A 72,089-nucleotide genomic window follows, 5' to 3' on the forward strand; every position below is an offset into this window, starting at 1 on the left:
TATCTATAAATCCATTGCATGTAAAGGTCCAAACTTCTACTGAATTTGGTTGTTAATTTGAAAGTATTGATTCAACATGTAATTTAGGTATATTTTTGACTTAAGGCACTCACCTGGGAAATTATACAACTTAGGAAAATTAATGAGAACGATTTTGATATTTTTTTCTAAAGGATAAATATATTTCAGCGAACCACAAACTCCTAAATTGTCCATTATGCACTTCATTTATTTTAGCCCACATACAAAAGTACTTTTACACGTACATGTCTATGCATTATGCAATAACTGACTAAATCATCGAAAATTTGTTTTTAGGTGGAAGTAGACTGATTTCGCACCCATTCTAGGAGTTGATCGCGTTTAGTTGATGTGAGAGGTCTGCTTAGAGCCAGAAGGGAATATCAGCTCAAGTTTATGTAATGACGATTGCTGCGGATAAAGTTGGAGTACAAAACATGCATTGAAATAAAAAAAAATCTCCATTTTACTTAGCCCAATGTATGGGGAGCGCAGTTTCATTCTAGGATTTTCTGCCAGTCAAAATTGGAATTACTAAACCGCTCAGAGATTTATGATTAACACGTTGAAGATCATTTCATGATATGCCCAGAGTAATCATTTTAGAGTGGAACATGGTATTCCGCTAACAATAGCAGCCGCTAACAAAAGTAGTGCACCGCAAGACCGACTGGTGCAGCGCGCCAGCTTGAGATCACCTAAAGTTTCATAAAATAGTAAACACTTTCGCATGCTGCTTGCGGGCAACTGGAGGAGACATCACCTACATCAGGAGGAATTAGCACTTGAGCGAAATCTCTGGTTTGAATCCGAACGCAACTGCGGACAACGTGCGACGTTGTCTGTCCAGTGATGGCGATTCCAAACGGAGAATGAGAACTCTCATGTTGTTTTTAGTAGTAATTTTTGCTATTGAAAACATTCCTAATAAAATTTCTCTGACATTTTTTCGATTCTTGTGAAGCGTAGAAATGCACAGAATTTTATTCGCAATTCTCCTTGATTAACGAAATGGTAATATGTGGGACGGATGCTGATACTAGTATTTTTTAGTCTCAGTGGCGGATGGAGAGTACAACGTTCATACTGGCACTTTAGGAGTGTGTGCTCAATCGGTTTAAGCTCTTTTGTTTGATGCTATCAAAGGATGGTCCATTAATGAATAAGAATGCATGTTATGACATGGTTTCTGTTTGAAAATAAGCACCACATCCGATTAGCTTAATGGTTTTTAACATTGATTTCTGCAACTCTAGCCATATTTTTAATCTGAAAAGGCCTCATTTTCTGAAAAAAGAGAAATATTTCTTTTTTTCGGAGAACTTGAACTCAAGGAAGTATTCAAACAAGATAGACAATTAGGAATGGGAGTATACGTCATTAATGGATATCGTATTTGTGCGGGTGCGGCACATGCCGAATTTTAGTATGAATATATGTATAGGCATTTATCCTTGACAGCTATTTAAATTTGGCCTCTGTGGAATAGTGGCTATCTTCATAAAGATACTTTTGCCAGCGATCAATATTCGTCCCGTCTTTAAATTAAATGCCCAACATATTTTCCGTAATTTTTGCTAAAAGTATTATTTAATCACTCATAAGTCACAGTTACAATTTAAGGTTGAATTCATCTCTCTATGGTTTTGTAGTTTTTTAACAAAAATCCAAAGAAATAATCGTAAAAATAGGTCCTAGAGAATTGGTTTGAAAAATGTTTATTTATCCTTTGTTAATTACTATTAACCAGCTTCCTGAAGTACATCGTTCCAGTATTTAGTGTTTAGGCCGCATGTAAATGACTTCATAATCCAATAAAGTAGTGATGGAGAATTTCATTAAAAGCTTAATTACAGACACTTTTATTTCTAGCCGTGAGGCTCGGGTATATAAGTGTCGAATATTTATTCTTTTTCCTCTCTGGCATAAAAGCGTTGGTAAGGCATTTTAATAAAGAAGCGCTTAGGTTAGAGTTTGGCATGCAGTTGAGAAAAACTGTGACATATTGAACATTTCACTTGAAGTACATTCTTCGTGCTCACGCTTAATATAGTGTATCGTAAGTGTTCATTTGCGAAAAAAAGTTTAATAAGAAGCAACAGACGTAAGATCGTAGTGGTCCTTGGCTTGAGTCTTAAAATTATTTATGGCCCCGAATAGTCAAAATATTCAGAAAATAAAAATAAACTTCATCTTTGGACGAGACGTTTCGATGAATTCACGAAAGAAAGCCATGAATTTCATTTTTTTCACGAAGTTCCGATGCATAAGAAATTTTCTCCAAATAGACTGTCTCCCTTGTTTGTGTATTAAGTAGCTGCGGTTTAAGGAAATTAATTCCAACCAAGTTGCTTATTTGCGAAAGATTTAAAGATGAATGTTTGAATACTTAGCTATATCAGTCAACGTATGCAAATAGAAAACTCTATGTCAACGTTCTACTTCCTCACACAGTGATACGCTTTTATTGATTGTACGTGTTTTGGGATGAATATATATCGAAAACTATATCGTTCCCAATTAATCTATGAGCCTAGGATTTGAGAAATACGGTCACCATGTGAATATTTGTGATATTTGACTTATTTTGGTGCAATTTTGTGCTGCACGTTACAAAATCATCTTCTGTGAAAATTGGATTTTTAAAGATATATTATGCTGTAGTATTCTACAGACCCGTATAAATTCAAATGAGGGGATAAAATCCAATCCAGTGAAAAATAAAGGCATTTTAAATGAAGATAAATGGAGACTGGATCTTAGTGTACATTATGAAATCGATGATTTTTCCATACATCAACTCAAAAGCTTTCTGCAACATGTTATGGAATATTTCATTTCCATGATTTAAACGAAAACTATGACAAACAGTTTCCTAAAGGAAAAAGCAGGCAAAAAGAAAGTAAAAGAAGTCTTTAGTAGAGCAAGGTTAGCTTGCATCGACCCCATATTCTCTTTCAGCATTTAAATTTATTCCATGATGTTTTATGTATTAAATTTACCCTCTCGCACAGTCATTTTAGCTATTATAACAATATATTTTTGTATGAAAAGTACTTGACCTATTCATAGTTTTCTAAGAATTTCGTTTTTAAGTCATATCGTCTGTTTTTCGACTGATTATATGATTACGTATTTAAAACCAAGCATTAAAATATTGCTCATTAAATATCCTCCTAAATTATTAAACTAATTGTGCGTTTCACATGATAAACAAGCAAAATTGCTGGAACATTTAATTCTTAATTGTAAAGAAATGATGAATGAGCATTCGTGTCTTAGAAAAAAATACAATGCGGAACGTTTCGGGGTTTAGATTTTACGCCCACATTTTCGAGCAGTCACGAAAGCCTAGAATGGATGGAAAAGTAATTCACTCATTTATATTTTAGTGGGACGAACTTCCCAATAACTGAAGACAAGAGATATTGCGTTTTTATTTTTGGCATAATCTTGTTATTAATTTTTGCAAAGTTCCTCATTCTCAAAACTTTCTCCACAAAGTTTATTATTTTTGTTTAATTAACTTATATTTCATTTCTTTTACCGTATATTACTCCATTGACCCCAAATTCGTGTTTTATACTCCATTCAATGTTATTTCTATAATTTTTCATGAGGTCCAGATTTTCACAGCAATTTTTTTTTCCTCGAGGCAGAGAGAAAGAGAGCGGGAGAGAGAAGGGAGGAGCTGGAGAGTGTCGGAGAAGGTAGACTTTTAGTCCGTTCGGGGAAAGAGGAGGAGGAAGCTTGGGAGAGGAAGAGTTTCGGGAACATCTCTTTTCATGTGGTGTATGCGGTGGAAATGCGTCGCTGTAGTGCTGAAGTAGGGTGCGGAGCTTGGCGGCAAAGACTGCGGAGGGAAGTAGAAGGTGGGAAAGGGGGAGAGGGTTATTTGGCAGAGAGGGAGTCGAATGAGGCTGTGTGTGACGGTAGAAGGATGACGTCGTTGGAGAAGGGCAATGGTGAATGACTTGTGAGGAAGGACTCCGCAATAGTACAGTAGTTTCCTGTCCCACGAAAAAATATAATTTTGTGGAAAATACCGATGCCTTACGATACCTCTCCAAAGAAATGGACCACAAACTTGAATTTTATCATATTCGGTGAAAATAATACAGGATGTCATCCTCTGTTAATTCGGGAAGGTTGTATCATGATTAGAGAGCGGTTTAGAGATAATAAATCTATCCTTCGTTACTTATTGTCGTTTTTTCGGCCGGAGTAAAAAAAGCTGGTTAGTTAAAAGTCTATATCAAATATTTTCCAAAGTAAATGAGACCAAGTTGAAGCTTCTGATTTCTCTATTCAGAGGGAAACTTGAAAATGTGACATTATTTATGTCAAAATTAAGGAAAACGAGTTCTGTGAAATACATAGGAATGGCGTAATGTAAAATTTATGATTGTTTACTTTATGCTTTCTTTTGATCTGGTTTTGAATTAAATATCTCTCAATCAGTCTTACTGAGTCATACAACTGCCGTCTTGGATTAGTATTGGGACGAAGCGATTATTATGAAAAAAAAATTGAGATGTACAACAATTTGGGGATCTGTTAATACATATGTATTGCCTTTTAAAGGAGTCAGGAAGCATAAAATCAATTTTGAATGACCTAAAAATTCAATTAAAATGTTTCTGAGGAAGCAATAGTCCACTAAACAGGTATCACTAAAAATTCTCATTCTCTTAGTCGTAAGCGTTTGCTTAAAATTGATTTTGTTGATTTGTAAGTATACGTGGACTAGTGAATATGAGCTTGAAAGAGCAGGTAGCAATTAAATTTCGGCTTTAGTGGCTATGCTTGTCTTCGTCTAACCTGGCACCGTTTAATTCTTTAAGTCTAGAAAAATATGTAATTCTTATGATTATGCTAAGATATTCTATATTTTTGCCATTATTTTGATCAAGGCGAATTTATTTAAAGTTTAATTACGATTTTTCAGAGGCATGATTTTATCAAGAAAATGAATTTGAAAAGTACTTCTATTGTGAGAAGTTATAATTTACATTATTGATCTACAATTTCATATAATCCATATTGTTTCGAGGCGATAATGGCGAGATAATCTCTTCCTTATCGCCAGTTTTTTTTGGAAACATCATTTTAAATTTTACTTTGGTGAAGGATCAGGAGTGGGAAGAGGAAATTGAATGATGCATCGGAAAAATCCCTGAACTATAGGGGAGAGGCTATTTTTTTTAATCACCTGTAATAAAATGCACGTGCAAAAGAGGGAGGTTTATGAATAACTTTAAGCAGGTATAAATCAAATCAAAGGATGTAAAAAACGGAAACGGATAAGGTAAAAAATACGGGCATCAGTCGGAGGATCGCGAGATATTCGTAAATATGAAATAATTTGAATGGTTTCCTGCCTTGGAATGATGCAGAACGACGGACGTGACGAATAAAAATATTTTACGGCGGAGGAGGCAGTCAAAATGTGGCCTGGAGGAAGGTGAGGGGTGGCTGGGACCGGAGCAAGGGGACGTGAGTACGAATTCAAAACGAATGAGGAATGCTGCCGATAAAAAAAGGAGTCGCAAGATAAATTAAAAACTGTAGGGCTTGGAGAACATCAAGCAAGTGGTTTTTTCGATTGCTCTGAACGTCCAGGGAGTGGGAGCAAAAAACGCTGTCACCGCGGAACGGATGAGTTTTTAATGAATTGTCACCTGTTTGTATGCAGGCGAGTCTTTCACGTTTCATGGGAAAAACTAGGATCACTCTTTATAAATAACTTGAACTCATCCCATATTAAAACCAATTTCTACCCAAGGTATACAACGCCCCCAGATTTTCTCAGAATATCCTCAGGAATCCGCGTGGACGTCATTATATTTATGGCATTCACCTGCCGTGGAACTCCTCTTCATTTACTGAGAATAAATATTCTGAATATAACTTCCGTGGAAGTGGGAAGGTCTAAGGCCGAGGTCAATGCCTAAAAAGATCGAAGCCGTTAATACGTGTGAGTGCTAAGGATATGTGAGTCGTAGAATTCTAAAAGTATAGTGCTCAATTGAAAGGAAAATGAAAATAGAATGAGGCGGCATAAGTAAAATGATAAATTTAGTTGGATACATGTTGTTATAAAAATGACTTCTCAGTACAACTTCAGCGAATTCTCTCAATACACGGAACAAGCATTGCGAATGTGGTTGATAATGGCAATAGACATTTCGTCTCTTCCTTATACGCGAAAGAGTCCTGATTGGGTCCGCAACATTGAGCCCAGTCGCTAAATTAGACTACTATTTCCTGAAACTGCGGACGGCTGCAAAACGCATTTTTCGTTTAAGAAAACATGGGGTAGAGGTGTACGAATAAATGGAGCGAATGACTACATTAATGGGGTCGGAAAGGAAGGTAAATGTGATATTCCTCATGAAGGACAAATTGTAACTGGAAGTTATAATGGACAAAAAGAGAGAATTGAATGTATACATGTAAAGTTAAATTCTTGTGTTGTGAAAACCAAGGAAACGGTGAAGGAGAGTTGAATTGCTCAGAGCTGTTAACGAATATTTTCAGCACGTAAATAGCTTGAGTTTTGGTGCTTCTAATGTTTGAACATTTTTCACCAAAACGAATTTGGTCAGGTTTCATACTCGGTTATTACTACGCATGGAAGTACTAAACTAAGCATATAAATGAACCAGTTGGTAAACTGTTAAAATAAAATTAGTGGCTGATACAATTCAGAATAGAGTGATATATTAGGTATGCCGCCTATGATTTCCCAGGAAGTTCCGGTACCCGAAAAATCACACAGCTCTGGTGTAACTGAGTTCAGAGAGGCAAGCCCGGGAATCGAACCCCAGCCACGCTCTTACGCTCTACCCCTAGACTTCCGTGTCCCCAAATTAACTGTTAGATACACTAATATGATATAATTCTGGAATTATGCTTGACCCCTCGTATCAAAGGCATGGAATCAAAGGGCTTTCTTAAAAAATGTCTGAACGCTATATGTTTTTATAAGATTCTATCGAGACTCATACCCCTTAGTCCTGTATCTTAAAAATGTTTCTTGAATTAATTTAATCATAATTGAGTTGATAAATATGGTACACATGTATCTTAGAACACTTTATCATTTTATTACAATTAAATTAAGTTTTCCAGACCTTTGGTGGATATTCATATATTATAAAATTCATATACAAAAGATGGCTAGATGATTTACGGGGTGTTTTCTAGGCCTATTTATAGTAATTAATGTGCATTTAATTTTATGACAAGTAAATCAATCCGTGCATCATGCCACTCGGTTATCATTGTAGAACTCAGGTATCGAGTTATAGAACATAAACTCGAGTATGTAGTCCCTTTAAATGATTTAATATAACCCAGAAGTATAACGAGTTTCACTCGAGAGGGGATCGTCAGGCGCTATAGGAACTACAAAATTTATGAGAAGCTGTATGTATCTGGGAATGGGGGGTAAAAGATGCATTATGGAGAATAACGGCGTTGAGGAGGCTGGGTGACGGGATCATAAAGAGGACAGAAGGACAGTTAAGTTAAGGTAAGGGGTTTGGTAATGATAAAGGTATTCATTAGTTAAACCGCTCCGGTGGCGGCGTGGTAACCTCCTCGTCTACCAACCCAGAGGTGGCGGGTTTGATTCCCTCGTAGGTAGTTTTTCCCCCACCTAGGGCTTGGTTGTGTGTAATTGTCATACTATATTCTTATATCAATATTCAAAGTCCGATGTAAAAGCCAAAGTGCTGGTTTCGGACAAATGCAAAATAAATAATTAAACATCCTTATTGGTTGCACAGTAGTGTGTATTAGTGTAAGCTTTTGATATTTTTCAGCATTATTCCTCCTAACATTGATGTTTCTCTTTACGAATGATAATGAAATAGTACATCAATGTCATTACTATGGCCTACGTATCAGTTAAAAAGAAATCTATGAATGAAATAACTGGTTTGATTCCAAAGTACAAACGAAGACATAGGGATCAGCTGGTTTGGTTCTTGAGGTATAATAAATACTAAAATATCAATTACTAGTAATCATATTGAATAAGATTGTATTTTTTCTCATTTGATTAACGTAGCGCACACCCCACAAAATATAGTATACCGAGTATGGTTGATATTTTTAATCTGAAGATATAAACTTAAAATTTAATTTTTAAAAACTATAATAGGCATATCCAGTGGTACGTACATTACTTTATAGATATTTTGTCTTACACAAGAAGGTTGATATTTATCTGAGCAGCTCGTTTACTACAAGTCATACAAAAAACCGTAATTTATGAGACATGATGGATGTACGGTGACGTTTCTTCCTGCCTTGATGTTGAATCACCATCTGACCAAGAATCTAAGGTTGGTTACCCAATGGTGTTCACGTTTACCACTTCCACTCAATTGTCCAGGTGATTGATCTTTGCTTGGTACAAAGGAAATCTGCTTTTATTCTAGCACTAGGATTTCTATACGCATGAAATGTCGTACGAACCCAGTATTCATCTTTTTCTTGTGGGTGAAGATCATGTCAGGATAGTTGATTTTTTTCTTTTAAAAATATAGCTGAATTATATTGCTCTCTATTTCTCAAAATGACGTGAATGGTTTTCATCCAAAGAGAGGTTTTGATATGATAGTCTTTTACTCGCTCTTCCCTAATTGCTCACTGAATACCTCGTTTATCTCTTTTATGAATTTTCTCGTATCGTTCCATCCTCCCTCTTTCCCCATTAAGTGTTTGAATGAGTGGTACTTATGTGCGGAAATTAGTTGTTTTATGGATCAATTAAGCTTCATTGGAAAGCAGTCTCTTGCTTCTCAAACGGTGAGTGCTTACCGCGGCGCCTTTTTAAAGACCTAGTTCCGAGGAGGGCGATCTCTCTCTCTCTCTATCGTGAGGACCCCGGGTGTTGACTGAAAAGCATCACTTGAGCAGCAATATGAACGGTCGAGTTCATTTATGGGTCGCGATGAGGCTATTACTGTGAAACGGAATGCTGTTGCGTTCTAATATTTGGACTTTCGTTCTAATATTTGCACTGTCTTCATCTCAATCTCCTGTTTATTTTCTTTTTTCTCACCATTTATTTACACCTTACGTTTCCTTCAATCATGCCCTTCATCTCCTTTTGGAACTGGATATGTGTGTATTATATATATATAACGAATAACCTACCTTTAAGTAGAAACTTACAAATGCCATGGAAAATCACGGTGCATCAATCTTAAAACAAAAAAAACCAATTCGGCTGATCTTTTTTTGAAGTTCCTTATGAATTTCCTCATAACTAATTCATATTTTCGAGTCCTTCCCGTTTCTTTCCGACTTTGTTTCAACATATGTGATATCCTACTCGTAGAATATTTTCAATGCTACAAAAATAGCTTAAATATCTGACCTAAAACATTATACTAATGTTCGTCCTAAATTTTGCCTATTGAATTCGTATTGTCTTTCAACGCAATCTACCCATATCTCGACTCCCTCTCAATGAAGGATACTATTTTCGTTACTCTGAAATATTAAGTCGCAGACGTAAGAGCAGTATATTTTATTATTGTAGCCTTTTTAATAATGTTACTTTCATGCTCATAATTGTAAAGGAAAACAATTCCGAATAATTCCATTATCCCCTACACTTTGATGCCTTTTAGGGAAACTTTTCCCTGTACTTACGAAACTTTCAAGATAATGATAGACTTTCTTTCGGTTCATCGGAAAATTGGAATTTGCCAAGATCTTTGACCTACGAAAAGAAAAGTTGATGATGTGGCGCTGAAGATGAAATTTTCCTCATTCCTTCAAAGTGGTTTTGTGGAATATATGCACTTGCATTATTTATTACCAATTTATGCATCGTAAAACACCCACTGTTACTCAAAAGACCAGGAGAGCTTGCCACATCCGGATAATATGTTCGTGATTCCATTGGTGCACTATTTACGGGTGGCTAGGACCCGTTAAAAGCAATCCAGCACTGCCATTCGCACGCAACGATTCAGGACTATCAAGTTCGCTCTCGCGTAGAAACACGCGACCGGCGATCGAGGAGACAAAACGCACGCGAGCCCACACTTGTAGGGAGGCGTGCGTGAACAAAATTACTGTCGAGTTGGAAAACATCAAACAAATAATGGGGTCGTGGTAATTAATTACAGCTAACACGTAGGAGGGAAAATTCCCAATTCAATTATTTTTATAAACTAATTTTTTTGTGGCCTTCACAATAGGCAACGGGTTGATCTGGTTGACAGGTCTTTTTTTTCTGCGACTCTACATCCATAGGCCGATGAAATATTCAGCGACCAATGTGCTAACTCCATTATTTAAAGTAGTCCTCTTCATCATTGCGTTAATTTGAATGTTAATCCAGTTCGAATAAAGCCGTTAATAATAAATTTTGCTTTATTTTGCAATAAGAGGTGCTCCGCTGACCACATTCGTTTTCTTCATTCTTAGATCATCTTCGAATATTCTTTCAAAGTTTAATTTTGATTGATTAAGATTTGTTAAATAATGACGATTTTTGGTAAATATAGTAGGCTGACCATTTGAGAAATATGGAGGCAACGTGACGTAAACGATCACTGATTGGATTGAGTAATACTACGTAGCAAAATAGAAAAGCATTTACAAGAATAAGATAATTGACGACAACCACGCAAAATAAATATGCAAATAAGAGAATTGTTAAGAATTCCATTTGTAGCATAGAGCTTTGTGGATCTGAAACCTAATCTTTGAGACAAGAGGATGATTGTTAATTTGAAGACTTCTGTGATGAATTTGTGGTGAATAATGGAAAAAATAAGCTGGATAAAAAGGGAGACGAATAAAGGCATGGCGTTTTTAAATAGGGCTTTCGTAATTAATTGAAGATAACAGTAATTAGGAGCCGTTCAAAACCTATCTTTGATAGATGTGGCACGTTGAATTAAGAGGATGGGCGTCAAGCGTTGGTAACAAGAACTTGCGTCTGTCAGTAATGGTGATATCTCCTTTAAATTAACTCATTGGTCCAATGTGCTATTACAACGAGGGGCCATAAAAATTACCTCAAGGTGACATGTGCTCTGTGCCTTTCTAGAAGTCTTACCCTTGCCTGATCTCTTCGTGACTGAAAACTATTGAAATTGTAACAAATATTCTGCAAAGTACCATTTTATATTTCTCATTACAATATTAAAGAATGGAGTGCTTAGATTGAACTTTAAAACATTATTTGAATAAATAAATAAATATTTCTATTCCCTCCACCATTTATCGTACTTGTCTTGCAAGACTTAAAAATTTTTAAGTTCAAATTTGTGGATTTTAATATTTTTATCCTTATTAATGTGCCCACCGAAGAAGCCATATCGCCTTCGCCGACTCATCCAACTAAAGAAAGCGAATATAGAAAGCCGGAAGGAAATAGGTTTATAAAAAAATGTTAATAAAATAAATAATTAATTGGGGATGAGTTTGTGGCTATTCATTCATTTTGCAATTATCACTCTTAATTACGCATATTATTGAATTGATTTAATTTGGAATTTCTTCCTGTCTCAAGGAGAGGAAACACGTATTATATTGCTGATTAAAAGAATTTACATTATCAAAAGTCATTATTTAGTAAATCCCGTGTTCATCATCAATTAGCTTATCTTAAAAAAGCACGATTCGTTCTTAGATATAGTATATATTTCGAAAGTAACGTTTTAATGAAGGTGGATATAGTAAAAAATAATATTTTACGATATGATATGGATGTGCGTGTAGTTACTATGAACACTCCGTATGTGAGGAGTATTGGTTTTGGTACCTAACTACGCTAAGTACGCTTTAAGTAAGAAATAAAACAATTCTAATGGAACTCCAAAATTTATAGTTTATTTTCGATATGGAAGCAGAAACAGACTCATTTTACTATGCAATAAAGTTCTGAGAATTTATAGGACAATTTTTAATATTTAAATCCGTATCCGAAGCAATGAATAGTCCAACTCCCCGCGTCACATTTCAGAATTGCTTTGGTTCATCGTCATTACATTTTGTACTCTTAATGTACAATTCACTTCTTTTCTGTACCTCATAGGAGAGCAATAATGCGAAACTGATGGCTTGAAAAATTATGACTGTTACAAAAACTTTAAAAATACTCTTTAAATTTTCACTGAAATACACTTTAGTGAAATGCACGTTCGTTCCGTAAGCACCTACGGCTAAACAGGCTTCCCTTGTCGGGTGTAACCAGAACACTACATATCCAGCCAAGTATGAGAGGAGCCAGGCCAAAGGAAGTTCGTGCTGTGCCTCAGAGAGACTATTCCCATTGAGAACCTATTCAAAGGGCCACGTTAATAATGATGCTGGTGAAGGCCAAGAGCAGCAACCACGAATGCATAATTCTAAAAATGAACGGCCGTCGTGCGAACACGATTCCATAAAACGGAACTGCTACAAGCCCGCTAAAGGTGTATTATGGTATGTAGGGCGTGAGGAGATGGGACCTAGCAGCCACCTTTCGAAACTCTAACCACGAAATTATTGCGTACTCAAATATCTTTGAGGAAAAATAAAAATGTTCTCCTTGTTTCCACACTTAAGGTTGATAAGATTACAAATTAAACGGAAAGATGAAAGGGCCACTAATTACCGAAAAAGCTGGCTGTAGAATTTATTCTGATCGCGATTATGTATATATATATGTGTGTGTTTGTGTATGATTGTATATATATATATATTTATATATATGTATATACAATATATATATATATATATATATATATATATATATATATATATATATATATATATATATATATATATATATATATATATACACACACACACAATCATGCACACACACACACACACACACACACATATATATATATATATATATATATATTTAACTTGCTCAGGAATAATTCATTTCAATGAGAATGGAAATAGTTATTATACACAGTTTATCAGAAGGGTACGAGAAGTGTAACCACAAAATTGTATCGCATGTTTTCTTCTTATGGTTGTATCTGTACGATATTGCCCCTCGGTTTAGTCATTAAAACTATAACATTTATATTCAGTCATAGAAAAGTTCAAGTCATGCAGTAACAAAGAACCCCTCAATATAACTAACCTCTAATTCTCTCAGATACTACATTTTTCAAATGCTAAAAATACGGTTTTATGCACGTATGGAAATGAAAATGGAAATTGATTCTAATATTTATCATTATAAACGTATTGATATGTATATATATGGCCAAAAACGGATAGCCGCATTATGAGTCATTCGCGCCTACGGTTATTTTTTTGTTACCTCTGTCGAGTTCATTTTTCGATCGGTGGAGTGAGATGCTCTTGGTATTTTTTACCAAAGCCTAAAAATTTATTTCCTAGTTTCATAAAAATTGATAAATTTAATCTCTTTGTTTTATAAAGACTCAGCTCAAAGCTGAAGCCTCAACCGTGTTGCTCCCGCATACATTGCTCAATCGATATTCATTCTTTCTGACATTCCCCACTCATCCTCTTTATTCTTTCTTTTCAAGCCAAGTATCATGCTCGTTTTTTCCATAGAAAAAGGTGACAGATGTTCCCATGAATCTCAATTGGAAGTGATATCAAGACAAATATTGAAGATAAAGGGGTGTCAGAGAAATCATGATTTACTTTTAGTAGCTTACCTTGAGAGGCATTATGTAGACAAGGTGGAAAATATTTTGATATAATTCATGTGTAGGTGCTTTAGACATTTATTTCAGGTCAAAAAATATAGTTCAAAGTTATTGAAACTATAAAAGTGTTTTTTCTTTGGCATTTGATTGGTAAAAAACAGAATAATAATTGATATTTATAAGATCATAGACCTTATAGCAAAAAATTATGGTGTAGTGAGTCACCACTTGTGCTGGTATCACGTCGATTGTATATATTTAGGTTTCATCAAATTAATTAGTTCAGATGAGCATAAACCTGGCAGAGCAGCTAACTAATTTCTTTTATTTAATCCTTTCAAATTAAGCTAATAATTCCCAAGGATTTTATTTTTGTTGAGCTTTTTTTCATTGCAGTAAAACTCCTTTGTAAGCGTGGCATTAGTTTTATATCCGACGTTAGACAACAGATATTGATATAGCATGTGTTCTTCGGGTTTATTTTGAATGTTTTAAAAATTTGCTCTTTTCGCATGGATGAAATGATCAGATGTAATGTAGCTTAAATGTAATGCTGGTACACGATTTGGTTTACTAACAATATATTCGACATATAATATATTAATGCTTTGATCTATTGCGAATTCGCGGGAGAAGATATTACAAAACATTCACTTAATAGTTTACACAACCTTTTAAGAGGACCATTTGTATCATTATGGTACGGATTTAAATACATCTACAGTAATTATGGAGACGAAATCGTAAAATTGTGAAAAAAGAAATATAGTTCGCCATAGGATAAATTTAAGTTGATAATGGGTTGGCTACAAATGGATGCATAATCGATACTTATTTTTTTGAGCAAAATTGAGACAAAATTCTTCTGCCCCGTTACCTTTGGTCACAGTTTTGATGGAAAAGTTTATATAGAAAATTAGCATATTATAATTACATATAGCTAATAACTGATATGGAAGAGATTTCTACGTATATATAAAAAATTATAAATAAATTTCAAGTATTGATCTATTTTTGATAAAAGAAATAATAATAATCTCGAAAATTGACATTCACACAGAAATCGCTCATACAAGAAGAAAAATTTTAATGAAAAGAAAGAAAGCTTTTAAAAGGTTTATTGATTTACAGATGCGCCTATGTAAGGATTAGGTATTGCGTCCTAGATACACTTTTATTAAAAGAAATTGAGTGATTCCGAAATGAATTTACCCGCTGGTCTCGCAGTCATAAGAAAAAGGAGGTACTTAGAGGCGTGATCTGGAAAGATTTTAATATTCTGAGATTATTTCTTAATTTTGTGCCATTAGAGTAGTTTTATATGAAGGGTATTATTTTTGAACGCCCAAAACATCCGTTACGTTGTTGGCTCGCGAGAATCATTTCCCCGAGCGTGAAATCCATTTTCATATTTCCCCATGAATTCATATTCTAGGGGACTGCTTCCTTCCTATACCCTCCCCTAGGAGGGAATAATTCATTCCTGCTATGGAGCACATTCCTTTCCCCATTCAGCTCCCCCATTACTATTGCCGCTGAGCTTTATTCGCCTCTTTGGGCATTTCATTCTTTAGAGGCATTACAGTGCAAATAGAACGACCGAACGCTTCGCCTCGCTCCTCACCTTCGCTTTCACCGTCTTCTCTTAAAACTCTTCCATCTTCCTCGTCCTTATCACTGACTGGCCGCACGCCATCCTCGCAAACCCCATTTCTCCCCTCCGACCGCTCGTTTCCCTCGCCCCCAAGCGCCTCTGAAATTCTCCTTCGTTGCTTTATCATGGGACGGAGAGGTTGCCAGGGGCGTATAAGGAGGCCGAAACCCGCACACAAGAAGCACTCCCGTACGGGTGGACACGCACGCACAGGGTTTACCGACATGTCTCCATTTCGACTGCCCCTCCTTCCCCCCACATTCGAGGGGCACTTGATGGCGGAAGAAGAAGGGACCAAGGTGTCTTTGCTTTATACGCGGGCTCTTCTGCTGAAACCACCGCAATTCAGACGCGGTGACTTTCATGTTTCCTAAGCTTCCACTTCGGAAGAGGGAGATGGAGAGGTGGACATTTCAAGGCTTCTGCCTCCCATCCCCTAGCATCTCGGATAGTTTTATCATTGAAGCCATCTGCTTCGGAAGAATATTCCACATTTTTTATGGAAGATGATCTCTCTCAGTGCCATCCGCCTCGAATCATTCTGTCCTCTCGGATATTAAGGTTTGGACCTCATGCTCGCTGTATTACTTAAAATGGTGAGATATCCTATTCTAAATGAATTGATCTCGTCTGCCTGGTTGAGTACAATCAGAAATATCCTATGCAACATTGACTATTAATGCCTGCCTAGTCTCGGGGATGGATGTCGTAGCGTTTCCAGGCTAGCATGGTGGTCCTACCGGATGCCTATATACCTGTCGATGTAGCCTCGTATACATGTCATTTGATGTAGCCTCGCAGTGCAGCGGGTGTGAAGTTTTTTCACTCGCCATAGGGATCTGTGCTCAAATCTCGCGTGCAATATTCGGAAAACCACATCTAAAAAAGTTCAAACGGTGCAATATTGTGAATATTTTAAGTTGAAAAGTGGAAAATCCAATTGGAGCGCAGGGAAAGGAACTGATTCCCTTACCGTGAATGACAGAAAACTATGCCTTCACGGCTTGGTCCGACGTGAGCTGGCTTATCAAAATCAGCCTTTGGATTGATGACTTCTGTATTCTGATAGTTCATGTGTCAAATCATATATCCTTCAATATGATCAAGTTGGACTAAGAGTGGGAATTAATTCCGAGATATCTATTTAATGTCGAGGACGAATTTTCCTGCTTCAGAAAAATTATTCAGTAAACTATAATAAAAATTATAGATATTTTCAATTCCGAATTTGATCTTTAGCCTAGTTAAAAATCAGAGGGAATTTTCTGTCGCCAAGAAACCACCGAATTGGTGGTAATTCATCTTAAAAATTTTTTTTAACTTAACCATGAGACTTAACTCAAATATCTATTAGGAGATTTATAAAGTTTCCTCAATTGAGGTGAAAAATATGGAAAAAAATATTCTAAAAACAAGTTACAAATGCAGTAAAATAATCAAGGTTATCGAGTGTATTGGCATTAAATCATAGTTTTGCCAGATTTAGCGATAGTTTTTTTTCTGGCTATGTATAATAGTACCATTACCACAGTTATCAACCTGAAGGTCGATTTTGATTAGTGACGGTAGAGGTATTACTAAGCCCAACAGTAAGATAAATTTATACATAATGGTAGTGGGGCCAGTTCACTTCCTTGTGGTGCCTATGGTTTCCCAGGGACCCGAAGTACGTGGCCCTTTCTAGTACCCGAAATATCATCCAGCTTGTGCGAATTTGAGGGTGCTCAGAAACGTCACCGGAAGTCGAACTCAGGTCCTCCGGACAGTAGCCGGACTATCACTTCCCTTTATTATGATGAAAAATGATAATTGGGTTCCGTAACATAACCTTTTAATGAATTTAATAAATGTATCGGTACTAAATTTAATATGGTACTGTTACATTTCCTTTTCTAAATATCCTAACATTTAGAGGATGTATTTCGTAGCCCCGTGATTTTACCTCCATATGACAGAGCATATGCCCTTCCGTAGTGCTTAGGTACGTTATGATTTCATTGCAAATATCGGTGATGCAATATTTTTTATCGAAAGGTATTGTCATATCATCAATATGGCACCACTATCCGATGTTGGACTTTTCCTCAAATAGGGCTCTTTGCCATTCCTATCTCCTTACTATAGCAGTCATTCTCCAGTTTCGTAACCCAATGGCATTTGCATCCATCTCCGCGCTATTCAACCATCTTTCTTGGACGACTCCGATGTCTGCTCTCATTTGTTTTCTGTTTATTTATTCTATCAGCTTTTTGATCATTTCCTATTCTTAGTATACGAGTACTCGTATGCCCAGTACACCGGATTCTAGAATCATGATGTTTTGGCAATATCTTTATAAGGGAAAATATTTGTGACTTAAAAATACCGCCTGCGTCAAAATCACTAGGAAATTGTGCAGAGTTTAGACACATCACCCATGTCTCTGATTCTTATTTAGGTTCTGATTCCATGTGCGTTTTCATATAGCATAATATTCGTTTTTCTTTTTAGGTTTTTCAATTTCAGATGTTTATGTAATCCAAGATAAAATTTATTGCCTTGCAAAATTCAACGTTTAATACCTGATATATGTTAGCATAGTCTGAAAAAAACCATAATTAATGAATTTATCGATACATAATAAACTTGGGTGGCCATGCCGGGGAAATGTAATTCTAGGATACTATTTGAAGCGTACTTCCATTCTTATAAACGTTGAAAATACGACTCCTACCAAAAATATCCTTCTTGAAGAATCCAAATGCTTTTCTCGGAAAAATAGTGATGCCGGACGAGCAGCATTATTATACTCCATTTCCTGAAGTGGGATACCGGGGAGACATAGAAACGGCCATTCCCATTGACCGAAAAAATACCCCTATTTTGCTTGGCACGTGGGTTGGAGCTGGAGAATAAATATGTATCATTAAATCGCGAACTTTTGGGAGAAATATTTTACGGCCAGCTATCCTGCATTCTCGTTCTTTTACTCCCATTGAGTTACGTTTTCATGGACCTATTATCATCATCCTATCATATTACCTGAGGTTAAATAAAAAATCAGCTGATTTCTCTTCGTATTAGCCTCCCATTTTTCCTTATTACCTGACAGTCCAATTTTCCTTCAACACGAGCAGAACCTTCCATCGTCTCTTTTTTTGGCTCTTCATCGTAACACCATATCCTCTCTCTTACTTTGATTTTTTTCTCTGTAGTCGTAAATTCCAATTGTAACCTATTGCAAATTCTTGTACGGTGACTGTACGTGTTCGTCTCCTAAAAATATCTCTGCCACTCATCCCCCTACCCATTTTATGCTATCCATGTTTCCATGCCCCTATCTTCTTCACTCGTTATGCATCATCTCCTCTCAAGCAAGCGCTCTCCCAATAGAATTTATGGTCATTGCCAGATGGCCCTTCTTCTCCTCCCTCTAAAGTTCCCGTGAAACTTTTCATCTTAGGTTGCCTTATTTTCTTTAATACCCCATCTTTGTTCTCACAGTCTCTCTCTTCTCTCAAATTTAAGGATAAACATTCTAATAATCACTCCAGCGTGAATTTATTCTGATCGAAATCTTACACACGAAGGAAAATTTCACGTATGCACTAGAAGGGAAATATGGGAGACAGGGGATAAACCGAATTACTTTTATTTGCGGGTGATAAAAAAATATCGAATCATATCCAACATAACTACAGTATAACCTTCGTACTAATTCTTTTATACTTTGCACTTTTTCTGGATGATGATTTTATACAATTTAATGACCTGTACCATATTGATGAAGATGTATTTGTCACTTACGTTTGTAGAAGTTCATCGAAGAAACATTATACTTCTTGAATTCAAGCTATAAAAAGCCACTGAATTGCTAGTTTCACGATTTAAGCGAATTAATGCGTGCATAAAAAGTTCTTTAATCGATTTTTGGGTATTTAGACTAGAAAGCTTTTTTCATCAACTTAAATTGATAGAAATTTTTACTTTGATGCACCTGTGACATCGAACGTATGAGGTCATTACTTTATTTCTAGGTACTTAATGCTTAACATTTTACGGTATGCAATGAAGGCATTTACTCGCGTAAATTACAAATGAATGGTGAATTTAAAAAGTTACAATTGTTCTTTTTGCCTGAGACCTCTTGAAATCTGTCCCTTCCTGTACGTTGATTAGTTGGCTTATGATGGATTGGTTTATCTTCCACCTGTCATTGCCATACCGCAGGGTTACCGGTGTGAGTTTTCAATCTAAAAAAAGCTGGAATGCGCTCCCGTATTCAGACCAACATGCGTTGCATTTTCTGCCTTCATTTCCCCGTAGAATGATCATATCCGGCGTCGCATTATGGCGTGCTCCCAGCGGAATGATTACGGCAATCTAATTTGAGTAGACCCCAAAGTTCTATTTTCTTCCTTTGCTTATGCAATGATTTCATGCATCCATGTGATTCCTCTTCCCTTTATGCATTCGACACGGCTGGGGTTTACATGGAAGTCATTCTTGAAATTCCAATCGCATAGAAAGTAGCTTATTGAGTTTACGTATCGCAGATTTTGTTTTTTTTTAACCTATTTGAGTTCTCATTTCCCAATACGGATTAACCTACTACTTCCACGGCAGAAATTAAAGAGATATGAGCGTGCAACGAGGGGGATGAAATATCATTCTGAATGTAGCACCAAGTTAACACTTTAGTTTAATATTGACTTTAAGAAAATTATTCAATCAAATGTGTACAAATAGTAGCACTATAAGGGAAAACTTCAGGATTGAGAAAATTGGTGTTTGAATATCTTTTCTGACTTTATTTGAACCTGAAATCATATAGTAAGTTAGATTTTTTGCTGTGAGTTTAGTACGTTCTAATTTGCTTCTCTCAAAATAAAAGTTTTTCTAAGTCAACATTTTCGGGAAAAACTGGATGCTGGTGTATTGATTCTGGAAATTGTTAGTGCAAGTAAAAGCAAAAAAAGCACAAACCCCTGCTATTAAGACTGCTATGTCAAATGTTGAGATATAAATAGTTAAACATTATGTAATTTTCGATTTCATTCTTTCTGTGTAGATATGCCAGTGAGGTATTTCATTGTTTTTCTCTTATGACTCATTTTTTGCAGAATTATCACAATGAATGAAATGAATCGCTCTACCTTTGATGGTATTGATCTGATGAACACAAATAATATTAAGTAAGCCTTCTTTGGTCTTCCACTTGAAGTACGTGAACGACTCATTCTTCCTTTAATTAGTGATACCAATCTGAGAAAGCATTGTGATTGCCCAAAGAATACAGGTGGCTAAAGAGACACTAAATCAAAAAAAAAATAAATCATTTGATTTATATAAATAGACCATGTACTATTATCACGATACGCTCTATATGACCTTAAGAAATCCGTAATATCGTATTCAAGATAACATTGGGTCATATGTATTCAATTTTTAAGAGTTCCTCCATATTACGCGCTACATTGATAATACGCGGTTATGACACAGTGACTTTAAATGCACTACATGCAGAGTACACTGTCATTAACATATTTTTAAAAGTTTATCGTTTTCACTAATTTTCAACAGATTAGGTGAATCGTGTTAGTAAAGAAATATATGAAAACCTGTAGAAGTAATAGTTCCTCATTTCTTAGAATACCATTGAAATCTGACTTATTCTCTCGTGTAATCAGCAGATTATTTGGGTTGTCTTCTGTCTTATAGAGGTAGCAACGATTAAGCAAAATGACCGCATTACTGAAATGCCCATATTATAAGGAATAATTGTCCCTACTAGCAAGCCTAATTCAATAAAAACAAATGTATTTACACAAAAAGATATGCCACGGTACGTTATATGTTAGTTACTTAAAGAGATCCAGTTGATTGTGTTGATCCTTCTAGCCTTCTGCACGAAATGTTTTACAAGGTATGATTTAATGTACATATGTATATATATATATATATATATATATACACACACACACACACACACACATAAGAGTATCATTGGTAAAAGACATGCTGGTCGAGGAATGCTATTGAATCAAAAATATGATTCATTCATATAATACCTAGGTTCTTAGGTATCCCTGTCTTAAATATATATAGTATCATGAAACATGAAGGGTGTATTGTTACTTGGAAAACTTTGGTAACACATATATTACTCATATATGTATCTTATTAACATATTATCAATCTGACTTCGTTTTGGAAGAAGAAGTTAAATAATTCATTTACGGGGACGGTCCAAGGTATGGCATGAAAATTTCGTGGATATAGGGTCAAATATTCCCTCTCAAGCCTGTGGGGCAAGGCACTTTTAAAAAATGCAACCCCCTTTAAATGTCTCGTTCGGATTTTCCGTTCCCTCTCCCAGTAGCCGTGGTCCTCATTCACCCGCTTCATTCCGAGTCCCTCTCCCTTTGTCACCGATTAACTCTTTACGCTCCTTATCTCGTGGACGCAGCTCCAGACAACTTCGCCATGCTATCCGCTTTAATGGCGAAAAGGCTCAGCTCCAGTCTGCTTGCCCTTCTAAGGCTTGCGACTAACGTTACAGAACCACATGTGTCTGACCTTGGCAATGCCTGAACTTTAACTTGCCCAGCACTTATGGCTTGTCTCTCACTCTCGTCTTTCAAGTGCAAGTGCTTCTCTTGGAAGAGGCAATAAAAAGCAATTTTTTTCGAAAATCTTTTCTTTTCCAAGTGTCATAGGGGGTTTTCATTAGTGGGCTGCTCATATAGCTGGAGGATTCCAGCAGTTGAGTAATACGCGTTTTAATTTAGAAGGAATCCACACCCTAATTTTGTTCACACATCCTACATAATGACCTTAATATGGCAAAAGGTGTGTTGCTTAAATGAAAAGTTTAGTTTAGTAGTAGATCTATCATTCATTGGGTCTCAGAGAATATGGCCCTGCGTGCCAGAATTCTACGTTTGTTTGCGGTAAACCTATCTGTTCCCCTTTAGAACAGTACAAAATTACTACAATACATATTTATGGTATTTGAGATAAAGGCTTAAATAAATATGCTTGAAAAATATAATTAGCATGCGGAAAAGGACCTCTGCATTACTAGTTTCCTCTTCGATAGCCAGCTTCTTTCTCACTATTTCTTTGATACTGGAAAAAATATCAGAAAATAATTATTAGAAAAATAGCCTTAATTTTGCTTCACGTTTTAATAATTTCAATTCTATTTCTCGATATTGTGGATTATAGATATTAACTAATAATATATAATAATCACATAGGTCAAATTGAAGTAATATTGAAATATTTTATGCTCGGTTGATAGCTGGTTGAAATATTCACAAAGATCTTACCAATTATGATAGTGAAAAATTTTGACCTCACAGATGTCATATCTCATTTATTATATAGTATTCACTGACACAAACATCTACAAACATGCGATTTGGGTTTAGAGAAACGGTAGCTAATTTAAAATTCCTTGTATTCCACAAATAGACTGGATCTGTTCGCCAAAAGGCCACCTGCTCATTGATAGTATTTCCCTCAGTTTAAGTGCTCATAGTTCTATGCATGCATTCGACGTGTCAAGCGTCGCATTGATGAATCAATCAAGGAAATACATAAATAGTTTTTCTCTTGCATTTGTTTTGCATTCAAAATTCTGCCATTGAGTTATGTATCATTTGAGCAAAAAAAATTATTTTGCTTCTAAAATTCTCCATTTGGCTCGCACAATGAGCCATTTGATACTTTATGGCCGTAGTCAATTTAATTGTAGAGGCTCTAAAAGAAAGCTTATCATAGACGTTAAATGTCTAATACGACGAGAGGCGTTTATTAAATTCAACTTTTATGAATGTAATGCAGTACAAATACTTATTTTTAATTATTCCCGGATTCATTGAATCTATTCTGATGATAAATGACAATTAAAGTTCTCATCTACCCCTATTTATGATTTGTTTGCTGATTTTGGCCCTACTTTTGTTAATCTGTCCAGTTTGTCCAATAGTCCAGTTAAACATCGATTTATGTTGTCGACATAACCCGTTGCAAATTTTATGAGAAGTTTATGAGGTCTTTCGCAATATGGTGTTAACTAGATGATTAATCATTGGCACTGTACCTTTAATAATCCTCAACAACATACATATGCGATGCACTGTGAAACGCAATGAACGAAGCTTAACACTCTTTATGCCTCACTAATGGCCGAGAGGTGATGGGTGCAGCGGTATTTCGCTCTTAAATGATGTTTGGTAATCAAATATTGGTGGATTTAAAAATTGCTCACATTTATGGTCGATGCATTGAAGAGAGAAATTTTGTTTTCTGGTTAAAAAAGAGTTGCTCAGCTGTTGTCACCTAATGAATATTTCCCAGCGATAATTTATGAACACGCTAAAAACAGGAGTTTGATACTTTATGGCCGTAGTCAATTTAAACGCTGCAATAGTTAGAAGTTTCACCGTACGTATCGCAGGTTTATATCCTACACACGAGGACAACAGTAAATACGTGCATCAAATTGATAAACATAACAAATATGTACGCAGTTCCAAGTAATCGAATTTGCATACATTGATTAATTATCAGAAAATGTGTACCAATATATTCTCAACAGATCAGTCGCCAATTCAAATTCTTTCTCATTGTATCCTTACGCGGCAGACTTTTCACTGCCGTTTTGAAATCCGGGAATACGAAATAAGCATAGGAGGTCGTTGCGGGTCTTAAAGGGGCAACAGTTCACTATAATGGTTGGAATATTCAGTGACTTTGGCCTACTTTTATGACTCACATAAGGTGTTATCCTGGCGGTTAAATTTTCCCACTGAGGTTATATTACTTCCTAGATTTCCAATATTTTGCCATTATTTTCCCGAAAGGCAAATCTTAGGAGTCTCGTAAAATTGGTGCTGTAACTTACCCCGGCGTTCAAATTTTACATTTTCATCGCTCCCCGTCTTCCTTGCTCCTTATCATAGTTTTTGGTTATAGAGGTAACATTTCCTTCGTCAAATTTTTACGGCGGTTTAAGCAAACAGAATGGGGCTTCTAAAGCTTTGCGACCACATATTCATTCATTTATTAATTAGCTTCTTGCAGTCTCGACTCAAAATAATTCTGTGGATCGTAAATCATAACTTTTCTACTACATTCCTAAATACAATACCTCACCTGAATGGTTTTCTCAGATTATTGATTGAAATGGAAATTAAAAAAAGAGCAAAAATATTCTTAAAGTTTGTCCCATTTATTTATTTACTTAAATTCCTCGTGGTGAATTTTTACTTTTGTATATCCCCAATAAATAATGCCTCTTCGTCCCAAGTAAAGAAAATGAGGAGGTTACTTGTTTTTAGTGTTATCGTTAATTTTTTGCGGATTTTTTAGACGGAGGGTCGACATATCTGCCAAGGGTAATACAAGGTTCCGATTTAATTTAATTTGTAATTCGGTTGCGTTATGAATTTACATCAGAATCCCAACTTTGCATAAAATATTGGTGAAATACTGTTTTTTTAATCTACTTTGTTTCATAATTTGATTATAATTCATGAATTTGGTCGTATATATATATACTTATATATATATATATATATATATATATATATATATATATATATATATATATATATATATATATATATATATATATATATATATTTGGACGGCACAATAGAACACAAATAAAATATTTACTTAAAAAGTAACACTTATTGGGTCTTACTTGAAGAAGGCCTCGGAGAAGGCTGAAAGCTTAAACAATTTACAATGTGAGTGTCCTGTTAAGTGTTACTATTTTATTTGTGTTCTATTGTACCGTCCAAATATTATACTGCTAGTGTGAGTGTTTCCATATCATCTATATATATATATATATATATATATATATATATGTATATGTGTGTGTGTGTGTGTGTTGTTGTATATTTTCATGTGTGGTTTTGGACTATTTCTGTATGCTATTTATCTATGATTTGATGGAAAACTTTACCGTTCATCTCACAATCTTATTCCATCTGGCTGCATCGGTGCATTGCTTACGGTTCTAGCGGTAAATGGGTGGATGTATCTATCCAATGTAAAAGGATAGGGAGAAAAAGGAGTCATGGATTGGAGATAGACCACTCGCAGGGAAGACTGGGGATCTGGCCACACTCCGGAAGTTTTGGAGATCCTTTTCCATTATTTCCAATATCTAAACGAGTAGTATCCGCCAGAGGGGGATGATAAAAACTCAGTATTGCAGGAAATATCCGGAAAATCATCTCTTGTTGCTCACAGAAATGGAGAGAGGATATGGACTTTTTTCCTTCGTGAAGATTAAGGAGGAGATGGATGTGTAGGAAATAGGAATGATCGGGAAGAATGATCCCTCAGCTAAGAGTAGAGGGAGGAAAGCAGTAATAGAGTTATGTTTTATATGTCTTCAAATTGCCTCCCCTCCGGCGCGGAAGAAATCGCTTGCGAGAATGTTCCCCATCATTTCGAGAATCCTTGGCAATATTCCTCCCTTGGGAACCACGCATGCTCTTCTTAAAATGAATCCCGCACGTAGAACAATTGCCAGTGAGCCAATAGGGTGGTCATGGGACCGCCAGTGAACTGAAGACCTGGAAAGGACACGATCCTGCCTTCAACATGCGTAAAACTTATTTAGGGAAAAAGATTCTCCCGATATCCCATTGCCATTCGGTCTTCATGTCTTTCTGACAATTTCCATGACTGCATTGCTGATCACTACCATAGGTAAGTGAAGAGGACTTTGAAGGGAAAGGACTTAGTTCTTGGTTGTCGGCCTTTTTTCCGTGAAATGAAGATTAGAGAATATGCGGGTACCTATCTTGGTTTCAGAAACTTTGTCCTCTTGGGATGCTGGAACAAATATAATCTGCTACGAATGTTTGTATCGTAGTTTGCAAATATAACTGTTCATCTGTAAAGAAATAATCGCTTGTTGTGTGCTTCTATAATTGTGGAAGTTTATGCTAAGGAAGAAAAAGAGAGTTCTGATAATTATATCCAAATACCTTAAGATCACTCTTTTGCATGGATTGTATACTTTTTCAAGTGATGCCAATAACTACTTATCAAGTTTTTATAGTTTTCTTTGAGTCAATACACTTCATGAGATTTTTTAGAGCTTCCATCCTCCCTCATATTTAGGTAAGTAATGCATTTCGAGGGATATATATTCGCAAGTTAAATAACGATATAGGTACGACCTTAAATATTTCCTCATTTCCCCTCATTTTGTATGAAAATATTTCCTTCTTATATAGGTGCTACACCGAACTTCTCATTTTTTTATTGATCATAAATTATTTTATAATCTTGAAAACTCACCAGACAACTTAGTTTTTATGATTTTTTCATTAAATTTGCCCCATTCTTTCTCGTGATTCTTACTCTTTGCTTCCTTATTTTTTTTTACATTATGAAGGCGTGACTTTACCTACTTTTTCCATATAACGCATTTCTTTGCTTCATTAGTGAAGCCATTCATTTTCGTGGGCCAATACATTTATTTGTGATTGAAAATCAAAGACACAATCCATTTTCATTTAAAATTGATGTTTTACTGTGACCGAATGACTTAAATACCAACCAATCTAAAAATAGTGTTTAGGCTCCTAGGAATCAATTAATCGACAAAATGGTAAATATTCTATCCGTAATCTTAAAATGTAATCAGAAAAAACATCTCAGAAAGAGGAAAAGGTGACGAGTTAATGATTAAAAAGTTTACGGAGAATTGAGGATAAATAAGGTAATAACTAAGTTGAAAGTGCTTTTTCCATTACATCAACTATAATAAGTGAAGTAAACGTGAGGGTAGGTTTAAATGAAAGGAACTCCATTCGGCGTAATGACTCGGAACAACCAAATGTGCTAAAATGTTTAAGGCCAAACTTCGAGATTTTTGGGGAGATTAGTCTCACTCCTCAACAGGGCCCACACTAAACTATGGGAAAAACCCAGGGTGTGTCTGAATGCATCCAATTGTCCCCAACAAAGAGTTTCTTCTCCCGTAATTAATCACAGCATGCTTGTGTCTGAATGTGTGCTTGGTGCTTAAGCTAATTTCTGGCTTGCTTATTTCCACAGATATAACCACGTTGTTACTACATCAAATTTTTTGTACGCATATTTCTTACGTATTTAAAGGGACGGTTTAAAGATGATTCAGTCGTTACTTTTACGGATTTGATCTTTTTTTCCAACCCCCTTGGATGAATTCATCAATGTATTCATCTAAGAATAATTTAGTTTTTGATTCACGTTGATGTCGTGATTATACAAATTATGTTGAATAAAAATGCGACGACTGACTAGGATACAAATAATTCATTAAAATTAAAGAATCGTCGAATGATCGAAATACAGGAATGATTGATTATGGATATATATATATATATATATATATATATATATATATATATATATATATATATATATATGATATCTGATAATTTTAAACAAATAGAGAGTAACGATTATACTTGGAACCCTATTTAAATAAATACTAAAAATATCAACAAGGAGGCTAGGCTAATCTATACTGCGGATTTTATGGGACAGGTTTCATTGAAACCGAAAGTAATTCATTCATTTATATGATATTGTAGTGCACTCCAGCTTCTTAATCATGCACATTGAGAGTGAAATCAATACATAAAATACTGCTGTTGGTGCCGTATCACAGTCTTACAGTATGTTGCAATTGATCTATTATCTATCTTTAAAGAAAATTGGAAACCTGAAGTGAATCATTTTCTGGCACTCCAAGTAATTTCTAAAAAATCAAATATAGTTTGAGTGATCAAATTTTGTCAACTTTGTGGGGCGGAACTAGTAATTTAACAAGACGTCTCAAACTAGAAAATGTAGTTAAAATAAGCCGACAAAACTCTTCCGTGGCAATAGGAAAATAACTTGATAATTTCAAAATATAGGCAACAGACCACGATCATTTCCTTTATTAACCTCTGGTCCAGGAGATATTGCTGAAAGTCTTCCTGTCAGCAAAAACGTTTACAGTCAATTAATTATATCTAATTGTACATCAATAGACAACCTTCCAAGTACAATTAAGCAGTTGTGTTACAAGATGATGAAAACATTGACAAAATAATTTACACATTAATTTGCTAAAAACAATATGAGAACATTATTTTGCCGAGAGAAAAATTTTTATTGTACTATATTGAGTCCTAAATAATGTAATTGTGGTGAAAACATTAATGAAACGAACCTTTGAATGCATTTTTTCTTTATTCAATCTGCTAACCTACTGGTGGAAATACTATATATTTGAATACCAATTACCTTTTCAGGTAGCATTCATAATCTGTATAAAAAGTATCGGGAAAAGTTACGGAAAAAAAGATTTATTTTAGATACCGCTGCAATGCCTCAAAATTCTTCAACGTACAACCCTTAATTTCGAGTCACTTTTGCCAGCGACTTTTCAACGATTTGAAGGCTCCCTGGGGGGCAGATTTTGGAAGATCCTTAGGGGTTCGCGTCTAAGCTGCTTTGACGGCCTAAGGGTCCCATGGTAGTGTCCCTTGGGGGAGGATTTCACTTTTGGGAATAGGAAATAATCTGCCGGTGCCAAGGCATGACTGTAAGGGGGTTGGGGAATCGTCGTGATGTCGTTGCAGGAGGTCTTCGTAAGCAGACACAAGGATCTGCTATTGGTGTACCGTCAAAACCTTAGGGACGAGTTCAGCGCAGATTTTTCGTATCACCGAATTTTCAGTAATATTGGTGTGCATTGTCATCTTATCAATGCCAAAATGATCTGCGATCATGCGTACACTTAAGCGACGGTCTCAATTCAGCACTTCACGCACACATCAAGAAAAAATTGTTAACGAATCTTTTTGTACAAACCTTTTACGTAAAATTGGTACAATTGAAAATATTTGGGGCATTTTTCCTTTGTCACACCTCATTTCTATTATGAAAATAACTCCTTAGGCATTATTGCAAGGTTCACCAAAATAATGAAATACAATGTCAAACTTTCTAGATTGAGACTGAGACAATTTATTTGCAACTAAAAACAATACACCTATTAAGTCAACGTTCATATGCATGTGTGTAGTGTCCAAAGAGAGTTTTTATGATTGCATGCAAATTTCCAATGCTTAGTATGTAAATGGAATTCGGGACAAAATTAAACGATTGAAAATATTTTCAATATTTATTCGATTTGTTTGCAATCACAAGGACACTTAGTCTTTTAATTTAATCATTTTGAAGGAATTGACCATTGATGACACATCACCAGGATACACGACATTACCGTAAATTACCATAAATTGTGTCACAATGTCCTATATTCAACTTATTTCAGCCCGTTTAGGTATTTTAGATTATGAAATCCATTGAATTTCACATTTGAATGTGGTTTACCCCATAGCTCTTGCTCATGGCTTTTAGGACTTGCGTTTATGTTTCTCGTAAAATTAGGCGTTCGTAACACAACTGAGTCTTTGAAGATCTTGTATTGAACTCGATTATTCTTTTTAAGAGAGACTGTTAGCAATGACCTAAGGTAATGATTTAAAGCTAAAGTGAACATCAGGCATCGGGAAGGAAAGTATTGTCACAGTTTACAAAGAGGTATGAGAGAAAATAGAGTGAATAGTATGTATGTTTGATAAAATATTTTGGCGTGGAAAATAGTTTTGCTTGTTAAATGGTCGAAATTCACGTGGTTGAAATACTTTTCAAAAATTTTAATTCGGGATAAGTTTTTAATGTATTCTCTACAGTACCGTTTGTTTCTCAATGAGGCAAATGCAAATGCATCCGACTCCAGGCCATTTGTGTCTCTGTGACGCGTTAAAAACATTATCGGTTAGATCAAAGGGAAACCACCTTCATTAATACGAGGATCCTCACCATGGGAATGGAAGTTGGGAGTACTAAAGATTTTTATGGAGTTTACATCCTATGCAATTCGACCACAGCGGACATAGTACTTAAAAAACTAATTCCTTATCGTGGCCTTTATAATATTAAGACAAATATTTTCTTTTTATTTCGGAATTTAGCATTTGGGATTGCCTACTGTGAAGAAAATATTTTCCAAGTAGCTGTTTTGAATCAATTAAAAAATGGACAGCCATTGAGAATGAATTCTTTTTTCTGCAATATGGCAAACGGAACCTCTTGTACGATTAATAGTGATCGTGTTGACTAGAAAAAACAAAGACTAATCGAAAGAATTTCAGGCAGTCTACCGGTCTTTTCTGTACATTCCTTTTGAAGTTTGTACGTAAGGTGATGGTATCCTCATCTCACCAATTCCAGTAACCAACAATTTTTGAGAGCATAGCCTTCACGCGGTTTAGGTCTTATTGGAAAAAATCCGATTAGTAATTTAAAATTTTAAGTTTTCGCAATTCAAATCTTAAGGAGCATCAAGAGCACTCCCGATTTAGTGTGGCGTTCTAATGTCTGTTTTAGACTGAATAAGCTTGTATGATGAGAAACCTTTCGAACGTAAGACGCCGCAGACTTGACACAGTTTGGTAGACTGCAGGTAATAACTGGCTAAAAAATTCATTTCGAGTAGCTGGGTGCGATTCCCAAGTATTCATTCACTTTCTACAATAGATAAGGTCCAATGGGATAGTCTGCTTTCTTTCCCATTCATTCTGTTCTCTTTGGCAGCCTGCTACCCCTTCCATATTTTTAAATGTCGGAGGCATCGCGGCTGCCTTAAACAATCTCCACTCCCGAGGTTTGTCGCTTTGCAAGTTTACCGTGGAATACCGTGGACGGACAATGGCTATGTGGGTCACCGCCCGCGGCTTTGCTGTCACCGTTTCTGTCTTTCAACAAACACTCCTTTGCACGCAAGTCTTAGTTCTTTTGTTTATCGCATCGCTCGCGCCGCGTTTCCAAATCCCACAAGAGAGATATCACATCCTTTTTGCTTCCACCTTTTCACCCTCTCCTCACTACTCTGTTGACCAGCTCATCCATCTTTCTCCATTCGGTCCTTCTTTTTTTTTTAATTATTATCTCCGCGCTAGTTCGAAGTGGCGAGAAAAAGGAGCGTAGCGGACCCTCGCGTGAAAGTAGGTGAGATGGAGAAAGGTAGCAAAAGGAGGGAGAAGTTAATGAAAGGCGACAGATGTTGGGGGAAGAGCTGGAGGTAGGGATGGAGAGAGAGAGAGTGGAAACAGAGAGAGAGAGGACAGCTGCTACTATAGGGGGAGGGGTGGGAAGATTCCGTCGGGCGCTAGTTAACGCAGTTCTCCCCGCTTTCCTCATAAGAAGTCATTAAAAATTCTCACCTTTCTGCTCCTCGCCATGTTTTCAGCGAACTTGCGTATAAAATCTTTCTCCGTCTATTGTTCTCACGCAGGTCGAACCCTCCAGTTCCATTCCCCCGCCCCCAACCACTTCCTCCAGGGAATGCCGAGGAAAAAAATAAATGAATAGGATTCAGGAATAAATGATAATTAAAATAATACTTTGTAATATGCTTGAGAAGGGGAGAAAGAATGAGAGGCTGTGACTAATTTCTTCAGATGGTGAAGAAAAAGGGAAAAAGGGTGGCATGAAAGAAGTTGGCGAGAGAGGGAAGGGAACGAGTCTTCTTAGTCATCTTTTATTTCTTTTTTTTTAATCATAAAAGACCTTATAATGCCCCTCTTTTCGTCTCGCGACCTACTCGAGAGAAACCGACTCTCTCCGTATCCAGATGGAGAAGCGAACAAGTATGGAGGTGTGGGCGACTGTATAATTCATTTCACGTACGTGACCAGCGTTTATGACGAAAAAACGGATATTCTTTAGCATAAATCTCAGGAAAAGGGAAAGAAAACTCTTCTCTTTCTGCTTTTTAGTAGTTTATTTCTTATGCTACTTGTAATACTTTCAACCAGCCTTCTTTCAAAAATTTATCAGCATATCCTTATCCCTCTCCTCTGACACTATCTCTCCCCCTACTGAGTATCTATTTGGCACTTTCCTCTAGGATCCATATAATTTATATGCATGGTTTATAATTTATCTTTGTTTGACATATAATTTTTGGACAATTCTGCGCCATGAAATAAGATATTTTTTAACTCTTGTATGTATTTTAATTGATTTTTCCCCATGATTGCCATTCTGAGTCATAACGGGAGAAACATGAAAGAAATTTTGTGTTCCTCTGTCCTGCTTGGAACTAACAATTCCAGCTCTATTCCAATATTTGCATTATTTATCTCCATTTAAATAAGGGGTAAATAAAATTGTAGCTTCGTTTTCAAAGAGTGAAAACAATACGACAAGAAATTTTTTGCTTCGACAAATAGCAAAACGCCAAGAATACTTAGATTTAAATTTATAAGGAAGATAAACGAAGGAGAAAGAAAGACTCAAGGAAAATAAACAGAACAGTGAAATGTATATGAAGAGTGATACGAAATTTATTCTCGAGTCATACTCTGCGGGTAAACATGAACTGAATAACTTCACCAAATGTACCTTCATTGAAAATTATTAATTGAAGTACAGTTACATGTTTTCCTAGGTTTATGTTGACTTTGGTTATCTGTTCCTTTCAATCATACGGATTGATTTATATTCACTTCGACGTTTTAAGGTCTGTAATTCCATTTTGTTGATTGATGAATATTTGGTAACGGTTATAGACTTGCTTTCAGTCACTTCGGCTCCAAATTTTGATCCCTACCGGCTCTCCAGAGATACAAAAATATTTAAACCGTTTCCGCTGTAGCTCACGCGTCATATTTTTTGTAGCAAAATTGGTATAATCTTCTGCTTATTGAGAGGGTAGAGATTATACGGACGGCATTAGTAATGGCATTTGCAAAGTAATGGGGAAGTTGAATTTGTTAGGGGGTAGAGGGTGTGAGAATGTAGATGACTGGATTGCTGGGATGTAACTAAAATGCATTGAGATGAACGTTTTTTGCGTGCATAACTGGCTGCGATTTAGTTGTTTTTCTTTCTGACGTCTGGATGGGAGGGGAAAAACAGCTGCTAAATGAAAGCGATGTGAATTTATTTGAGGCAGAGGAATAAGATGAATGATATCCCAAGAATATTATTATTCAATTAAAAAGCAAAATCGGAAGTGGATACGAAAAACTTTTATTCATTAATAACTTCGTTTAATTAATTTGGCTTTGAAGTAAGTAACTAATTATTAATTGGATATTTAGGTAGACACCATTGATAACCATTTTCAGTGCACTAACAGAAGTGTCTCTTTTAGTCATTATCTCGCTCAAAGTTTAATTCCAAAAATTTTTAATTTTAAATAATCTAATATATATGTACATAATTATATTATTCTTAAATTTAAGTTCTTCAGAGAATTTGAAATAGTTCTTAGATCACTGCAAATAGCACTTTTAAAGAAACTACACTACTAAAATAAATAGCTTTGAACATTCAGACCGCTATCATCTTATCCTAAATGCCCTATTATCCACCATTTACGACAATTTCCGTGAAACATTTCTTTACAAAACCTTGTCTTATTCTTCATCCTTGGTCTTCTTTTCTATTCAGCATCACAACTTGCATTTTCTCCATTGTTTGGGGTTCCAACATAAATGAAGTGTACAACCATACTACCCATCTATATATAACTATATAAACTACTATATAACTATCTCTTCATATCCAGCTTCCTCAAATATGCACTAGTTTTCGCAACCATTCTACGCTATTAATCTTTCCCAGTTTTTTAGGATTCACTCATTTTTCCGGTAATCTGATGCATTATTTTTGAAATTCCTTGATTTCAAGTAACATTTTCTCACTATATCTTCAATACGATTGTAAACGTACGGACTTAGATACCCGCCAATCGATATCATGACGTAGGTTTACCTAATGGCAAGCAAGGTTACTTAAGGGCAGACAAGCCTATTTGACCAGACGGAATGGATGGCAAACAAGGAATAATGTACGCTGCCTCACCCGGACCGCTTCTGCCCTTACCTGATTAGGAGCATGACCTCCTTGGTTTATCGATGATTCAAGGAATATATAAGTTAATTAAGCCCGAGTTAGTTTTATTACTCCTGATTATGCTATATAATATCTTTAATTTTAGCAATATGTTCCATTTCACCTTAAAATGCTATAATTTATTGCACTCTGCGGCAAATAGACATAGTTAGTATTGTCCCACTTTTAATTTTAATTTAGTCTCTCTTCATCTCAGTGACCGTATTAATATTGTTCAAGTACATTAAAGCTATAATGCTGTCAACATGGCTACTATTTGTTTCATGATAAAATAACTCAGTCTTTATTATAAGTATATGTAGCTTACCTACCACCCTAAAGTCATTCCTTCTCGCAGCCTTTAGTATGCAACCCATGTCCTAACTTATAATTCCTTCCCTCAGTGCTGCCGTTTTTACGGTGGAATATTTACCAAGTAAGCTCTATAACGGAAATCCTCTTCTAAATATCATCACTTCATTGATTTCTGTCAGCAATCTACCCTTATGCGGGTTAAACAATATCTTTTAGTATTTTGTCCTAGTGTAACTCCTTCCACGTGAATTTTGCAAATTGTTTCAGAAAATATATTCTGTCTGTTAGTCTCTTTAACTTTGGGTAATTTACCTGGGTCGTTATTTATTCCAAATGCTCATTTACCCCATCAATTGTCTTCTTTCGAGTTTTCTTCGTTTGTTTTAGGTACTCGGTATTACTCATTTACGTTACTCTCTCTCTCTCATGCCACCTATATCATTAACTAGGTCCAATATTATGACTTAAATTTGTTGAATTATTCCACCTTATCAGAGTATTTATCCTTTTCCAATAAAAATACCCATATTTTCTCTTATAGTCATAATCGTACTTCTTTATTAATATCCGCACAGTCCTTTCACCGCCCCCAATATGTAGTGGTATGTTTATTTATCTCTGAACTTACTCATTTTAAACCAATTTCTCATATTTCCATTACAGTTCTATCGCATAATTGGTTCCTCACGTTAGTATATTATTTAATTCGTTGCACATTTTTCTCTTTATTCCAATCTTTACATTTTTTTATTGCTTTTGATATTCTTTGATAATTTCATTTATTTTTTCTATGATTTAATATTTTGGTTCCTCCACAGCTTTCCTTATAACTGTTTGCAGTCGTTTTTTTTTTAAATTTTCCTATAGTGTTTATCCACTTCATCTGACTAAAATATTATTGATTAGTTCTTGGTATTATATGAATATATTTCTAGGTTATCTTTTCAAATCCAAACATAATCTTCTTTTACTTCACTAAAATATAGTTTACCCTTCATGGTCAATGTATAATGATCCGAATCTCCAGACTTTCACTCAAATCTTTCACAGACATCTCCAGACTTTCACTCAAATCTTTCACTCAAATTACAGCCAACCCTGACAAAATCACAACATATGGGCAACTTTCTGCCCCAGGAATATCCATGCATGATGAATTATTTTTAACATACTCAATTAGATGTCCTAAATTTAAGCAGAAATTCATTCTTACTCGCGATTTCAAGTCCATAGATGACAAATACCTAGTATCCGATGCGGCTACCATTCCATGGCAGTCTATAGAATTCATCGACGACATAGATAAAAAAGTAGAACTATTTAATACGTTCTTAAATGATCTAGGAGACAAACATGCACCGTTTAGAAAAATCCGGCTGTCCAAACCACGCTCCCCTTGGATAACAGATGAAATAAAATACTTGATGCGTAGGCGTGACGCAGTCTATAGCCTGTTTAAAAAACATAAAAACGAAAATGTATTCAACATCTACAAAAAACTGCGTAACAAAACTAAACAAGTCATTAGAAATTCCAAAATCAGATATGCCTTCCAAATATCTAAAGAGCCCCCGTCACATATTTGAAGTACCTTGGTGTCGGAAAAACTAAAAATCAACACTCCCTACCTGCTGACATTTCTCCAGACGACCTAAACCGTTTATTCACAACCCCACCGACGGAAATCGACTTTAATGCAAAAAATGAATACTTATAGAGTTTGCATAATTCTGAACCAACTCCAGTTTCTGCTGGAAGCTCATTCAAAATTTCTCCCGTCACACAAATGGAAGTCCTCCAGGCCCTCAAAAAAATCAAGTCCTCCTCAGATGGAGCTGACGGAATTTCGGCTATTCTCATACAAAAGTTACTTCCCATTGTACTTCCTGTTTTAACTCATATCTTTAATTGGTCTATTCTAACTGGAACATATCCCTACTCTGGAAACGTGCCCTCGTCCGTCCCATCCCCAAAAAATCCACACCCACTAACATTGCTGAATACAGACCCATCAGCATTTTGCCTCCTTTATCAAAAGCATTCGAGAGACTCATTCACGAACAAATTTCAAAGTTTCTGAATGAAAATAACTTACTTGATCCTCTACAATCTGGCTTTCGGTCCTCTCACAGCACAGCTACCGCTCTCCTTAAAATAACAGATGACATCCGACTACCCATGGATCGCAAAGAGGTGACAATAATAGAATGAAATACGAGATATTTCCGACTCATTTAATAGAATATCCTGGTTGAAGCTAGAAGGCCGCAGGCATTTACATATTCTTTCACTTCTCTACGGAATACTTTCAAACCACACACCTAAATATCTATACAAAAATTTCCTCTTCATCAACTCAATCCACAACAGAAATACTAGGGGTAATAAAAAACTTCTTGTCCCACACCATCGCACGGAAATCTTTTCATGTTACAGCATGCCGTCTGTGGAACTCTCTCCCAGATGACATAAAAAACTCTTCATCAACAACAAAATTTAGAAGAGCACTTCACAAGTTCATTTTCCTCAGGTACTTAACTTAACCAGTATACCCTCCGTCATTCCACTCAGCTGTTATACAGATCACTGTATCTACTTTTTTTTACCCTGCTTTTTTGTTTTGTCATCTCAAGCGGTAGGAGTTTGAATAATTATTTTTAGAAATATCACGATTCTCATTACTCCGCATGTGTTGTCAATGTATTTAATTTCTCCAATTCAATTTCAGTAACTTAATAATATGTATACTCTGTAAAAATGATTGTTACAATGTACATGTATCTATCCTCTAATTAATAGGGTTTTCGCAGGTTTTTCACACCCCCCTTCCCTTCGTGGGTGTTTTTCCTGCGTGGGTTTTTACTAGTTGAGCAATGCCACGCTCTCCCTAGCTTTTCCCACAAACCTCATTCTTTGCTTAGACTTTCCTCATTTTATTGTACTCTATCTTCACTGTCATTTATTTGAGTATATGTAGGTGTATTCTTAATTTATTTATGTATTTATGTATGGGTGTATATGTGCGTACTTATGTATGTATTTATGTATGTGTATGAATGCATGTATATATGTTTATGTGTGTATATGTATGTGTGTGTGGATATGTATGTATACAGGGTTCGTCCGGAAAATAAGTGTACTGAGCTCAGGAAAAAAAATTTATTACACTTTTACATATCTTAAGCTAATATTCCTCAAAATAGGACCCTTGTGAGTCGATACACTTGTTCCAGCGGCGTTCCCGTTCCTGGAACGCTCCCGGGAAGGCATCATCGGGAACCTCTCGAAGACACGTCGTCACGGCCTCTTTGACGGCGTCCAAAGTCCCGTATCGCGTCCCTTTCAAACTCCTCTTTATCTTCGGGAACAGAAAGAAGTCCGGTGGTGCCAAGTCCAGGCTGTAGGGCGGGTGCGGCAGCGTTGCCACGCCGTGCTTGGCCAAGAAGTCCGACACGACAAGCGCGGTGTGAGACGGCGCATTGTCGTGATGCAGCCGCCAGATGTTTTTGATCGCTGGCCGGACGCGGGCGACTCGTTTTCGAAGATTACACTACTCTGCTATCATCCGAACACTAAGACGACGATCAGAGTTCAGTACATCGCGAACTTTTCGCACAATTTCGTCGGTGAGTGTCGTTGATGGGCGTCCAGGCCGTGGTTCGTCGTCGACCTCTTCTCTGCCCTCCACGAACATCTTGTGCCACCGAAAGATCATGTTTCTGGACATGGCTGACTCCCCGTAAGCCTGGTTAATCATACCGACAGTTTCGGTAGACGATTTCCCAAGCTTTACCGCAAATTTGATGGAATAACGCTGCTTCGGCATCGCGTTCCGTGACGTGGGTCGAGCGTGGAGGTTCGCGTTAACAGAGCTCCTCACTACACCACAGCTCAGAGCCGACTGCCTTTTTCAGCGTCGCTTGCCAACATACCCCCCTCCAATCGCAGCTCGTCAGAGCGGTGCTGGGCGCGCCTGGAGCGGCGGGAAAAAATCAGTACAATTATTTTCCGGACGAACCCTGTATGTATACGACGATGGGTTAAATGGAAGAAGTAACCATTTGGTCTCAATTTCGCCCAAATAAAGACCACTATCTATCTATCTATCTAAATCTTGATGAAATGATGACGCTGCCCATAATCTATTTCTAATTATCGTTTGATGTAGTTAATAGAAAGTTGCATGCGGTTCTGACCGTTTTTCTACTGCTTACTGCTTAGCTACACCAGAAAGTTAGAACTCCTATTATATCTTAACGTTATCTTCCTACGCATGTACACATTTTTCAAATTGTCGACGGTCTCTGAGAATGCTACTTCAGGGGTCCCTAATGCCCCCTTGAAAATTAATAATGCCGGATTTGCCCTACTTGAAAGAGTGCTGTTACGGAGAGTGTCATTCCTTGTTCGAAAAAGTCAATTTTCGTTAGGAGAGAGGCGAGAGAATAGGGAGCATTTGACAACCACTTCCAAGGTGTCACGAAGAAACTCCTGAGGTGCGAGTACAACGATGAGGAGGAGAAGTGTGTTAATGGTAAAGTGCACGTTGAGCTTTTCCTCATCGTTTTCCTTGTAATGCTGGAAGTAGCTTTGTTCTCCAATATGCTTGTTGAATGCAGCTGTCACAGTAGCGACCTGTGGGATACAACGAGCGAGGATTCATCTTTGCTGTACAAAACATGGCCACCTTTATTTTCTCACCATAGACGGTACCTCTAAACGCTCTCAGTGACGGTATGCCAGCGTTTTTCTATTGCACAGATCTGTTTCATTTTAGGATTATAAAGCGGCATTTATGTCGCATTAGTTGGCACAATTGCTGAAAAGAAATCAATGTTCATTGCGTTTAGGGGGTCGACAATGCCTAAGGAATACCTACCCTCGCAGTCTTGTGTTCGTCGGTTAGCATTTGGGGCACTAGACTTCAAGAAACTTTCCTTTTTTAGGTTTTCAGTAGGTGTGAGCATCACCGATTCCATGGAAAAGTCACCTTGGTCACCTTTAGATGTGATATTCATTTACTACTTAGTAAGATTACAATATTACTCGTAGCATTGCTTACTCGTAGCATGCTTGCAAGACACCGCTAGAGTGTGTGGCACGGGAATTCATTCACACCTAATCGGTATTTCTCGAGAAATGCTTGCTTCATTCGAGCAATAATGTTTTCTGTCTCGTAGGTTCGGTTTCTTGGGCTCAATATCACACAGAATTTACCTTTTCAAATTTTTACAACCATGAACGTATGATTTTTATATTCAATATATATATATATATATATATATATATATATATATATATATATATATATATATAACTCCGTAATAGCATGCATGGCTTAATTGACGATGGATTTTGACTTGTTCTAAACAACGGAAATGGAGAATACGGATGATTACACGTCGTTATAATACATAACATCGCCGTTTTAAGTATTGGAAAGGAATTTAGCTATACCAGCAGATATACAAACCCTGCGCAAATGGCTGTGTTGTATTTATGAAGAGTGTTGCCTTATATTTTATAGCTCAACCACATATTTTAATATATACTCCCAGTCCTGAGAGAGTTATCAGGAGGCGTTAGAACATGAACAAATCCCGTATCACCCTCTGTATCCTTGCATTTATAATGTGCTAAGAGATTTTTTTACATTTTTTCAAGTCAAAAGACGAATCACTGTTATGTACTTTCTCCATAAAAACTCGAGTAGTTTTGGCTGTTGTCATCCATTATTTTTAATTCATACTCTCTTTGCCCCTATCCGCTACAATTTCTTTCTTCAATCTCCGCTGCCTTGGTATTCCCCAGCACCATCAGATGATCAAAAGCTTTCTCACATTTGTTAATATACACGACATTCTCTCTATTGCGCGACTCAAATTTATAGTAAAATTAATAACTTGTCGGCATAACCTGCGCGTCCATAATGGAACTTTTTGTGACAGGGTACGTATGCATGCATGTGGAAAGTGCGGCGCGACACTCGTTCCACAAATCAGGAAAAATGATTAAATTGTTTCGACGGGCGTAGTGACCGCATGACTGGAGTTGACAATGCTTAACGTTTGTCACTATGCGTCACGCGCATGCATGAAAGCCAGCCCTAGATTGTCGAGTTAAACGGCGTCCGTTTTCGCATTTCCACGTAAATAATGGCTGTTCCTAAAACCATAGACCAGGATGCTAAAATTTGACATCAATGGACCACTTCTCATTCGATACGCATAGTTAAAAAAGTTCTGTGTTTGCGGACTTGGAATATGGCAAAAGTTTTGAGAATTTAAGAATACCTCTATTAATAATATGGGTAGATCAGTAAACTTCGGTAGATGTTCTACCCTGATGACATTAAAATCGTGTTAATTAAATGCATAGCAATATTTTGCGCATTATTGTTGCCATTTTTCTTTAGTCTTCAAGAATATATTATTTTTAGAAAAAAGTTCATGCCAAATTATTGCAACAGTTTAATATAGGATATTCAGAAACGCTTTGCACTAACTGATTTCAAATTTATATTAACGATAATTTAATGCAATAAAATATTAATGAGGAAACAAATATTACATTCAATAAAAATTCTTGCAGTAATTCACCAAACTTTCATGAGAATACTATGCTGGGAGTGAAAGAGTTAACGTTCGGGAATATTTTGTCGTTAAAGTTCCGGACCACAAAAAGAGATAAATAGTTTGTGGGTCTCACCGAGGGGAATTTAATTATCGTCTTCATCCAGCTCGCCAGGACTTTGTGTGAAGTTTAAATTGAGAAGCCTTTATCTATGACAGGAATCTAATTTTTCAATTACCATTGAAATTTTAAGTACTATTATTTGGTTGTTTTGATGGACACGGACTGAAAACGTTTACATTTTTTAGCATCGCCTGGCAAAGGAAAAATCTTACACCCTACATTACAATAGCCCTTGTTCAATTCCGCATACATGCTACCACTCTTTTATATCAGTTCAACAAAGAGGATCTTTGTCTTACTTCTACATCGCTTCCCTAACGTCCTTCCCTATGCCACAGGCAAATATCGCCAAATATCGCCAAAGCCTTAGCTTATCGCCAAACAAAATTATCTGCATACGTTTTTGCTGCCATCTTTGGATTTTACCAAAAAACCCTTACTCCTTCCATGTTAGGACTGTTTTTTTATCATTTCCATCCATTTTTACCCTTACATCCTACCCAGCTACTTGTCAAAAGTCTCTAATCTACACCTATGTTATCTTGCTTCGACGATCATGTTTCCTAGCCCTTTAAAACCAAGTAGGGATTCCACTTAGACATATTTATGCATGGCTTTGATTCAATTACCAACATTTATGAAGAATTTGCCTGGTAAATCTGAATGTGGGATCAAAAACTGAGGAGTGATCGCTGGTGACCTTATTCGTAGAGGGGAGAATTTTTATTTCGGAAATGGCCATATTGCATTCACAACTGGTCCCAGTTGTTTGCGTTAGAGGAGATAAAACTTTTAAGGGTCAAAATCGAAAGCTTTGGCCTTAGCCCCTTTATACTCAACCCTGAATGCAGTGTGAAAGGGATTGTACCTGCTCTGTGGAGTATACTCATGAAGTGTTGATGTGAGACGTCACTGCGGCGAAGAGAATACACGCCTTGATGGATGACTGAAGAACTCTCAACTATCATCAGAAATAATTGCAGCTCGCCAGTGACGTACTCGTATTTACTTACTCAAGTGTAGACATATCGTATACCGTTAAGGAATTTTAAAAATATACATCTCGTAGAAATAATTTAAATAAAATATGGAAAAAATATGAACGTTTTAAAATGCATTAAATTTATAATCAGAAACGTAAAATGTTGTTCAATTATTTGAATTGTCCAAAAAATATATGAATACCATATAAGAACATAGATGCTAATGATTTCGGTTTTACTTTATCTCTATCTGCTACGTGAAAGCTGTATGTACATACACTACAGTATCTAAATACGTACATTTCTTTAGTCGTATTAGAGGACCTGTTAGCACAAGGAAGACAATGACTATGCTTCAATGTAAAAATGTTTCTTAAGCGTTTTGGTCATATCTCAGTGGTATTCAGGATAGATTCCATTGAATCCCTGTTATTGATGATTAAATCAGCCTGCCTTTCATCAGTTCGCTGTTTATTATTAAACTTCCAAAATAGTGTCTCTTGGAGACTCAGAGAAATATATAGAATCTACAGCTAAGCCAAATAAATACTATTGAATAAACATATAATTTATTATATTATCGATTTCCTGCATAAGGTTAACCATTTCTGTGTATATATATATATATATATAAATAAATATATATATATATAGTAAACCATAAACACTGTAATCAACCCGAAGGTCAGTTTGGTTGGCGATTTTAGACTTCACCCAGTACTAAGCCCGACGGCGTGTGAAATTCCCACGTAAGGGCAGGGGGGGCAGTGCCTTTCCCTGTGCCTATTATGGTTTCCCCGGAAGATCTGGTACCCGAAAAACCACACAGCTTGCGTTTAGCTGATGGTGCCTTGAAAGGTTCTCCCGGAAATCAAATCCGGGCCCTCCGATTAGTAGACCAACGATCTGCCCCTATACTACCGCGAACCACGCACGCACACATATGAGTGTGTGTTATTCAAACGTTTTAATTTTTTGCCTTTTTCATCATTGTCAGGTAGTAATTATTATTTTTCCTCGCTTCGCATATATATTATTTTCCCGCGTAGTGATTTTTTCTTCTTCTTTTCCCCTCTGGGCTCATCCCTTTCTTCCTGCTCGCCACGCCTCACGGCATAATTCTACTTCTTTCCCTTTTCTTTCATTAAACTTTTGTCATTGGCAGCCCTTCATGAATTCTATATGCTATACATTAGAAAGCTATTCTTCTATGCCCTTGTGTATATGTTTCCCACCAAATCCGAATGAGTTGCCGCGATTTCATGAGAAACTTCTCTAACTAAACTAGTCTTGCATTGACCGCAATGTTTACAGTAAAATGCTCTGTCACTTTTGTCACTTTTGGAAATCGTAAAGTAAGGTAATTAATAAAAAGTAATAAGGTAATTAATAACTGAAATAAAAAGTAAGGTAATTAAGTAAGGTAATTAAAAGAGGTCATGTGCTTTATGACCATGAATTTGCTAAAGTATGTCCTTTCATTATTTCAGATAGTAGTTAGGGAAAGATTATGAGTTTTTGAATGAAAACAACTATAAATCACCATATCTACGTTATCTCGGCCTCGATTAAACGCATTAATTACGCTACCCACTATAATTTCTTTGTGTAGAAAAATGAACGGATTTTCTAAAATTATATTTTTTTTAGGTGTATAGCATATTATATATTTTTATTGTGCGTAGCATTATATTCCATATTATATTATTAAAAGCTTTTCCCAGGTAAACCGATTTAATAAGGTTAGTTCATATTCTTGTACTCTCATTATGATGTGTCGGAGGGCAATATGCTTATCAAATAAAAGATAATGATATTAAGTGGAGGAAAATGGGTCGCGGTATATAAAGAAATTCTTGTGTGGGATAACTAAGCTGCACTTGTCACTTATAAACATATATGGTAGTACCCATGTAACGTGGAAAACAATCGTAAGTATTTTCAAAGTTTAGACTCCAAAAAAGAGTAATTTCATTAATTTTGATACTGCTAGCTCTACCGAAACATGTCTTTCTTAATGCTAGGGGAGAGTGAATATTTTTCGAGTTAAAGAAAATAAATATTTTTTAAACGAAGGGAATAAAATAGATAAAAATGTTTACGTCGTTACGTAATTTGCATAGAAATAAATTTCGAAAAATATTTTTTTAAAGATTGTAACTTTTCCAGATTAAGATGTTTTATAGGCATTAGAATTAATCAAATATTGTATTGCTATTTATTTCAGATGCTGAATTTATTCTATTTAACTTTAGATTCATGCACTTTAAACACAACGCAGATGTTCTCTGTGGCAAAGAATTTTCTGAATATCAAAGAATTGCATAATAACTATTTTATAAGATTTTTCGCCTCATTCTAAAAGCTGTTTTAAATTTTGACAAGAATCATCTCCGATATGAGGTTGATCATCATCATCGGTATTAAATTCTTAAGATTTCTTAACTGTAACCTTCAATTCTTCTCTATTGTTTATCAATTTCCTCATCCCCTCTTATCTTCTCTGCTTTGCGTCCTTAATTAATCCTTCTTGGTATGAGCCTATCGATCAACACAATTTAACCATGATTACTATTGTTACAAATATTTTTAAGCTTAAAGATGAACTAAAATAGGAAGAAAGAGAATTGGCTTGAGTATGTATATATCTTTCATGTAATGTATTCATAAAAAATGAATTGAAATGTGCCGAAAATAAGATAATTCATCTTAAATCTTGAATGTGATAAATTTTTTCCTGTTAAGTATACAAACACTAAACCCTTTAGGAAAATTGCTTAAATAAAAGGTCCTTTTTTGAGGATTACCATAGTGTTATGACATCAACCCGAAGGTTGGTAAAGGTTCGAGGGCCAATTCCTTTTCCTGTACTTCCCGTGGTTTCCGAGGGGGAGATGGCACCGACAACGATTAGATGGTTCAACATTTTTAATTATGCGCGAGAATATTTAAACTCATGCTTTACGCGATTACGTCTATTTAGGTGCTTAAATCGTTTGAGTTAGTTAGGTAGAAGTTTCAAGTAAAATATTTTAAAATTTAAGGCGCTCATTTGTAATGTATTCATTTTCCGCCATGTCCGTACTCGACTGGGTGAGGGCAAATTGGGGCTTGCTATCACTAAGAAATGCTTACTCCCTATTTACACAGATGCACAACTGATGCTTTTGCTATAGTGAATAGTCCATTTCTTACTCAATCTTCGTCTGTTATAGTAAATATTTAAGATTTTTAGGAAGTGTCGCGATTTTTATACGCACATTATTGCCAGAACCCTAACTCTTTTACCTCATAGTACGATCAAAGACTTTTTTACTTTATGACGTACCTATATTAACTAAAAAAGGTAATTCAAATTAACTTGGATGTCTATTTAAAGCTCTGTGACTTCAATAATTGGTATATTTCTGAGGTTAAGAATATTTACATAGGCTTACTTTAAATCCCTTGGATTAGTGTTGTTTTTAATCAGCTTTCTCGAAAATTATAGTTTAAATTACCTTCAGTAGACTAGCATTAATACGTATGTCTTTGTGCCCTGAAGAAGTTTAATAAGCACCGAGAGTTGGTAGAAGGCCTTTTTATTCCTTTTTTAAAACTGTTGCTCCTTATATAATATTAAGGTGTTTTATTTTTGAATAAGAAATTTCATGAGTAACCTGAAAGATATCTTTTATTTAAATAATTTTGAATTTCCGTTTTACATGTAAACTCACCTATGCTTTTACATAAATTAACGCATAATTGAGGGATGTAGAAGCTGATAGAGGTTCTTTGGTGGTTTTATTTATCAAGTCGAGCTAATTTCACGGCCGAAGCCACAGAGCAACAGGTTACAGAGCACTATCAGCATCAAGTAGAATGGAATGGACTCCAATTGAAGGGTTAAGCTCGGAACATCGAGTAAGTTAAGTGAAAATATAATGCAAGAATCGTAATTTTGTGATCATACTGGCTGGTTGAGAGGGAATAGTTCCCTGGGCACGTAGATTCGACCGACAGAATTGAGAGGACGGTAAGGTGGACGAGCGTTGGTGAGGAATTTGGTGAGATCATCTAGTTTGACCATGCCCGGCGAATATTCCCATATACGTTCGATTAACATGTCGCGATTTAGGGAGAATTGCTTTTTCGTTTCACCGTGTGGGTGGTAGAACACCACTCATTTCCTTTGTCGTCGCCCGCTGAAATTCCTTCGGATTGATGTGGCAGTAGAGCTTGGAAAATCAGGCAAAGCCACCACGTAAGTGGAGCGTTCGCTAAGATGTAGTGGCAAGATTGGGACTGAATTCGGGAAATAGAGACGTTGGGGGTCGAAGGAAGGAGGGAGATGGAGGGTAACCTTGGGATTACTGTGGAAAAGGTATAAGGAAAGGATTCGCGGAAGACGTGGGTGGGGAGCTGGAAAGGGAAAGGGAGGCGTGGCTGGCGATAAATAAAGTCTTTTCCTCGAGGGAAGAGAAAGAAGAACGGCTACACTGGCGGTGGGCGGAATGCGTTTGAGGTCACTAGATTACCCGCAAGGCGAGAATCCTCTCTAATGTATGTCAAACCTTGGATATTTCTCTCTACTGGGCTCAAACAGGATTTAGACTCGCAATTTTGCATTTCTTACTGATCAAGGATAATACAAATGATATATATTGGATTTTAACTTACGCCTCTTTTGAATACATGGTAATATTTCAATTTTAGTGCATAGAGAGAGAATCTATAGTTTAAAATTTCGCATGAAACTGATAATGCTCAAATTTTGGCCACATACTGAGTTGAATGATCTATTGATACTATTATTTTTGCATATTTTTATGTGATAATGTTAAATTCACTAAATAATTTTTATTGTAAAAATAATGACCTCTTTAGCATTTAAGACTAGTTTAAAGGAAAGCTCAGGCATTGTTATTCTTTGATATGTAATTGAGTTAATCTTAAAAAAATTATGCGTAACTAAATTAATGCTTTTCTCTTTTTAGGTAAGTGTGTCTGGATACCCCAATGAATATCAAATAGGAGTTTGGTGGGTCAACGATCATATCTTTTGTGAGTACAAATGTAAAATAACTTATTTTTTTAACCTTAATCAAAAAAATGCCAATGTATTTAACGGGTGCATCTACCAGGATTTGAATTTCTGTGTGGCTTCAACGAATTCTTTAAATAAAACACAAATTGAAATATTTTAAAATTTTGAACAGTCGTACATAAAAATACTAGTACTCTTTTTGTACGTTAAATTTATGTTATTTAACTGGTTTCAAGAAAATGTCTTTGTCAGAATAGTTATTAATTGGAGTTGTAACTTGTTTCAATTACTTTCCATGTAGAGTATCTCTGATCACATATTCTATTCGAAATCAAATGAGTTGGCTGCATTATCCGAAACATTGCTGCCTCGTCCTACTGAAAGACATGCACATTATTTCTTTGGAGCTGGTATAAGTTGATAACTTCCCTTACTATTCTGTATTGTGTTCTTAGTAGCACGCATTATTGTTGTCACATTTATTTCAGTTACTTTCATGAGGTGGCTCTTCGCATTTCTGCGAGCATGGGGTGCACATAAAAAGAAATACTTACTTAAATAATGTACCCATTTGTTAATGCACATGTCGGTTGGGAAAAAGAAAAAGCATGATATGCAGTTTTCGGAACGGAGGAAAAGAAAAACGAATAATTATGAGTCGTTTTAAGATGGTGATTTAAAGTTAAGGTAAATAGTTCAATTTTATCTAGATCTAGAGGCAGAGTAGTATACTATTGGCATAACTCTTATTCAAAAATTGGGATCGGGATGGAACGAAAGCTAACGTACTGGGACCTGAGCCCACCCAGAGGGCCTAGGCTCAGGTCCTGGAGACGGCAGATCTTTTTAGTGGTGCTCCGATCCCTACTTGAGGTGCTTTGAGGAGAGCACTTTGAGTGAGTACGGATTCTTTCAGATGGGATACTGCGGACCCCTTGACGCCTTTTGTGAAGAGTAGGCTAATGCTGACGCCAGGTTTCTCTACACCCTTCCTCTTTTCCGATCAATTTATAATGGTGCAAATGACCTCGTCTGTTGGTTGCCTCCACTAAATGTACTGATACTACTATTATAATAAAACCTGGTATTCTTTTTATATACCAATTAAGGTGTATTTAATATCTCAGTACCCGTGGAATTTTGAAGCTTATCTTTTATCTTGATTCTACATATAATGAATTATCTACACTCATTCAACATAATGCTGGTTTACGAAAATAATTAATGTTATGCATGCAAGTTATCGCAACTTTTATTTGAAATTAATAGGAAAAGAATTATGCTAACTGTTGTGTAATATTGTATCAACATATGAAGCCCATATTATTACTTTTATTTCAATTTTAAAATTTGCATAAAAATAAAACATCCAAACCTACTTGAAGAAATGGTAACATGATAAAGTTTTCCAATGGTGACAAAATCAACAATAGGGATACAGAAGTTATTCTAAAACCCTATTTATTTACTGCGTGCATGCTGATTTCCTCACTCTCTACAGTCATTCTTTGGAACATGAAAACTCTCTTTTGTAGTTTTCAGACTATTTCCAGTAGTTTTTGCGTTGATACATTAAATTATGTGTATATACCTATTGAGCTTGATCTCCACACAATCAGACTCTCAGCGTGCTAAAAGCACAACTCTCAAGTTAAAAATCGCAAGGATTTATCAACTAATGGTATAGCATATAAAGATAACAATGACTAAGATTACTAAAACTTGTTGTCCCCGGCGAAACTTAATGGAATTTAGATAACATATTGAAATGAAATGAAATTATTGGCTTTGTAATTCCACTCACTACTTATAATACGACCCAGGTTTTGACGTTGGATTTTTTGGCCTGATAATGACTTTAAACGTTGAAACCTGGGTCGTCTTTTAAATAAAGTGTGTGGAAATAACAATTTAATAATTTCATTACATTACAACAGACTAAGGGCATGTTCAAATCTGTCTCTGAAGACTTAATGTCAGCCATTGCCAACCTGAAATATACTTAGCTGATTTTTCATATATTTCGTATCAAAATGCGCCAGTAATGACATAATAAGGACTCATATTTGTGTAAAATGCATTAAAAGTATTTGAATGTTTATAATATTTTCAAAGCAAAGAAAATATAATCATCAGGATGGTGTTTTACGACATTCATATAAATATAATGATATTTATGTATAATTTGAGATTGTAATTGATGTGTGTGTGGATATAAAAATTGTCAACACGTTACATTGCCCGCAAAATCAATGGAATGGCAATAAAAACGCTGAACATACAGGAGTTTACAGCAGTAGAGAATTCTACTCGTTGTGTTTTGAAATATGATACTTTCATTTATACTACGTTGAAATCCAACGTTTTGCAGGGAAAGATTATTTCAAATGGTTTAAATTTGAAGAGAATTTGTTTAATCTTCCATATTCCAGGAACACAACACAGCTCACTTTTTCCCTTCATCTTAACCCTACCATATGTCAATATCTTCCCATGAAGCCGCTTTTAGAACCAAAAACTTTGTCAAAGAGGGATGAACGTGTTGCATAGAAGAAGATGTTCCGGCTTGGTTATTCCGAGTCCATTGTAGTCGAAATGGTCAGATGCGAGGGTTTCCTCGCTAATCCCTTTATCCCACAACATTAATCCCACTAATCCTTTTCGCACTCGAAACATTTCCAGACCTCACAAATTCTGAGCGCAGGCGTGTGGAACTGCCATAGAATAAAGCTCTGTCTAAACACAAGACCTTTAGCATTCAAACTTGAACAGGTATTCACAAAGAAAGATTAAAGACGTGAGACACCCTAAATTCGCCCTTTCAGCGTCATAAAAAAATATGAAAGGGGCAGTGGAGCAAGGAGCATAGGCTCGGGTTTTTTTTTCCGAGAGTTGATATGCAGCCGCGTCGGATTAGTGTGTCTCCCGTGATCCTAGAGTCAGGCAAACACTGCCCACATGATGGCGCCGCACCCCGCGCAAACCAACGGGAAATCCACCTCATGAAAACTAACGGGCAGAAAATCCTAATTGCGAAGCATATGTATCCGAAAACGCCTGTGGGCCAATAATTTTTAGACCAGGGGAGATGGGGGGACTCACTATCCTAGTTTTTCCCTCCCCAGCTGCGCCTTTGCATGAATATTTTCCGCTTGAAAACCCTATAGGAGACCTATTTTATCCAAATGACGTGAGTAAAATTTAATGCTAGTGTTTTGATGCTTCGCATACTGAGTATTCTCGATCACTTCTTTCCTCAGTTCTGCCCAAGACCGGAATTTAAATGACGATTTATTCATTGATTTAACCTAAGGGCTTAAGTAGCTCTAATTGAATATAAATTCAAAATTTCTATTAATGTTGATGCTTTTATTTCGTTTATTTAGTCCATTAAGTGCGGGTAAACAGATAACGTAGATAAACTATTAAATATACACTTTCGTTGGTAGAAAGAATCGATTAACAAGGTTTAATCAACATAAAAGTGATCATTTAAATGGGTTACAGGAATACGTGTTTTTTAGCGTTGTCTACTTGCACCCAAATAATCTAATTCAAAATACCATGACCATTCTTACCTCAGTTCAAAACATATTAGGTTATGAGTATTCACGCTAATTTATGCTTTTATATATCCTCTTGGATAGAAGTTTTCACCTAATTTTAACAGAACAAACATGCTATGAGATGATTGTCACTGTTCCATTCAATACTTGAGAGTTCAATTGTATTTGTACTCTTCAATTTATTATTTATATTTGTTTCCATTTGTTACATAATACATCAAGGAATCATCTAATATTACGCCTAATTTTTGGCTAACATTTAAAATTTCTATCGCAGAAAGTTGTCTGCAAATATCTAAAATGTAAATTTGGATCATTGGCGAATCCACAAAAATGAATATTTTGTCGCAATTAGCAATCTAGTAGTATTCTATTTTATATTACGGGTGACATATCTTATATTCTAAAATCCTAAAATTGTGATTACAGCTGACATTGTCGGTTATAGAGTCAAGTTTAAAAATATATACTTCTGTAAGTTCCGTGTCTTCAATTCTACTCTATACCTTCTCATTTATTCATTTTATTTTTCATTTTAGCTGTCCGATTGACATTTAATATGCCATCAGGAATGTGACTCAAGCGTGTCTGTAAAACACTGGTGCCGTAAAAAAATATTCTTTGTCTAATTTATACTTCGTGTCCAAAAAGGTACCTAGTTTGGATTGAACTCTTCTGGGAAAAAACCTAGTTCCTTGTGAGAGTCCATTGTAGTTATCGACGGAGATTTGAAAATATCTTTCCTTACCATATGGATGATCATGTTACTTGTATTCTGGGTCTTGACTCAGAAGTGAAGAAAGTACATATTGGCGATTTTTTCTTCCATTTCAAAGCGTACTAAAAGCAAAAAAAAAAGCTTAGCTAAAATTTCCGTTTCATCTGTTATATGACGATTTTCATGGCCATTCTGCAATGATTTATGCCCATGACAGGAATAAACTTCGACATATGAGATCTCACATATTAAAATTTGCACGATCCCAAGGTTAAGGTAATCTTGCTAGGAACGGCTATTATTTATGATAATAGCCAAGGTCAAGATAAATTAGGCCCTGTGGAACGAACTTTGTGGAATCACTGATCGTATGATCTTATGAAACTTTCCTTAGTATTCAACTGATATTAGCTTCAATAATCTTTATCACGTTTAAAAATAAAATTGGTCAACTTTTCCTAAGGTAAAGAAATGTAATCCGTTACCCTGTGGAATTGCATAGTTGATGTATAACACCTGGTTTCCTCAAGTTTCGAAAATGTGAATCTCAAGAGAAAAATTGCCACATTGGAGATTCCGAAAATAAAATCGACTCAGCCGTAAAACTGCTGAACCCCAGTACTCCGAGCGCCAGTTGGGACTACGGTAAAGCGGCGTGATGATGTAACTTAGACCTGTACGCGATGTATAGGCAATTTTAAGCTTATTTTCGTTGAAGCAGGACATTAATGTATAATGAAGGTGATCTAACAGTAAATTTATTGCTTGAAATGATAACCAGATAAAATGTAACCGAAGTGGAATTAAGATCCGAAGAGAATTTATTGAAATAAAACTTAAATATCATATTTTATTTTCTCCTTGTAATGTTGTATGGATATGTGTAGCTTTCTTAGGTCTCTCGAAATAAAACTGTTGCTTCCGGAGGCATCAATGAACCGTCAGTGTTCTTCAGCCGACCACTACCGTAGAAAATATCTTCTCAAAAAGGGACGTGTTTTGGCACCGTAGAATCTTTCGAGCGGCATTAGAGATCTGTTTTCAGCAGTGTCGTTATCTATTAAATAGATTTAAAAGAAGAATATCAAGTTCTGCTATATTTACAAAAGAAGATGTGGGAGGTATGGTTGATGATTAATCACTGACAGTGTTATTTAAGTAACACTTTCACTCGTTACTTCCTCCTGTCTACTGTCGATGTTGGTAAAATGCTGTTGATTATGACTGAAAATAGGATGAGACTAAGCTTCCAGAAAAGATGGCTACATCCCGTCAAACTGCCCACGGTGCAGACGTTTTCTCGGAGACAGATTTCATACTCTATGGCGGTTTCTTACTTTTTAACCGAATGCGCCAGAACACGAGTACGTGTCTTTCGTTGAATTTTTCAAGATTACAAAGTTTTTCTGCGTATTAAACAGGAAAAAACCAATACTTAGAATAAAAAAAATATCGGAAGATTTTTATATGGTTCACGGCCATATCGCAAAAGATGACACTGTATAAATGAAAGATTGTATTTCTGAATCGAGTACCCATCAAACCACACCATCAGCTCCGCAGTCATCCCCACGGTTTTCTTTTGAAATTCTTCATGCAGTCTGTATACTACAGTATTATTATTTATACATAGCTGTACAAAGAGTTTCATCATTGTTCCTAATCAAACGGTAGTTTTACCAGGAACCTTGGATAATCATCGGAAACCAGCAGCGTTTATAATTAGGAAAAGAACTACGAGGAAGGAAAAGTGTTAATCAAAATTTTCGGATTTTTCGGCTAACCTAACAGACCGAGCGAAGTCTAATCGTATATTGTCCTGGCATTGCCTATTACACTTGCCCTCGAAAATAATGGCCATTAGATCCATGTAAGAGTACACATTAAGGCAGATTTCGTCTGGAAAAGCTGGTGAGTCAATTAAACATTTTCTCATTGGCTCACAACCTGTGATTCTTTATTGTTTGCTTTTCTACGTTTGAACTGGCTATTTCTGACTACTAAGGGCTTTTTAATATTATTGTATTCCTTTAATAAGGTCCTTTTGAATATTAATAAAAATTAAGTGTATGGAAATTGTATTTGAGGTATATCATGTATTCAAAGAACTGCGGGTGATTCCGCGACAGTATCTTGTAACGGAGTCATTCGACAATATGCAATCAAATGCAATCGCTTCAAAGTGTGAATATCATTCGCTTCGACCGGGATATGAGCTCGATCACCCGAGTTTCAATCGAGTGAATGGACCAGTTAAGCCACCGTGACGTCCTATTACTATCCACAATTTTGGGGGCTTTACAGGATCACGATTTTATGACGAAATTCCTTGCACACGATATCACAGGTATTGTAGTCGTGCGAACTTGGCTATAGTCCACGAGGTTAAAGCCAACGTTTATACCTGAGACCAATTCAAACAACTTCAGAAAAAATCTCAGTCAAGGCGAATGAGTTTTACACTTGGGAACTGTTGCATTTTATTTAAATAAAAATGCTAGACATGATATCGATGGAACTAGAGAAATAATACGTGGTGTTAATACGCGATAAAATATACCGACGTACTCTAAGAAAAAAATGATCGCCCATCAAAATTAGTTTTCTATGGTGAAAGGGAAAAGTAAAATATGGCAGAAATATAAAAGGAAACGTAGAATGGAAGAATTACGGAGTAGAGCCAACGGTGAATGACGAGAATTAGGTGATAGAAGACGTCAAGCTCAAGGAAATATGAAGGAACGACGAGCAGGTTACAGGATAGCTTAAAGAGTCTCTTTAAATCATTTATTGAAGTGGTAAATGACCTCATGCATATTATGAATGATTACTACCCTTCGGAAATACTTCCCATGGATCTTAAAAATCAAAATGTAGTTACGACAAGACGTGAGTAGTTCAAAAGCGGAGTGTTTAGATAATGAGTCACTTAGCAACATCTCCGTGAATGTGAAACTGGAACGGGTTCCATGAAATAGTCCATGTTAGATGTATTACCTCTTATTTTTTCATAGTGTTCTTGAATTTATTATGCTGGAATATTTGAAGATAAAACATGTATCGACATCCACTTCCATATCGTGGAACCTCAAATCCTTCGTGTTTTCTTGCCCGAGACTCCTGATAGGAATATACCTACAGATACCGTTTGTGGGTATATTCCTGGATAGGAATATGCCCACAAAAATATATCTGGTTGAAATTATGTGAAAATGGTTTAATTTATTTCTAAAGCTCTGAGTTTCATGGCGACGGTCGGTTCCCATGAAATGTGTCTATTATCCGAGGGAAATAGTCGCATACGAACTATATTAGGTTTCCTTTGCTTGGTTGGATTTCGGTTACGAAAGGTGTGAGCTCTAAAGCGGGTGAGTGGAACGGAAAGCTCGAGCTCTCTTTAGAGTCGATTTGAAAACGAATATTTTTCTAGCCATCCAGCCCAACTGCCCGCTCTTCCACAGGGCAGCGATGGATGTAAAAACTCGGACGTAGAGTGAAGCACGAGCGTGCTCCATATTCATGCAAGCGAGAAAATGGCCTTTCCAAAGATAATGTACGCGGGCTGAAGAGGGTGTTTCGCTCGTGGGAACGGGTTAGCGGTAGGAATGTCGATCTTAATGAGATGCTACCAAGAGCATAATTTTCTTGTTTTTTTAACGCGTTTAAAAGTCCATTTCATAGAACTTCCGAAAATCCCATGGCGTTAAAATTATTTGTTTAATATTTCATTTTTACGATGCAAATAAACATCAATAACTGCTAGTTGAATGCTTTCCTCAAAATTTGCATTCAGTTAAAAGCAATTTTTAAATATGTAGGTCAAATAATATTCTTCTTCACAATTTCTCACGCATGAAGAGGACATGTTCTGATACTAAGTACACAAAAGATTTCTGTCGATAGTAATTTACAGTTTATAGTTTTGAAATGCCTCGTTTTGAAGGTTTCAAAAGATACAAAACATAATCTGGTACTATAAACTATCCAATTTTTTTCGATGAAATCTGCCTAAGTACGGGCTCTAGTGTGAAGTTTATTCAAGTTTAAAATTGCATGTAAACCTCTTTTTAATAATGTTTTTTTTCAATTTAATACCCTCATTACCTGCTTTTTGTATTCAATATGGTGATTTAACTCTTTAACTACGGATGTGATTGAACATAAATTTATTTCATTCTGTTCAATAGGAAACTCAGAGGATTAGAATCTCTAAAATATTATTTATCTTAAGCTGTGTTTCGATATTTCGCCATTAATGAACAATATATATTTGAATTATACATGGCAGAGTAAAAATATTGAAAACTCATTGACGAAATATTAAACCTTCAGTGGTGCAAGTTTACTTAGGAAGCTTTTAGCTGTAATTAACCTAATCATTTCCTTGTTTTCTCGTATTTGTTAATCGTATTTTCTGTTCGGGAGAAAATAATGTTCCAGATATGTGGTTTTTCTAGACTTTAAAAAGCTTTCAGGAAAGATTCTCATATTAAACTACTCACAAATCTAGAAGCCTGTAATATTGAAAAAATATATATTGGGCTCGATAAATGACTTTTTGAAAGGTCGCGCACAAAGAGTGATTTTGATGATGATAGCTCTAAAGTCACTTCAGGTGTTCCCCTGGGAGGTAATCGGACCTCTTTTATGCCTTTTTTACGTTCGCGACATTTACTCCGTGGTTTATAGTAAGATTAGTATTTGCCAACGACTCTGTGGTTTACAGTGATATCCGTAGTCCTCAGGATATAGCGGCTTTAGCAGATGACCTTAATACAACACAACGCTGATGCGAAACTTGGTAATTAAGCTTGAAAAATATGTGCAGTGTTGAATTTTTAGAATAGGAGTATCCTTTCGGTAATGATTCCTGCTTCGGAAATACTTAATTATAAAGTGCGCACTTGATTAATCACTTGGGCGTTAGGCTTACTCACGACCTCTCCTCGGTGAAGTAGATGAGGGGCCCATGTGGAAAATCTAGCCGAAAAATATGATTTAATAAAGAGCAGTATTATCTTTCCCTTATTGGGACTCATTTATTATATGCAGCTTTTGTATGGGATACTCATGAAGTTCGATTGATTGTCGGTTGAGATCCTGTGCAGCTTAGAGGAGCTAAATTTATAAAACGATGTTATGATAAACTGATTAGGGGACTAGGATGGAAATCACTTTGGGGCGAGAGTTGATAAATATATATATATATATATATATTGTATATATATACATATATATATCATATTGAAAATAAAAAACTGTAAGAGTTAGAATGAGCAATAGCCATTATGTTTAAAATGTACTGAAATTAAATTTAAAATGCTTCGCCTGTATATATATGTATAAATATATGCATATATATGTATGTATGTATATATATATGTTTATATATGTATATATATGTATATATATATGTGTATATATGTATATATGTATGTATGCATATATATATATGTATATATATATGTATATATATGTGTATATATGTATATATGTATGTATGCATATATATATATATGTAAGTATGTATGTATCAAACACGAAAATCCGCTATATGGCGAACATATATGCTTTCACATGTAAATAGGTATAAGGAAGAGGAATAGGACGACACATAAAAGACGAACACAACAGAGGTGGGGATTGTGAAATCGAGGAGATCACAAGTGCACAATTATTTCCTGAATCGGGCCTTGAACCACGGATCTTTGGACTTGCCGGTCTCATATGTTCGTCGTTTATATGAGATTCCCGCACACATAAATGGATGATGAGACTTACATTTATATATACATTCAAATACGAAATCCCGCCGTCTGGCGGGATTTCGTGTTTGAATGAATATATATATATATATATATATATATATATATATATATATATATATATATATATATATATATAAAAGGAAATAGGGACATGTAAAGGAATAGGGGCATACATGAAAAGCAAACGCTAAATTGGTGGGGAAGGTAGCAAGGAAGGAAGAATTCAGATCACAAGCGGACCATGGATCTTGCCGAACTGATGATCTACCATTGGAGCTGTCGAAGAAACGTAATTACCATTCACATTCGCAGGGGTTAATGTAACCAAGTGCCCCGTTTCTTCGGCCAGAATATGGCGCTCGGAAGCCATTACTCTAACAAAAAGAGAAGTTTACGAGGACATGAGAGGAAATGATAGTATGATAAGCAACCATACTGTGTCAGAGAGAATAGATACATTGAGTTTTATGGCATGCATAGGTAAAAGAAGGAACGAGCTACGTTGGCCTTTGATAATGTCCAAAGACTGCTGCTCTCTTATTTTTGGTGATAACAAGGGCTGCCTTACCCGCGAGCGAAATCTAACTTTTGGCCAAATGGGACACGTACAATATTGCTCTGACTCTTCTGGGATAAAAATAAAAATTCCTTTAATTAAGTGTCCACGTCAACTTTAACCCTCGTAAACGGTACAAACGGGTCAGTAAAACATTTTCTTCCGTACGTTACTAAATCCATTCTTGTTTATGCAGGAATGTTACGTATCCCTACTGCCGTTTTCGTGTTTCATTTCTTTGTTAACGTCTATATCTCAAAATCAAATATGTGAACATGGCACTTAGTTTGGCTTATGGATATTACATTTTCTTTCTCTCTGCACTTACTGGTCTAATAAGTTTACCATAGTTGCTTTAAATATGTAACTTCCATCTTGTCTGAATAACTTTAACTTCGATTATTACTATTCTGTCATATCACTCATCGTGGGAACATATTTTGTATTTTCAACTTCTGACATTTTTTTTCCATTTCCTGCAATCATTTTATCGTATCTCTGGTAGGTGCAGGTAAAAAGGTTGTTATTACAACCTCTTTAAAGGCAAATGCACGCTTGTTCATCAAATTTTTCCCCTATCTATTTTTTTTAATTGCCGAAATTGGTGCACATGGCGTAAATCCGTATATTTTACATTATTTAAGGAGTCATTGGCATTAAGGCAATTTTGAATGTGCACTAGAAAACGAGTGTTTCTACGTACATTTTCTAGTAGAATCATATAGTAGTACGGTATCTTTATTTTTCCCAAAATAATGAAAAGGTGTTGCTTAAATATTCTTGGTTAAAAAGTATAATTTAACAAAACAAATAATAATAATTCTCCACATAAATTCACGCTCTCATTATTTGTTCATATTTTTCATAAGTCTATAACAATATGTTGGCAGTGTGTCTCGAAAATTTCACGAAAAATGCATGCATGAATATTTAAAGAATGGAAGAATGGTAAATCCTTGTATTGGTAAATATATCAAAAAAGTGTTTTTTTTTCAATTTTCTCATGCAAGAGATGACATAAAAATCATCCGTGTCTATTTTTAATCAACGTTAGGCAACCTGAATTGAAAGAATTGATACTGAGTCCACTTCACTGACGTTATACTTTTCGCACGTGATGTTTTAAATTCCGTATTTTTTGAACATTTTAGTCGCTGCACGAAGAGGTTATTTTGGAAAATATATTATTGTATATGAAATTTGATGGAATGTTTCGTGTCCAATATATTTGCATTGGTAATAATCGGAATACTTGTTTAAATATGTATTGTAAGCCTATTATTAGGCCCGTAAAATTAATTGTTACCATTAACTCATAATCTTATTTTTCACAGTTTTTAAATACGTCTATTCCTTTCCACTCATCGCAGATATTTCGTATTTTCTTTATATGCGCAGCAGTTTATTCCTGAAATCTATTTACCGACTCTCCGCATTATCCGCCTTACACTACAAATAAAGCGTGGTCACGTAACCGACTCGAACTAATCACACTCCTTCAAATTTGTATGTCCCGATTTGCGTCCAATCCTCTACGCTCTCATCCTTTTCAAAAACTGTAAAATTATATTCATTTTTGGATTAAAGAGAATAATTGAATGTAGCCTAATCCCAGCAAATGAGATTATGATCAATTGTTTCAGCTCGGGGTCTTTTCATGACTTTTAATATACCCTTAAGAAATAAGAGGACGCAATATCGTATCTTAATTTTAATTTTTTTTCCATTCCCACGAAGTAACTTCGGAGAAGCAAATTATATAATGAGTTAATCTATGTGAAACTAATTCCATAAATTTATGCAGAAATATGGTAAAATTTATTGGAAAACATGCAGTTCGATGCAGGATATACAGATTCGGATAAATGAAAGAAGCAGAATGTCCAAATTCTTGATGAAATACCTTATGCAGACATCATTCTCCGATATGCCCAATCTCAGAAATATTTCAATGGAAACATATGACTCCCCATTTTATTCCACCCTCTTTCAGCAATAAGATAATTGAAATATTATTTGTAGAAAAAATCAGATAAATGACTTACATTATAAAACGAATGGAGGGAACAAGTTAGTAAACTCACTTAGTATATTAGTTCAAATATTTTATTATCTTATATCGCTGTTTGTGAACTGATGGCCCAAAACACATAATATTTAGACACCGTTCGAAAATTCTTATTATTCTTAGATGCCCTGTCACAAACTTTGAAGTTGAAATAGACACTTCGGCGTGTTTAAAAATTATCAATCTTATATCCGTTGTTAAAATAATCCTTGTTTTTTTAATGGTGAAGGACACCTGTCGATTATCTTGGTTCGCAGTAATAGTCTCGTTACTGTGTCAGCGTTTTTTTTATTAACGAGGTATTGAACTGCGTCGATCTCGTATTTCTAGAGATAACAGAGCAGGGAACTGGTGATAATTGGATAACTTCGCCTGTTGGTGGATTCTCTAATGAGAAGTGCTAGTGTTCCAACCTGTTTGAATTTTCCAGGAAATGAATACCTCTCCGTTTCCGTATTAAACTTTTACACAATTACGAAAAAAGATCCGCAAAAGGAGCAAATAAAAAGGGCCTTGAACAAAAATGGTAAAATAGCTGGTAGTTTTTGATAGTAGAAATTGCGTCATAATTCCATTATATCACTCGGAGCAGACATGACGAGATGGAGGGACTGCCATGAAGGTTAAATTTAGAGCGCTTTTTGAGAGGAGAGAAACTTGATGAAATAATTTTAATGCAAGGTTTAAGTTTCCTCGGCAGTTGTTCCGTAAGATATTGACGATTAATAGGTAGCTAAAAATCAGCCAATCAATTCTAATTATACTCTTTAAAATTGAATAAAGTGTAATCAATTATTTATTCCAATATCCATTAATCCCTGTAATTTAGAATTGACCCCATAACGTTTTCGGTCCAATGAGTTGATCTTGTTTGTGGATAGGTAAAATTATTTTCAGTTTAATTTACCTTAAAAATGCCAACTGCTCCAGTAATAACAGAAGATGAATAATACGGTAGATGTTGATCAAATTTGCAATCAATGATTCATCAAGTTTCACGAACAAATATTTTCATAAATAAAAAAAATAGAGGAAATGTGGATTGAGAAACTTACACACTTGTCATTTTTTCAGATATATAATGTGGATTTGTACTTTTCAGAGAGTTAAGTCGTAAGGAATGGGTCCAGGCATAACTTTTCAGTAAATATCATCATCAGTTATCGAGTGCGTTTCGAAATAGACGAAATCTGTTTACGACCTTGTATGTTGTGAACCACTCCCTTCTCTAATTCCTGTTTTTGATATGATGGGCCTCGCATATCATTGGGTTTTCTGGATTTTCGCCCATTTATAAAGCAAATTGGTTTTATTTTAGGAATCCTTCAGTATTGTTTCATTATACTTATGAAACTTTTAGTGCTGTAATCAGTCATTCCAGGGTCCTTGGATTTCCGTTAATCACTCCCAACTACATAAAAATCTGATCATACCCTGGCTTCAATGCTTAAGATATCCATGAAAATCCATCTTTACGTTTCTAGTAATATTGGCTTTCGTTGGAGGCTTCTTGAATGAAATTCATACCGCTGTATTAGAAGCTTCATTTTATATTAGTTGTATTTTACCTTTAATTTATTTCGGATGTTTTGTCTTCATATTCATTAGTACCAAATAATTATATTTTTGATCACTTAATATATTGAGAAAATGTCGTTTCCTACATTTTCAAAATTCTTTCATTCTTCTGTTAACCTCATAATTGTCTCTGTGATATATGGCTTTCTCTGAACTCCTCTCACTCTTGATTTCCCTTTTCTGCTGCTTATATTATCCCATTGGTTTTATTTATTTCCATCTGTCTTCAAGCTATTCCTACATTACACTATTTTCTGTGACTTCAAGATATCGCATTAAAAATGAAAAAGTATGTTTGATACCATAATATTTTTCTAGGAGGGGTCTTCTTTTAAGTAATTTTAAGTATAATTTATAGTCAGCATAACATCGGGGGACATTCTTCTGCACAATATTTCATGCGTTACTTCTACGTTCACATTCATTGATATTACATTTATTGTGATGTTTTTAAATTTACGCAATCAGTTTTAATCTCTTACTCCATTGCTGACTCCATTATCAAAATGAGTGTATCTCCATACGTTTTCACTTACTCAACATGTTTTAAAGTGTTTATTATCTGAAAATCTGAACATATATATATTTGAAATTGAATTTATTTCTGCTGGCATTTAATATTGCCAACGTATTTTTATTATTGTCACATTATCCCTAATCTAAATTTCTAGAAATGTTTATGAAATGAATATTTTAACGCCAATGTTGTAATTAATTTCAGTATGAAACCCTCAGGTATTCAACAGCTTCAATGGCCTAATTTGATAAATTATTTAGACTTTCAGCCAGAGTTAATGTAGAAATTTGAACTAAAGCTTCCGGATTATCATACCATTGCCTTTTTGATGACGGTAATTTAGTTTCCGCTCCCTGAATCGACATTGTTGCAAATCGTCACAGTTGAAGTGACGTATACTATTGCTGATAATGAAGTCATCGCGAATCCATCCTCTTTTAGCTAACGTTAATAATGTCAAAGTTGCATTTCATCCATTAGTTTAGTTGCCCATATAAATTGCTCGTTGAATAAAGGTTCTTTCCTATCTTCACCTTCCTCGCATTCTCTCATCATTTTGCTTCATTCATATTCTCGGAACAAACTGGGCCGAGAGTGCCTTTTTTGCTACATGAGGAGCTGTATGAATTATGCGCTGTGCCACTCGTGAATCATTCGGGAAGACACAAACACGGCAATACACTTAGTTGCTCATAGCAAGATACCTCTAGCATTTCTTTAATCCTCACGTGGATTTCATTCATTTCTAGAAATAATGCAACTTTTATTAATTTTTATGTTGTGTTAACGCCGTGCAGCACAGGAAATTGATGGCACCGTAAACATTTATTGAATTCACTTCCTTTGGAAGAAATTCTGTAGTTATTGATGTTTAATTTGAACATCAGTGTGATATTGGGCACTCTCAGTAATCGACAGAGGAGGTATTGTATTTCGTACAATGCAACTGGGATTAGTTACCCATCTCTCAAATTGATTTGAAAAGTATAACTCATGTGGTTTTAATGTGTATTTTTGACTTTAGAAGGAGCAAGATAAGCCACGGTAGGGGCACTAAATTAGGCAGGACGCTGTAACAGGTCCTTTAAGAAACATTTTTGTCCCACTCTAACGTCGTTTATATATCATTAACCTTATTTTTGAACTTCGGGTAAGGAGAAATAATTAAATGCACATGCGTCAAAAGTCAAGAAAAATCTATCAAGATCAAACTTAGGACTTCTATGACACTGATTAACGTGACAATCACCTGAGATTGAAGGCTTCATGCATGTATATTGGAAAAACGTGAAAGATTGCTATGGATTGGAAATAAAATGTGGGCATCTATAACTTTCTGAGGCTTCCGTCAAAACATTTTGCCTGATTAACAAAGCAAGGTAGAAATGAGGAAAGGGTAACTAGGAGATGATTTATGAAACTAGTTTGTATGGAACCATTCTTATGGATGTTCAACATGGCACAAAGGAGATGAACACAAGATTACGAACTATAAAATAATGATAAATGATAGTGAGGAACTAAGAGGAAGCTGGAAATTCAGTAGAAACAGCCTAATATGGATGTGGAATAATTACAGGGGCATGGAAAAATTGGAATGCTATTAGGACGTTGAAAGACCTTATAAATTGAAAAACTGATTACCCTATGAGCGATGCGACAAAGCTCAATTAATGCTCATTAAAGATTAATGCTCAAACCAGGCGAGATAGATAGTCGAGAGAATGAATAAGAGGGTGGAATTTTATGATGAACTAATAAGGTCCGTAAGTTCGTCTGCAGCAGAAGAAAGGAATGTCGATAAGAATAGCTAAGATTCAGGAGTACTTGATAGTGAGTCCATTACATTTATGTGTGTCCATATACACAAGAATTAGAGATGGGCAAAGGTATGGAAAGTATACCATTCCAGAGGGATTATTCAAGTTTATATAAGAAAGTGAGAGGAAGAGTTTTGATGGAATCATTCCTATTATTAATGAAGGACGCATTTCATCAAAGGACCCTCGTCATAGAAACATTAATTCCAATCCTGTAATCAAGAAAAAAACCTTAATATAAAAAATATATAACGATGAGTTTAAATTTTAGGTGCAGCAAGGGTTTTAGAAATTTTCATTTACATAATGTTGGAAAATGCCCGCTTTTGGAATAATTGTCAAGCTTGGGACGATTAGGAAAATGAAAAATTCACTAGCAGTAATGAGAAAATCAAAGAGAGTATTATAGAATAAGACTGGGATATATTTAGTTCTTGGATCTCGGGAAAACGTTCTGTGTGTGACTTCGCGTGATATTTACCCCTCAACTAATGCTCAGATATATGTGTATCACGGCCTTCCCTGAAGCTACGTCATCAAAGCGCATCCTCTTCTGGTGATTCCTGTCATGTGGCGATGGGCGTGGGAATAAATCTGCCTTACGTATGGCCAAAGTGCTACAACATCCCCCGCGCCGAGCGGTGGAGAAAGCAGGGCCGGAATCTTCAATCCTCTGGCGGCCAGCTCAAAGGCTACGCAATCTCTCGTAGGAACGCAACTATTTCCTTCTCCTTGATGACCAGTAAACCCACTTCCAAGGTCCACAACATATGATCTGAACCTGCTATTTCGACAAGGTGATTCATTCCTTTGTTCGTACGTACTAAGTCGAGAGACAGAGGTAAAATGAACTTTGGAGGCGTTGCAGTTTGCGGGTCATAACTCTTACCCGTCGAGTATAGTCGGCTACTACACGGTGATGAGATATTTCTGCACGTTTTTCACGTTTTCTTAGGGCATAAAGATTATATTCAACCTAAATTAGGTGCATACAAATATAATGTAGCATTAATCATCACTATGCATTTTTTAAAGTTGATTCTCGTTAATTCATTCTGAAATTATCTGAAAGTTTTTCGTTCAAGAAGGATGTTTTAAATAGGAAAATATGTGTATAATTTATACCCGATTCAACAGTTCAGCGGACTACCTAAACGAAAGCATTACAGAATGTATAATGCTCTGCAATTATATCGGACTAATTTGAAGTCTGCATGTGCCTATATTTTTCATGTGATTATGAAAAAATATTTCGCAACGTACCAGGAGAATAAATTTTCACCGAAATAACCATAATTAAAGAAGACTGAATATCTAATATGAAGAAATGCACTATTATCCGTAACTTTTTCAGTTAAAAATTTTGGCTATAACCCTATTTTAATACATAGTTTTCAGTTGCCATTATTTAATGTGTTCAAACCAACTCATAAAAACTGTTATAGGGATTGAGTTTATTTTTTCGATAAATACTATTGTCATAGTGCACATAGCCTAGTTTCTCGAGTGAAATTCATCCTCGAAGTAAAACTGAGTCGTATTTCTCACTGCTTTCCTCATATTCTATTGTGAGGCGGTATTGTATAGGTGGACTGCTAGATTTACGTACTCGACCAGCTCTGCTTTTCAATTGTCTCAGAAAAGGTGGTCCTCTGGAATCTGAGCGAATGACTTGATTCATGTGGTTGTGACATTTGAAAACGATTTTGTGCAAATATTCTTTTTTCTTTCTTCATTCTAGACTCCAGCCACGTAAAACACCTTACCCTCCGCTTCTCTCATGCCATCCCACTTTTACATTAATATAAGAAACTCAAGACGTTTTTGCTCTCTGAAAAACATAAAGAGATGCTTTAGTGTCGAAGGAAATTATTTGACTAAACGAGGATTTAACATAAAATAGTAAGCACAACATATAGCAAGGTATGAGACTAAAAATCATCCGTATTTACTTTTGCTGAAATGAGTGGAGATCGATGGAGGAAATATTGGAAAAAAGGACATTTTATTTTATTTGATTTTTTCTTTGTAAGCATTGTAAATGCAAGACACCTACAACATGTAGTATATCATTAGGGGTGCTATAAACTGTGGAGAACTAGAGAAAATAAAAGATGTTAGCGAAAATATTTTAAAACTGAACTGCATTGTACGAGTGAAGGTTTCCACGGCGTTTAACAGCTTGTCCCCGCACTTCTGAATTCTCCATCCGCGTTAGTCGTCTTCAGCTGACGACAGCTTCGCTGGTCATTCTGCCTTCAACTTCCACCTGAAGACGCAGAGAGGTTGGCCAATTGTCAACTGAAGGCACCTAACGCGGATCGAGAATCCAGAAGTGTTTCTAGCTAATTTTCGACAAGCAAAACTGAAATGTTTTCAAGTGTCGTTGCATTGCGTAATTTTTCTTCTCACCGACATGAAAATTCGACAAATAAAATTTTAATTAAGGATTCTTCCACTTAATGTATAATCTAAGATACTGTACACCAATGATGGTGAATTTCTATGTACGTACTGTAGAACATTATTACCCATGATCACAGTAATTTCATACCAAATGTTTACATTTTATTTTGAAGTTCATTCATTGGCTCATTTCATCTTATAATGACATTCATTTAGGTGCTCAGCTTCATCTTAACACCACAATGCTATTTTAATTTTACATTATGGTAGTCAAATTTCTACTATATAATTCCAATTGTATAAAATGTCAGCCCTCTACGGTACGTTCGGCTCATTCTATTGAAGTCCCAAAGTAGCCAACTAAAAGTAATCAGCCCAAAAATAATTGTTCCCTTTAATCGTAGAATTGCATTTCCATGATAGACTAATAGAACCTGAAAGGTTCCTCTCCATATCAAGTAGCCCGGAAGGCACCTTAGTTTCTCTTTGAAGTTCTGATGGAAACATCCAAACGATTAAGGTGCTGCTCAACATGTAAAAGCATATTTGCAAAGGAAGAGGTTCACAACAGCTGGTCTCAAAGGAGAAATCTTCAAAGGTCGAGGACCGAAACCCCAAAAATGGGAATAATTTACAATTTAAGTTGTCCTCAATTATATCAGTTGCGCACCATATATCTACCGAAATATTTTCATATTTAGTCATTGAAAACTTCATATTCCTCTCGTATTTTGAATTTTCCGGAGAAAACTAGTCTGCAAGTAGCTGATTCAAAAATGTACAATTATTCTAATATTTATTTTAATTTGTTTTAATTCTATATTTTATTATAATGTACAATTATTCTAATAATATAATATCCCAGTCAAGGTGAATGATGTTTACGCTCTGAAATTGTTGCATTCTAATATTTATTTCACCAACGTGAAAATAAAATTTCTGGAACCGGTGATCAAACTTTTGCTTTCCTTTTTCGAGTTTCTTTGAGCAACAAATTTTATTCTAGTGGGTGATTTAATAGAGCATGAGGAATAACTATGAACTCGTATGCTACCCTAGCTTGAAATTTTTATATAAATTTATGCATTAGATATCTGGATTTACTGAATATATTTTCTAATGTTCGAAAGTTGATATGGAGCGCGTTAGAAATTTGATATGTAGGGTGGCTTTGTGCGACGAGGATACATGGTCATACAGGGCTTAGATCGAATACTTTTTGGTATAGCGGAAAATGCTTTCCTTTAGTATGAACTAGTCAGACCAGACTAAAAAACATTTCTGATGCTCTTCCTTGCTGGTCATAGTCCCGAATCTTTCATGCATTTTAGAATCATATAAAACAAAACAAGATCTCGACCTATATAATTTTACATCGCTTATAAGTTTTGAACTTTCATACAAATTTCTCTGTCATCTTCTACTTCTGCTAAAAAATACCCAATAGATCGATTAGGAGCTCCTACTTGCTAGTTTCCCTTGGCGAAAGTTTCCTATTCCAGGTGTTAAAGCTTTACGCTTCACCATGAAAGTTAAGTAATTATTATTATTTTATCATGTCTGTTAATTCAAATAACCTAGTTACCAAGTTAGCTTCTAAATACCTCAACAACTCCCATTGGTCCTAAGCTAAGGTATCATTCTCAAGTATCTTAACGTTGTGGACAGACATTTAGTTCCCTATAAACTAAGTGATAGGTGGTTGGAAACGTGCGTATAAGAAATTTTGTCAGTAACTTTTGGAAAACCCATTAAGAGATACATCATTTTATTACAATTATTTGTCTTACTATGATCTCTAACGTAGGCAAATTCGAATCCAAGTAGTCTAGATTTAAAAAAATATTTTAGAAAAAATTTCTCCCAAATTCGATCATATATTTTGGTAACCCATTACTGGTGCTGCGCGCATATGTCTAAATTTGCCAGCAATTATCGAAGGATCATCAATGTCCAAACTATCAGTTCGGAAATGAGATGCAAGCAGTTAATGCCAGAGTTGAATTTTGTCTGTAACTGGAACGGATGGCAAACCTTGTTACAGTGGCCATGGATAAGAAGTTTGAAAACACGTTTGGTTATATGACCAGGTTCCTTGATTCGATTCGAGAAAGTCGCTGCAGTAAAGTGGGAATTTCAGTAACATATTCGAGGATTGAAGTATTCAAGATTTCAAACGTATGACTCTGGTGTGACTCTAAATAAAATTAATTAGCCAGCTACGCTTGTATTAACCAAAATTGGTTAAAAATGTAAGGAAATACTGAAGAAAACGTCGCGTGATACCATAATAAATTCAGTTCTTGGAAGGTGGAACATTAATCACCATTTATCCTATATCTGCAGGCTTTATTTACAGATAAAATTAAAAATTTGTAATGGAATGCCATGTTATGCCATTAATTACAAAGGAATATGGCATTTGTGGTAATATAGTACTCTACATTTTCAACGTAAAATCAAGAACTTTAACCATAGAGAATGCGATAGTTAATTCTAAAATATCGCTATTGTACAAACATTAATATTTATAACTTTATCATTATTACAATAGAATTTTATCACGGCGTAATATAATCATTATACGAATACAGTTTCATATGCACATATATACAACTTTCGAATTTTGGCAATTTTTAACGTTAACCCTTAAAGAAATAATTCAAGAGAACTTTGCGGTAGATTTTTGTTGAAAAAAGTATACTCTTTCAAATATTTAACCTTTTAAGTTTTAAACTTTGAAAGCAATAATCCGATACAGTCCAATTACGCGGCACCTATTTATATTGTACAAATCATCTTTCCAGCGGTGGCCATCAATTTTAATACACGTTTGTTAAGGGTACGAGTATAATAGTGAGACAAGGATGCGACGGTTCAATTGTCGCTCCTCATCGAAGTGAATGAACTAAGATCTTAATTCTGAGTGAACCTGTTGTCATCTGTTGGCGAAAAGGAATACATTTTTAAATTTATTTTTTTTGACCTCAAAAACTACGAGGAAAGTATATTCAAAACGCCTAGTCTCTGTTACGTTTGTGATTTTTAACTTAAATATGTGCAATCATGTAACTCTCTACTCAGCACCGTCTTCGTTTGGTGTCCCCAAGCGAACAAAGAACTAAATTTTCGATCCTGAATTGGGAGCCGGTTCATACACGACAATAATATTCACTACTTAAGTGTAAGTATTATGCATGTGTACATATATAAATATATAATAAATGAATATTATATATTTATATTATATATATATATATATATATATATATAGTACAATACACAGTAACACACAATATAGAAACACAAAAAAAGAACACTCACACGTATTTTCTTGATATTTCGACGGAAACAATCCGTCTTCCTCTGAAGATATAGAAGTAAAACACTGTAAACATTGTAATCACTTCTATATCTTCATTACTTCTATATCTTCAGAGGAAGACGGATTGTTTCCGTCGAAATATCAAGAAAATACGTGTGAGTGTTCTTTTTTTGTGTTTCTATATTGTGTGTTACTGTGTATTGCCTAATTCGGCACTTCCGTGTTACGTCTACGAAAGCATATATATATAAGTATTTATTAATGTGTGTATGTATATGTATTATGCATGTGTACATATATAAATATATAATAAATGAATATTATATATTTATATTATATATATATATATATATATATATATATATATATATATATATATATATATATATATATATATATGTATTTATTATCTAATACAAAAACCCGGCATATGGCGAATATATACCCATTTACATGGAAATAGACATAAGGGAAAGGGATAGGAACACATAAAATACGAGCACAAGAGGGGATGGAAAAGTGGAATCGAGCAGATCACAAGTACAAAAATATTTCCTTAACCGGGACTTTAATCACGGATCTTTCGAATCACGGATCACTCTCTTGTGCTCTTATCCCTCCTTTATGAGTACTCCTATCCCTTTTCCTTACGTTTATTTGAGGGAGTACAGACTGGAGGTGAACATGTATTCAATTTCCGGATTCCTGATTACAGCTGTAGAAATTATCTCACAAAACGTTACATATCCGAATCTAGTCACCGAAATATAACTATTAAATAATTATAAATGTCCCATAAGGCAGAGGGTCTATTAATTCTCGGCGCAGATTCTTGTATTTATTTGCAGATTATGATATATTCATGTATGAGTATATAGTACCAGATGCACTTTTCAAAAACAAATCCACCTCTCCGTCATTAGTAGTGCGCTGGTATCCATTGAAATGTCGATCGAACAGCCATACCCGCTCTCACTGGGTCACCAACACCGACGATGCCGCCTGCACCTTGCACCGGCATCATGTCGCGTCGTCGCTTCCGCCGGGCTCTTTGAGGTGGCCTCCGGGGTCCGCTACTACTTCCCACACCACTGTCTCCTCTCAGCTGGTTAGTTGCGCGCGTGCTGGTTGAAATGGTGGCTTTCCTGGAATGTGGTTGGATCGCATCATTAGACACGCCGACGCCTTCTATCCCTCCCGCCGCCCCTGACCGAGCCCCGGCGTCGTGTTCCACCCTGCTTGCTCTCAACACCCCCGTAGGCGGACGGCTCGGCTTGCGCCACTTCAAAATCAGTCATCGGGTGGCTTCGCCTCCCTCTCGGCGGAGAGATATATGGGGGTCGAAAGCATCCTTCCTTCCCAATCCTCCCAGCTTTGTCCGTTCCGTATCTGTTTTGCAATCGACTTCGTATCGTTGTGAATGCCTTTATAGCTTCAGTGATAAGCTTTAGGTTACTTGTTTTAACAGCCATGGCCCTCCCTTTTTTCGACGAATTGAGTTAGTAAAGAGTGACGACCGTAGGAGCAGTACTTGTGAGCAATACTACTGTAAATGTGGTTGTGTAAAATCCATTCCCCCCACGAATATCTAAGGGATTGCTCTAGATCAAAGTCAACCGACTTTCATAATAAACGTGCTATTTTTTCGGGCATGCCTAGATATTGAATTTAATACTGGATATAATATTTCCAATAAGTTATCAATAACAGGAAATCTGTCAAAGTATGTTACGAACGCTCTCCACTCCTTGCTTATTTTTTCAAGCCTTCGAAGTAATTGTTCCTAAAATACTTAACAGTATGCTAAGTATTTTCCTAGGATTGATCACATTCTTCCTGTCACCGTTACTTGAATTTTCCCAATGACACTGCTAATAACAAGTAGGTACACTTCATTTAATACGTTAAATATTATTTTGTTCTGATAGGTAGGAGTGAAAATCACCGTAAATTAAGACTTCCGGGTTGTAAAATTCACACACTCGGGTGGGGGCTAGTCCCATTTCTGATGCCAGCTATAAATTCCCAAAATTTCTATTATCGTTATAGACCGTAAGAATAGATTAAAAATGAGATTTTTCTGTCGATGTTGTTTTATGAGACACCTGCACGAAACGGCTAACAATATAGGCAATGGATCTGAGTGAATCTAAACCTTCAACGGTTGCCTTTCTCGCAGAACCGTCATCACTCAGCTTCATCCAACAATTTTATCCTTCAAGTGGCATAGGTGAAGGGCAAAATTTGTAATAATTTAAACTTCAGTTCACATTTTTTCAGGTATTTAGGGAAAGGAATAGTTATCAAGGAGAAAAATTGGTCTGAACTGACCACGACTGCATATTTTTTCAAATTTACTTATTGTTTATAAAAGTTTTAAATATAATATATTAATAATCGCAAAATATTTTCCCTTTAATATTTGTAACTTCGTAGCTAATG

The sequence above is a fragment of the Hetaerina americana genome, unplaced genomic scaffold (genome assembly GCF_022747635.1).
Source record: "Hetaerina americana unplaced genomic scaffold, ioHetAmer1.1.p SCAF_2, whole genome shotgun sequence".
In the NCBI taxonomy this organism is placed as follows: domain Eukaryota; kingdom Metazoa; phylum Arthropoda; class Insecta; order Odonata; family Calopterygidae; genus Hetaerina; species Hetaerina americana.